Below are 60,926 nucleotides of genomic sequence, written 5' to 3' on the forward strand. Positions count from 1 at the left end.
CTCTTGAATGGGTGCTAATGGAGAGACAAAACAGCACACACACACACACACACACACACACACACACACACACACACACTGAGGCCCTCCTGCAACACACTGCTCTTTTTATAGACTGAGGCTGGACACTTGTGTTTGTAAGTTGAGGGACGAAACACCATGCTTCAGCTTGTTACATATGAAACTGCAACTGAATTTAACAGTAAATAGTATATATAAATATTAATATCATAATAGTAAATATAAATGTTCAAATAAAATGAAAATAATATCAAATCTATGATGGCAAATCTGTCAGAAAAATAGGTCTGAATTCAATGTTGAATATTATCTAAAATATTCAATTGTAAATAAAAATCTATAACACTATTAAAATGAAAAGAAATGTTGCTGTAAAACATATAAAACTGAGTCCTGCAATATTTGTGAAATAAACAAAAATGGGGTTTTCTAAAATACTCTATACTCTAATGTTTAATTTTTAAACAGCAGTTTGGTATTTAATTAAATTAAATATAAAAAAATCCTTTTTGCACTTTTCATTTTTATTATTTATATTGTATTTATTTGTTTATCATATTTTGTATTTTCAAAATGTAAAATAAAAAATGTTAGAATGAATGAAGTAAGTAAAATTACAGATACAATTGCGAAATGCAAGCAAAAAAAAAAGGCTGATTTGTATCTAAATGAATTAAAACTCTGAGGGCACACTTTTGGTAACTGTCTACTTGTATAAACGAAAGTAACTCAGACCCAGGCTGAATATGGGTGGTGGGCTCTAATCCTGACGGACAAAACCAGCATATCCACCGAGACAAATCTTGTTTGATGGATCCCTGCTGCTAGATCCAACCGCAGCAGTCCGGTCTGGGAAGCCCATTGTATCAGAGGCGCTAAAGAAGGAAACACGCTAAAAATGTATTAGAAACGAAGCTCCTCAAATACAATATTAATTCACAGACAGCATAGCAAAAGCAAATTATCTTAATCCAGCTGAGGCCTGAGCATTCTCTCAGTGGGAATGCACCATTTTAATATTCTTGTTAAAGTGGTCTCACACAAAAAGCTTAAATCTTGATAAATGATTTTTTATGTTATGCATTTCTCTATAATATTAACCATTATTTGTTTTACACTAAAATATAGATTTCTAGTTTAATTGCAGCCACTCTAAAAAAAAAGATATATATATACAAATATATACAAATTCTTTCATGACTTTATTTTTTCTCTGTTTAACCCAAATGCATAAAAAAACAAATAAAAAACGAATTTAATTGTTTAATGTAATGAAATAATGTAATTAAATAAAACTCTACCACTAAGTGCTCTTTAAAATTTTAAGCACTTCTTTATTTGGGGATTACATGATTCCTTGGCAAGTTCAACAATGCATTTAAAAAAAAACAAAAAACTACAGACATTAAACCTAGAAGTCAAAATTCCTCCTTCCTGCTAATGCAGCACCATCATCAGGCTATGACGAAAGTTTGGTTGGGCAAAAAGAGGGAAGAGAGGGTTAACAAAAATAAAGAAAAGATTTGAGAGAGAGAAAAAAAAAGAAGAGCATGTTGCAACCCTGGCGTCTCCCTGGGATTTAGCATGGCTGTCTGTGTATGTGTAAAGCCGGAGAAAGCGACAAGAGTGAGATGGCTTCTCAGTGTTCCCAGGTGCTCGAGTGTGTCTAATTGCATGAGTGCAATTATGAGCATCTGCTTTTTTCATCTTCAGTGTAACCGTATGTATGTGAGGACACAGATGTGTGTGTTGCAGCTGAAAATGTTCTCGGCTCTCAGCTCCATGGTCTGAGGGCAGAGGCTGGGCAGTGCCTTTAAGCCAGCTCCGGGTCAGCCCAAACACTGGCAGCTATTCATGACCAGATCAAGTTGATGTGAGATTCTGTCCCTCCTCTGCCCCCCATTTCCATATGAATGTGGAATATGCTAAAGAAAAAAAAACAAGCAAGATCCTTGTCCCAGGCAGCCACCGCAGGGTGAGAAAACACACATTTGCAAGGACTCCACATCCTCCCCCATGGCAAATAACAGGAATATTGGCATCATAAGCAAATTTAGATAGAATAATAAATAAAGGAAATAGCAGCTTGCATGCAGACCGACATACACACACACACACACACACACACACACACACACACACAACACACACACACACACTCTTTCTGTCTATCTTCTCTCCACACACATTCAAACCCAGCCAAGGACAATGTTGCTATCAGCCTAGCAGCTTATAAATCATAACACAATTACATACACAAATGTAAAGATGCTTTATCATGACTGGACACACAACCACACAACCACACACACACACACACACACACACACACACACACAAACCCACATACAAACGAGCAGCTCCGTGCAGACTACATCCCAGCCACTCTGTATAAAGGTTCCAGCCAGACAAAGGGGTCGTCCTGAAAGACAAACAGCAGGAAGCACGGAGACGGCCATGAACGTGATGCACAGACACACACATGGAGCAACCTGCAGAAAGCATGGAGCCATGCCCGAGAAGACATGAGAGTAGAAAATGAACAAATAGCACAGATCTGCATACCCTGGATGTATCCTCTATCTGCTACCGGGCAGGCCCAGGCTGAATCCGGCCGCATCAACACCACTATGCCATCACATGCTTATACATGTGTTTCGGACAGACACAATGTCACACGCTCCTATTATTCCACTCCATCGTTTGGTCAGAGACAAACCACAGTCCCGTCTGACTGTTTAAAGGTGGACTCAAACGCAGAGCGACGAGGCCATCTATTACCGGGAGGGATGACGGGAGGGGAGACAGGGACACCCCAAATGGGGGGAAAGCTCAGTTAGCTAGGTTTATAACCGCCGGTGAGCACCGGGAGTCTAAAGCCTGCCGCCACATTCCGAGGACCAGGGCATCTACAGCAACAGAGATGAATGAACATCAAAACACCTTTTCAGATGTACTACCTTTTGCTGCGTAGAGGCCTGAAATAAAAACACATGTATTTTCACTTTCATTTGGCTGTAGAGTCAGAAATGTGGTGGAAGATTTTTACCCTCCTCTTTAGGCTATCAGAAAAAATCCTGATGCAAACTAAATACATGTGGGGAAAAGGAGAATCAAACCAATGTAATTCAAGTAAAAGAGGATAATTCAGCAGATATTGCATAGATTATTCTGCATTAAACATAATCATTTTGTATTTCTGTTGTTGGTTGTTTGCCTTTTGGTTATTTTTATTATTGATAACAGTGACCAGCAAAATCTTAAAAAAAACAACAAAAATAAAAACCCTTCAGTATTGGAAAAAAAAAAGAAATCAAGGTATATGTAGATTTTTTTTGTATCCAATCTGGATGCAATCATGCATCAGTTAAAGGAGTCACAGCAATATTATAAAATGAAAAGAGAAACTGCAGAGGGACCCACTCTCAAGTGAAGAGCAGTTTCCTCAGAGGGAAATGTGTTTCAGGCCATATTTATTACCAGTAATATGCATGTAAAATTACTGTCGTGTAGACTTTGTAAAACAAATAGCTCAAATCAGTAGTGAAGTAATCATAAACAAAAAAATCACAAACAAACTCTAACCCTAACTGTAAGAGAAGGAAGGCAAACAGCCTGCTATTTTGCAACAACACACACAGTAACTTGATTATAACCATCCCATGTGCAAGTTAACTGCATTAATGTAAATTCAGTCAGTGATAGTCGGTCCAAAGTCCCTGGCACAACGATGATTCTCACTCCAACTCTCCTTCAGTGCTCATTTTCTTTTCCTTTTCCCTGACTTCATCCTCTTTTGGGGTCTAACACTGGGCTCCAGTACACAACTGCTGGGGTCTCCGGTACAGTGAATGTGTCACAGTAAATCACCAAGGTACAGCAAGATGTGTATGCACATGTTTTTACTTAGAAAGACCCAATCAGAGAGCCTTGCTGCCGCTTGAAAGACACAGGTGATATTTGTCAGGACCAGTCAACGTGAGACCTCCTTCGGTTTACAGTGTACACAACCTGATGATATTTAACAAAGTTTGACTATGCTGCTACGCTGGAGTTGGCTCACTGTTTGGTACTGTGATATCTACTGTGAAAAACTTTGGTTGTATGTTCCAGTGACCCTGACATAGTTTAAAAGATAGTCATTCTTTCTGTGATATTATAGCAGTGATTTATTTTCTGCATGCAGACATCAGCCTGGTCTGGTTACCATCAGCCCAGCGCCAGCCACCTGTGCACAGGCTCTCCTGTATTTACACTGTGATAATCACAAAGGAGGATCTCGACCAGATTGCATGCTTTATCTACAAAGAGTGCTCACTCCTGTCCAGATCAAAAAGTTACAAGAAACTCAAACAGATTAAATAGATGAAATGTTGGTACAAGATTTCAAATCGTCATGTCAAAACAAAATCAAGGAGAAAACGAGAAACTCTCTAAAAAGACTATGGGTTTCTGTGGCAGCAGGGTTCAATAAAGGAGATTTGATTTTATCCTAGTTTTTGGACGCTGTCCCACTGGGCTGTTCTGGTCCTGACTGAGTAATAGTGTGCGACCCTCTCCAGCAGCATGCCGGCCTCTGCCAGCTACACAAACAGTGAGGGAGAACATGACATCACCCCTCTATCATCCATGAGATATACTCGAGGCTCACAGTTCAGCAGGTTCAAATGCTTAATGCAGATGGAGGCTAATGTTAACTCACTGGAGCAAGAGATCCTTCGTATTATAGCCACCTTTTTAAAACTTTCCCCGAAGCACAGGCCTGCTTAACAGACGCTGGAAGTCATTACAAGGGGATTGTGTTACAGTTTGGTCTGAAGCAGACTTTTTCTGTCCCTACACCTCTCCTAAAAGACACTGAACTGGTGACAGAGACAAGCGTCTGACCATGCTGGACGTTGGCATAGAGGGAACACACTCTGTAGGGCTACCCCTCTAATAATCGACCGAACGTTAGTCGATGAGAAGACTCTCAGTCAACCAAGTTTTGATTGGTGGGTTGGTTGCAGGAAAAAAACTCTAACTCCACGGGAAGTGGCAGCAGTCACTTGCATGGCTAGATAGAAACGTAGTAATGTAGTAATAAAATAATAAACGAGACATAGAGATGTAGTACAATGAACAGCAGCAACAACTTCTTTATTTTCCTTACACACGTGTGTCTCAAGCGACACAGCTCCTACCTAACGGCAACTCACAGAGGACACACTACTTCAAATACCAAAACACAAACCGGTTATGTCAGGCAGGAAAAAAGTAGATCATTTTGAGAGGTTAAAGGACGACCCCAATTAAGATAACGGGCAAACTCTGCCGTCAAACATCCACCCATTTGTCGACCTCAAACAATGTTTATCATTTGAATCATGTGACTAGCCTAACGTTAGCCACTTAGCATTTGTGCATTTGCTTGTAAAATTTAGATTTAAAGGCTCATTATTACGGTTTTGTATTTCTCTATAATGCAGCACAGTGTTAACAATATTACTCATAACATTCCTTCTCAGCTCTGGACTCAATCCATTTCGGAAAATATATGTTTAACTGATTCAATTAATATCACAAATGTGCAATAACTAGCTGACTAGGAAAATCTTGGGTCGGCAGCAGCCCTGACAGCCACTGCAGGCAGGTGGAGGATGTTCCCTCTGGACTGTGCCCACTGTAATAAGTACGGCCGTCTTCAGCAGGAGTAAACAGAGACACAAATCTCTCTTCCCTCTGGGCGGCCCACGCAGGAGACATCAATTCCCGCCTGCAATCACCACGTCTACATTCAAGGAGATTTCATTACACCCTCGCGACATCACACCCTTCAACAGCTAACATGCGGAAATGATTTTTGGATTTTGTCTCTGTTTAATAAACAGACTCTACAAACACTCTAGATTTGACAGTTGGCAAAGGGCAAATAAGTGTATGGCTTTGTTAATGGGTCAGTCTCAAAATGGGGTATCATTATCATGACATAAAACTGTCATGACCCTGTGGTGCATTTTTCAATTTACCTTCAACATGAAAAACAACAGTTTCTGGCAAGAAAAATACAACCTTGTCTAGTTGAAGAGTGAAGGCCAGTGGAAGAAGGAGAAGGAAAAAGAGGAAAAAAAACAAAAAAAAACAGAAGTCCACCATGTGGCCCACAATCTATTCATTGCTCCCGTTTAATTTCTTTTGGGTGCATAATCCTTTCAGTTTCAATAGCAAATTTAACAGTCCCTAAGGTCTCAGCACCAGACTGGTCAATACAAAACCAGACAACTAATTACTGAGCGCACCACGCTCTCCTCTACCCCCTCCTCCTTCTTCCTCCCCTTTTCTCTCCCTCGTTCCTCTCTCTCTCTCTCTCCAGCAGCTGTGGGGTTCATGTACATAAGAGCAGCAGTCAGGCAGTATTAGGTTTCCACTTCCCAGATCTCCCTTAAAAGCCTGTCCCATAATGGCCCTTCAGTCACACAAACACGCATAGGATTTCATACAAAAAAAGCACACACAGTTGGACAACCACATGTGAATATATAGACATTCACTTGAGCTGTTTTGAAGATTCCTAAAATAGAGTTTGTTTGCCTACCTACATTTGTTGTCTATTTTTTTTCTCTTTATTGGTTTCTTAAGTGATTTTTTGATGCATCATGGATAATTGTTTTGATTGCGCTGTTTAAAGTAAATTGCGTGTTTACTACCAAAACAACATAAATGTTCATAATGTCTCGCAGTTGGGCAGCAGCTTTAAGAGGTTGTAATTACCATGTAATTGACGCCTTGTTTTCAAGTAATACATTCGAGCACAACTTGACAGGCTGTTGAGCTAATAAAAACTGCTAAAAGCTAACCTACGTCTGAACTCTGAAGTGGTTTGCAGAGCTAAAAGGAGTCAGTTAATAGATTAGTTGATCAACAGAAAATGAATCTGCAAATATTTGATAATTAATCATGTTAAAGTCATTTTAAAGCAAAAATACCAAAGATTTCTGCTTCTGTGATGTCAAAGCTGCTTTTCTGTGTTTTATATCTGTAAACTGAACATGTCTGGGTTCCGGACTTCCATCGATCAAGCAAACTGATGGATATTTTACACTATTTTCTAACATGTTATGGTCCAAATGATTTATTACTGAATTGAGAAAATAACTGGCAGATGAACTGATAATAAATAAATAATTTTAGCTGAAGTATTCTTATGTTTTGCTGCCTGATGCCTAATAGTAAATTCTAATTTTGTTTCATAACTGATGAAAACACAATTACATTTAGCCTACAAGACCATCAATAATTATTTTCCCAAGGGACCCAAAATATAAACTGCTTACTCATTAAAAATGATTGCAGAATATTTTGTGCATGAGAAAACAGATAATGACTTCATTCAAAACTGTGCTTTAACTGTAATCCTGAATACAGAGATACCATGATTGTATTATGGCTAATCTGAAAACGTAAGTGGATGCATATGGTGTAGGAACCCTCAGCTGACCCTATGACATATGGCGCTTGTGGTGTTTTTAATGTAGATGAGAAAGAAGTTATCCTCTGCTTCCCATGAGTAAATACCCTGACTGTGACAATGATAACATGGTCATGATAGCATGCTCCGTGCTAACCTTGCCCCATGTTGTGTCGTGTTGTGACTGCTGTCCGATGCTTTACAGCCTTCCTCTGTAAACAGACACACTCTCAAGGCTTTGATCATGACCCAACGCACACCAGCTACTCAGCACAGCCCCTAATTTGCTGATGGGTTTAAAAAGTCCCTCAGTTAAGAACACTTCCCTCATATAATGGGAAAAGTTGCCCCCCCTGTGACCTGAGTGGAGTGTCCTTTGTCTCACTCCTAATGTTTGCCTTAGCCCATTGTGTCTGCATTATCCAGCGCCTCCACCCCTCCTTGCAGCACAGCTTTGACGCGACATCCCCTCTGCACCACACTGGACTGCCCTCAAAGAGGAAATGCTAAATGTATGGAAGCCATTTCCCAGTGTGCGACCCGCGATCTGTATGGACTCCCCTCCCCTATGGCCCCCACCACCCCCCACATCTCTGTTACCACCGAGACGCTGGGATGGTTAAAGAAGCCGAGCTGTTTAAAATGGTGCAGGGAGTCATGTGGCTATGAACACTGGGCCTGACACACATGCGTGCATACAGCTGATTCCACAAAGACACCCTGCACCCTCTTTGCTTGCAAACAAGGAGGATGAGCTCCCGTCAGCTCAAAGACAAGTAGACAAATTGCCTATGATCTGTTGACCTGAAAAACTGGCGACTATCCAAAACAGACTGCTCTAAAACTGATGAAAGGCAAAATAAGATAATAACTTATATGCAATAAAATGTAAATTGGATGCTTCAAAGTACAAACACAGATCAGCACTTTTAGTGTTTAAACAGCCACAATTAAGAAGCAATTTTGGCTGCAGCACCTTCTACTAATAATAAGAAAATTTTAATGGCAGTTATTAAAATATAAAGAGGTTAATGGGGAACGGGATTAAAAAAAAAAAAAAAAAAAAAAAATTCCACTTGGATACTTTCTTTCTTTCTTTCTTTTGTTCGCTCTTTTTTTTCTCTCTCTCTCTCTCTGCTTTGTATCAGTAAGGACAGCTGAATAAGAAATGGATCACTGGTAAAGGGACACAGTCTCCATCACAGACATGACATCACCCCCTTTATAACCCACCCATTGGGGGCCATTTGTGCCAGAATTCAATGCTGCATTTGTGTGTATGTGTGTGGGTTCATGCATGCAAGCTGTAACTTAGCTGTCTTTGCAGAGTTTAAGAGTTTAAAGACCAACATGTTATTCTAGTTTTCTTATTCATAGGTTAAACCAAAAGTTAAACCAAAAATATAGCAATGGGTATCACTTCATTACAGAAACAATGAACACTGAACATCTGTGTTATTTTCCACCAGCGAGGCCCAAGACTTGGCTCAAGTCATTAATAATTCAAGAATTCAAGATTCTGACTTATGATGCATATCATCTGTCATCATTATCTCAGTGTTGAATGACACCTTGCATCCATCTGGCCTTGATACTATTCATCAAAATAAGTCATGCTAATGGCCCATGAATTCAAGACTTTCTTTCACCCTATGAATAAAGTTTAAGCTGTTGCCATTATTTTCGACTATTCACTTTCCCTTTGGTTATCTTTGAGTCTCAGGTTCAAAGTTCTATGCACAGCTTTAAGATCCATGTTGATGTTACTCCAGGTTTCACTATGGTGCTGTCTTTGGATAATCACTGCCCACAGGATGATGGGTGAAAAATTAAGTCTCAGTCTTCAGAGCATCACTTGACATCTAAAGTCAAACTGCGGCAGCTCAGTGCCAGTGCCACAATAACCGTGTCAAAATGGTGAAGGGCCATAAGCGATTTATTCAGAGGTTGCATCCATGGAGAATCCTCTCATTACACAAAGAGGCTTCCATCCTGGTGGATTGATTCTCAAACTTAGAATTTAGGAAAAACATTAACACCAGTTTCACACTTAATTAACCAAAGGGAACATATGTAGTTGGTTCATGTACTTCATACAGCTTGTTAAGAGAAAAACCCTCTCAAGAAACATGATGAAGTGATCTTTGATTAGCTGAACTCCAATGGAGCTGCTGTCAGCGATCTAAACCACAGAACATTATTCAAGCTTTGAACAGAATAAACCCAGACTGAAATGGCACACGATCTTAATAAAGTGTGACACTAACGGTTGCATGCACAGCACTCCTTCCTCGTGACGGACAAAGTTGTCCATTCATTTTGGGGCTGATCCATCCAAATTGGAGCTGGACCTCCTGCTTGAGGTTACCTGCACACTCAGGTTAGTGCAGAATATTGTCAGTTGTCTCTAAGGAAGTAATAAGAGTGCTGAGACAAGATGAAGTCAGTCAGGCTGCTGTGTTCTTGGCCTCCGGGGTTATGAACTTATTAGGCTGCAAGAACAGCTGCATTGTTGGAGCAGTTATTCTGATAACAACCCACATCATATTTCTTCCTGGAAAAGCACCGATTGACAGTCATTCAGTCTGCCCACATTAGTCAGCAAACTCAACTACAGACATATTCCTTTGTCCTGTCTTGAGAGTGTAACTTGTGTTTGCCATTGACTTACAGTAAGGAAGGAACTGAGGTGTATCTTTGAAGGGTACCTCACATTGTCTTCACTTTCACAGAAGAAACAGCCTCTCACATGGACCTGAGACCTGAAGGTCTGTGGTTTGTTCCCTCAAAAGATAAAACTGAAGTTTCACTTATGTGAGTGAACAGAAGAGGAGAGGCAAACAGGGCTGTTACCCATTGTGTTAACATACACTCTGGTAATTCGATCAAGTAAGGCAATACTCAGATTACTGTGACTGTCATACAAACATCTTAACAAAGTTATCTTACTTACATTAAGGTCGTAATCGAAGTAAGCACAACTCAATTTACAGTGATGGATTACACATTGATCTTTCAAATGACTCAGCGTGTATTTATCACGGAGCCTGCTGTTTTTTCTGTGTTGATTTTCCACAAGAATCAGAGTGGCCTAGACCTGGACCTATGCTGATGTCACCCCATGCATTACTTTTTACACATTTGCATTTGTATAATTCTTCTTTTCACTTCGTATTTATTCTGATTCTGCCATCGATTGCGAGATGTGTTTGAATAAAGAGCCATGTGTTGAGCAGATGTGGAAAAATGAAGCAAATGCATTTCTAATTACAACAACCACTGCATGTGACACAGGTTGCATTGAGGTGATGTGTAAAATAATCAACACAAATGTGCCACAATTTTACTATTACATTCATATTTCCAGTTTCACTGTAGGTCTTCACAGATCCTCATGGGAAGTAGACAGTGGTAGAGATATATCCCCATTAAAATCATGAGAAATATAACGTGAATTATGTTGTGGCACTATTAATTAGTAGCCCTCTGAATGATGGAAAAAGGAATGCTGAAAGGTAAATCATGCAATTCCTCTCCAAGTTGAGTGGCAGAAAGAGAACCCACCTCCTGTTTCGTGCAGCAGTTTTCATCCTAACTGGCACCTCTGTCAGTCACATGGCAGCATCAGGCTAACAACTAATAAATCACTGCTACTAAGTGAGCCTTTCCTTTCAGTGCTTGGAAACAACAACCGGGCTAATTTATAACCAGAGGAGGCATGAGGGAAACGCTAAAATTGGCTGTGGAGGTCAGAAAGGTTATCTGGCGACGTGTCTTCACAAAGCACTGTAGCCCTTTGTTTCGGAACCTGTGCTACTATGAAATTCGGAATCTTTATAACTCACCTAAAATATGTTGCTTTATAATGTGGTATTTAGAAATCTAAAAGATTAATATCACTGCTGATTTAATATATAAACAATAGACACAACTGCAAATTCCGGTGCTAAAAATGACTTAACTCACAAAAATAATTGTTATCAGCCTCTCTTAGCTGAACAGAGCACACACAGCTAGCACAAATATGTTGCTGGATTCAATTCAAATATTTTGATTATTCTTATTTGTTTAAGTGCTGAGACTATGAGAGAAAAGATGTGAAAGAGCTGTTGATCCACAGGGAAGTAATCCACAAATTCATCCTCTCAGTCCCAGTGCTGAGCAGGCAGTTTATCTTGCTATATGCAGTCATATTACATTGTAAAAGGTGAAACAGAATCCACCTTTACCAAGGATACAACTTTTTGACAGTAACTTTACGAGTCCTCATTAAGGTGTGCAGTTGTGCTGCTTCATTACAGTGTGACCCACATGCCTGAAATAGAGAACTAGATTTGTGCAGCAGACACGGTTTGTGTGTATTTATAAAATAGTAATAGCAGTGACTGAAATTCAGCAAAGCTTCCCCACATATTCTCAGTTCAACAGACATGCTGCTCAGAGAGCAGACCAATAATACATCCATACAGGCACAACTCATTTTTTTCATCCTTTTAAAAATCTTCCTTTAAAACCACCTTTCACAGGAGATATAAGTCCATTAAAAATGGTCGAGACACTTCATTCCCATGTCACTGAGATGTGTAATGAATGGAGGGAGCAAGGGAGGCCCAAAATGAGTCAGTCAGAGAGACGGCTTCTGATTTCCTCAAAGAGACGAGGGAGTGAGGTCAAAACCCCAAACTGCCAATGAACCATCAAGGTGAGGCACATAAATCAAAGCTCTGAAGTTCAATAGCTTCCTAAAAGGAGTTCACTGACTCACTTAACTCAGCTCACTTCCCACACTTGCACACACAAGTGCATTTTGGGTGCTAATATGTATAAGTGAAAAATCTATTCAGAGGTAATACCACTAACCTTTGTCCCTCTGAAAAGTGTGGTTTATAGAAATATATATAAATTCAAGAAAATAATACTTTATGTTGAGTTTTAAGCAAGAATGGTTGGTTACTGAACACATTGTTTTCTTTTGTGTAGATGTATCTCCAATACAGACATGGCCAGCTAGAATATACAATGATCTGCTTACAGACATAATAAATACAAGGATATTAGCTAAAATGAATTATTATTAATTATCTGATAGAATAAAATTCATGGGGGAACTTGCAACATTTCCTCATCACCAACGTTGCAGGACAATCTACCATAGCTTCCAACAAAAACAATGAAAAAGGTGTAAACATCAAGTCTAGTGCTCGAGAAGTAATAACATTGATTACATTATTAAGTTTTTTAATGAACTTGCAATAACGCATGAGTTTACACTGGCATCAATATCTACCAGGAACTGTTTCAAAATTCTACGGGGATGAGTCAACAGCTAATAATCTGCAACAAACAGATTATCAACAACAGCATCCACAAAATCTGAATCCATGAAGAAAAGCATTGTGGGCCGATGAAATCTGGATCAAGGCTTAGGCGACAAAAATGTGAACTTGGAGTCTTAAAATTCTGTCAGATTTCTTTATTAAATCTATGTTATCAAGACATTTCTCATCTTGTTATTCTGCTTGTATTATTTCTGTAAAAGATATATGAGACTGTTCCAGTAATGAAACAGTTTTGTCAGATGGTGAGGGAGATGGTGAGTAAAACTTCGATGCTCAATGTCTCAAAGCTGCAATCCACCCACACCTAAAAAATTCCAGGCTCATAAAAAAGTGAAACCACTGAGTAACTGATCAGTTTTGTCAGCTACATAAATGGCCTCCATAGCTGACAGCTGAAACATATAGCTGTTTTCCAGGATTTAAAACAGGCACAAGTTTTGCGGTGACAATGTCATACTAAAAAGTTTTCAGAGCCATTGTGCTGCATGGGCCAAGTGCCATTCTCTTTGACCTCTCCAAATTCCCTTCCCCCAGTCGGCCTCCACTCCACCTCCCTCCTCGCTCTACCTTGACCCTCAAAACTTACAAATTCAAAAGCACAAAGCCTTTCTTATCCCTACAGCTAGTAAATGAATTGTAACACTGAACCGTGAACTTGAACCTTTTGAAGAAGAGTTGAAGAAAAAACAGAACCATGCGTCAAACAATTAAAAAAAAACCTCATAATAGGTAACAGTTGGGAACATATGAATCAAAAGCAAAGAGGAATTAAAAACACTGCTGAAAATTCAGGCATACGGGGAAGCTTTGGGAGCACAGAACTTCCAAAAAGTACTGAGAGGGAAAGAAAGAAGCACTTACCACATAGATCCCGACATCTGAGCCAAAGAATGAAAGATTCCTCTCTTGTCTATCTCCGATCAACTTCCATTTTTCTGAGCTCCCATATGGCACCCCCACCCCTCCGAGAGGCAGAAGCAGAGAGTGCGACAGAGAGAGAGAGAGAGAGAGAGATAGAGAGAGAGAGAGAGAGGGAGAGGGAGAGGGGGGCATTAGTCCTGGTGTGGAGATGGAGGGGACTGTTGCAGCTGTGCAACCCCGTCAGTATCTCCTCAAATCCAATCCTCCCCTCAATGTGTGTCTGCAGCACCGCGGAAAAAGGCAACGGAAACAAAGTGATCCTCTTACACAGCCCAGAGAAAGAGAGAGAGACGAACAGGGAGAGGGCGAGGGAGGGAGAAAGAGAGAGAGAGCGAAAGAGAGAGAGAGAGAGAGAGCGAGAGAAAGAAACATGCACAGGGGCCGGCAGGGAAAGAAAACAAGCAAGCTAGTTAGAGGGCCAAGGCAGCTGGAGAAAAGCAGGTTCAAGTTTTCAGCGTTTCCTTTACTTTGTCGAAGAACTCTGCCTGCCGAATGGGAGGGAACAAGTGGGAGCTTCTAGGAAGGCAAGGAAATAGTGCATAATACCTTCCAGCTTCTTTCTACCCCCACTTCTCCCTCCCCCCTCTCTTTTCTTTTCTCTCACTCTCTATCATTCTTTCTCTCTGTGTCTCTCTCTCTCTCTCTCTCTGGTAATAAGCTTGGCTAAAACAACCCCCTCCTTTGGGCGCTGGAATGCAAGGCAAGAGTTTCAAGAGGCCCAGTTAGACAACCCTCAGAGTCACTGCACCTTGACCTTCGGGTCAGACACAGTGTGTGTGTGTGTGTGTGTGTGTGTGTGTGTGTGTGTGTGTGCAGAAGAGGCGGGGAGCTTTAGTTGTGTCTGTGTATACAAAAATTTGGGGGGCCAGCTTTAACTCATGAGATCATATAACCGTACCCGGACAGCCACTTGACAGAGTTAATACTGTAGGACATTTACACCGCTGTAGTAAGTCACAATCAATCTAACACCGACTGCTCATACATGCACACACTGACTGCCTTCATTCCATTATAGTAATTGAATTAAAATGGACTGGTTGTTAACTGACCCTTATTTTCCACTTTTAAAATGTACTTTCTGTTTGTTTATGGTTTCATTCATTTGAAGAAGTTGTTTTATGTAAATGTGCCAGAGTACTAGAGACTGCAGTGTTTGTGACATTACAGAATCATGTCCAATCATACTGCTTTACAACAACACTCGTTGAGGCATATAATGCATTTTCCTTACATCAATTTCATGATTTTTTTTCTGTATAGAAAATGAGCTCAACGTAAAAAAAAAATAAGATAATACTATAATAGATCAACAGAAGGAAGATGGCGCTGACATCACCTAACATCATTTGTGTCTTATGATAGAGTTGACAACACATTCAAACACTTCATTGGGTCCATTTTAGAATCACAGGCAGTGTCAGACACAGCTAGAGCTGAAGCTTTCAAAGTTTATCCAATGTTTGTTTTTTTCAGATTTCAGATTAGTGGCAGTTAAACCAATGCAACTGGACTGGGTTTTTGTTTGGACACTCTGCTGAAACAAGTGTTTAAATCCCTCCAATCAGGCAGGTGTGCGTCATTTGAATCAGGGAAGCTGGTACTATCTGCCAGTCAGGGCTCAGTATTGTAACTGCTCTGCATGTAAAAACCTATTCTTCAAATTCATTCAAGTGTCTCAGCTAATACGGGTCCCTCCTGCCCTTTCTCTCTCTCTGTCTGTTTGTCTGTCTCTCTTTCTCCCTCCCGCTCTTGCAAACACACACACACACACATACACACACACAGAGACACACACACACATACACACAGAAACTCCCCATCTGTACATACCTTTCAGCAAAGTGAAACCTTTACCTATGCAATTATACTGAACATTCTTCAACTGACTTAACACATTATGTCATTTTCTTTTGAAAGTTTGATATATACACAGTACATTTTATTTTAAATTTGAAATCATGCCCCCATGTTGTTAGCTTTTAGGCATTTTAAAATGAATGAAATACTTAATTTTATACCTAAGAATATTGTAATAAAAAATAATATTAGGAAAACCTTGTCACATACACTTCAACAACTCGATGATATGATATGATATGATATGATGATGATGATGATGATGAAATGATATGATGATGGAAACCAGTAGACCTGATCACTTACCAGCTGGAAAGTCATATTTCTGCCTCAGTCGGTCTGGAGCCAGCAGGGTGGTTCTGACAGGAAGATCCTGTTAAAGTAAAATATACATTATGTATCCGCTTCCAAGACCTAGCCGGGCTTATATGATGAAGCAAGATATAATGAGGTGATAGATCCCACATAAAAGAAGATATCTTGCCCAAAAGGATGTTAGATATGTGTTTCTGAGTGTTAAAAAAATATATCATAGATGAAAATTTATTTTAAAGATTGTAAAACAGTACAGTCAGTACTATTACATTTGTAAATATATTTTTTACATTTCTTTACCCCCTCCCAATGTAATAATAAATACTTAAAAGAAAGAAAACTGCATTTATAAAATGGTATTAGCTACACAGGGCAGAGGGCTGTTCTCAGTTAACTATTAATAACCGTTTAGTTATTTTACTGAAATTTCAAATTTTCATTTACATGATCTCACATCAAGCTCGTCCCCTCCTAATACCTCTCTTAAGTCTTTGCAATGTCTACAAATATAAGTGGTTATCTGAGGGGTTTTATTACAGAAAATAAACACAATGCAAGATTTCTAGTGAGTCATAAATGTTACATATACATATACACATACACACTACAGTCATCAGTGAAGTGGAGGTGAAATTCCTCAGAGCTCCGTCTTGGGCCTCCTTCTGTCCTGACTTTAGCTGCTTCCTCTGAGTTATTTTATTCATAAAAAGCATGTGTTTTTCCAGTATTGTTCTGCTGACAGTCACTTCTATTCACCTTTAAACCAAACTGACAGCCATGAACTGTGGACACTGAATGAATGGTCAGATTCTCATACCTATATTACACAAGAACAAAGCTCTCTATTCTTTTCTGGTAAAACGCTTTGGAATGCACCATGTGTGTTACAGATGGAAACTTCTTTTGCTTGTTACAATGCAAAGTACAATGCATCTTACTGGAAATCTAACAGAAACAAACTCATGGTGTTATTGTTAATGAAACGTACCAAATCCCTGTCTGGTTTATTTATGAAGTCATTCACAGTTTTTAGTTCCTGAGTTCCATTTGACAGCTTGGCTTGCAAACAATGTGTGCAAATCCGCTTTCCCACTGAAAAAACTAACATGCTGTGGCCACTGACCACACCAGTATAGATCATGCTATATTGGTATCACTATCACCTTCACAGATAAACCCATGTATATCAATATTTATTTCACTGTACCTGCATTGTTAGGAAGCAGCTCAGTTTTCCTCCTGTCAGCTGCAGGTCTTTTTCACAGCTTAAACTTTGACATGTCATAGCAGGAAAAAACAGATATTAATAACACATTAATGATGGAACTTCCATTTAGCTGTTACTTAGTTCTTTAGCTTTTTCCTAACCCCATGATACCTTGTGTGAAATATAAGAATGACTTCTGGTTATTCCTTTCACTAAACCAGCATCTGGGAAAACTGGCAGTGTGTTCACCTTTCTTAAGAGTTTTTTGGGAAAAAGAAATTATGGGAACACAACCTGTCACACATTTAGTGGGTGGTCACCATTACACGGTTTGTTGATTTTTCAACTGTAAGACATCTCAGTGAATTTGGTCTTGGTCACAATTCTTTATGTGAGAGATCCATATCAAGAAATTTGTTTATCATATATATTATATATTTATGCTATACTATTGGTCTATTTTTTTAAACTACCAACTATCGATATCAGTATTGGCCTATTATAAATTATAAATTTATAAATTTGGAAGCCTTTAAAATGCAATATTTCCACATACTGATGTAATGATTAAAAAACAAAACTGCCCCTACAATGTTCTAACTGTAACAAGTCCTTCTCATCAAACTCTGCACAAATACGTCTTGTTACAGAACCTACAATATACAACATCAGTCATAATTTAAACTTGATGTTAAAGATCGCATCACGTAAAACAGTCAAGTTTTCACCCTACAGAATCATCAGAAGTCCATAATACTTTAACATGACCATGATTCAGTTCCTTCATACTTTAACTAAAGATTACTGGGAAATACTTCTTCAAAATCTATTTCAAGTTTGTTTCCCCGTAGTGTTCATCCTGTTTCTTACTCAGTGCTACTTCTCAAAAATGTGTTTACCTTTCTGCCACTCCTTGTGAACTTCATTTAGATCAAGACATTTATGAGTCAGCTTAAATCAAATCCTCTTCAGCCCTGTAATTTCAAAACGGGTGAATATAACTTTAAAAGGCCTGGTCAGAGGGGGCTGAGCTTGAGGTGCAGGAGATGTGCAGTGAGGTTTTCAGCTCTAATGCTGCTGGCTGGTGTGTTGTTTTTCTCCTTCCTATTCTTATTCTTCTTTTAACACTACAGGCAGCCCAGATGCATCCCAAGCCTGCTGCTGCCCTCCACAGGTAATAAAGAGACATATCTCTTCAGTCACTGTTCAGTGAGACCAAATGGTAAAAAGTCTAAGCATTTCAGAAGCTGTGTATTTTCTCTGCAAGATCTGGGAATTTAAACATCATTTATTTTTGTTTTTAAAAAAGTGCTTCAGTCATATTTATATGCTTCTAAGAATTTGTGTTTTGGTAAGAATTTAAGTTTGGGCCATAAATGGACATAAAGTATGTGATCTTACAGTGGCAGAATAGGCACTTGCAAGAAACATAAGATATGCTGCTTTCATGCTTGATGGCTCACTATTTCACACCTAACTTTATGGGGATTCAGCATATTAGAGGATATGTTAGATAGAGAAATTAAGGCAGTTTTGTTTATCATTTTCTTTCATGTGAAACTTACTTCTTGTGGTAAAATGAAAAGGAAAGGTCTGACAGCATATGTTTATTTAATTCTGTATGTGTGACGCCACCACTGTTAGATTTCACAGGAGATTACAGAACCTTTGACAGCTCTGCTTCCCTTTATGGGAAAGTTTTTAATATTACACGCAGAAGCAAGGCTAGACTCATAAACAGTCAGTGGAATGAGTAGAAAGTGACAAAGACTCAATACCATGGAGTCTAGATTCCTTCAGACTCTATCCCTTACTTTCCCCTCCTCTTTTTATCAAAAACACACACATACTGTGTACACACTGTGTTTATATCAATATTAACCATGTCCTGAAGTTCTGACGTTCCACCAGAAATTCAAAACATGCTTGTTAATGTGATTAATGAATTAGTTATAATGGTATAGCATGGCCAAACTGCACTTACCAATACGACTTTCCCCCTCTTGCCTTATCTAGAGAAATAGAGAATACAGTCACAGTACAAAATGTCAGCAATTTTAATACAGCACTTCTGAACATATTAAATTTGAAGGAAACACAAACAGCCACAGATGGCTTCAGCAGAAATTCCCAGCAAACTGAGGTTAGTTTAACCACTAATTTAATACTGGAGGTGACTCCCAAAAAATATGGTATGACAGTGACAACTGTAAGCAGAGGTTTTATTCTCATCACTCTTTGTCAAAAAGTGTAAAAGAGTATTTACATCATTTAAATATTGCCAAATGGATTTCTGTGACCCAAGAAAGAAAGTCAATATGACATGGAAATGATAGAGAACACCTGAGGCACAACACAAACACATATCTCACTGGAGAAACCTCTAAGTGTGTTTAGTGTTCTGTTAATGGTTAAAACCACAAGGGAACTTATTTTAGAGACCGACCACAATTAAAACAAGTAGTCAGTGTTGGTTAACTCCAATATAAGAACACCGAATAAAGATGGAAAACACTAAAAGGAAAACAAACAAATTAAGAGATTGATGTTATTCCAAAACAGAACACTTAGATGACAAACTTCATCTGGAGGAGAGAAGAAGCCCCAGTGTTTCTTCTGTTTGATAAGTTTTAGACAAAAATACTACTTTCAGTGAGGAAAAAAACACTTAGAAGCTCGACGGAAAAGCGGTGAATGCCAGAAAAATAAAAAACCTGCCGTCAAGCCATCTGTCAATCGCATCTCTGTGGTCAAACCAGGCTGCTCAATTTAGAGTGCACCAGTATTCATATCTTTAAGGTAAATGCATTGAAACGGCGCAGAGCGAGGAGACATGCAGTGTTAGCGACTTTATTTGTATCACTTTCCAGAGATAAGTGTTTGAGCCTTGAAATTTCACTCTGGGATTTCTCTATATTGATACAGTAACGAGTTTTAGTAATAGTGTATGCAGTCAGGGTTGTCCTGGACTCAAATATATAATTTCTTGTCAGAAATTATGGAGCAGTGTTTTTACAGCACCTCAAATTTCAGAAAGGAAGCCATTTCAAGTTACAAATGTGGTACTTTTACTTAGGAAAACCTTTAAATTGACACAGTAAAAATGCTTGTTTTTAAGTCTGTCTGAGGTCTAGATTTTTTATTTAATGTTTTACCAGGAACCCAAAAATCAAATGATAAAGTAACTTTTTCTCATATTTTAATGGGATGTTTTAATTTATAAAGGAAACGGGTATCATGTCCTATACCTCCCGTGACTATAATCCAAGTATTATTGTTTCCAAATAGGTATTTGATATATACTTTGTGTTTACAACTTATTATGAAAACCGGACGTAGTCATATGTGTGTCCTCGCGCTTACCTCGCCATGTCCGACACAACTTGATAAACTGCACTGTATGTGGTGTGTTTGGGTACAATTCAATTAAGATTTAACAGCCTCTCTGCAACACTTCACTTTGGAAAGTGGGAAAAATGAAAATACAGTCGCTAACCCGGCATGTCAGCTCACTCAGGGTCGGTTCGTTACCTTTACCGTAAAGGTCAGAATGCGGGCGCAGTCCAAATTAAGACCTGCTTGACCGCAGCATGAGGTAAATGAGGTTAATTTGCTGACGGCTGCTAGACTGCACACACACAGAATCCCAGACTTTGACTTGTTGGCTGAGGCAGTTTTACTGTATAACATATGTTTTCACCCCTGCAGCCAAACATGTGCACAACTTAATTATTACGTTACTGACACGGTTATATACAAATTCCGTATTATTGTGATATGATTTTAACCAAATTAAAGTAATTAAGTAAGTAATTAAAGTACCTGCTAATTTCCCTGGATAACGGCCAGCTAATGAGAACTAGCTAGCTTACTAGCTAACATAAGTACGCTAACGTTAGTTATTTAGAACAAAATCAAGCGAATTAATGAAAGCTGTATTTTGAAATTCATTAATTCTAGTTAACTTCACTGTAAATAAAGCAAATCCACGACACACCAGCTACTGACAGACCTGTCTTAGTAGTAGGCTGTGAAGGGGAAAGCAGGTGATATCTTCCACGTGCTTTTTCCATGTAGTAGCCGGGTGGATAAACGAGAAGAGATCCTTCTTCCCGCGCCTGTAACTGCAGGTACACGCAATGGATTATGGGAGAGTTTGAGTGGAAAATGCTGAAGTCACATCTGTCCTGTAAACCTTGCCTTATTATTCTGTCATAAACAAAACACTGTCATTCTCATCAAATATTCGGACCTCCTGCATGTCTCCCAAACCACATTTTCAAGGTTAAAGCCACATTTGTTTTTTTTTTATCCCAGGGCTTGACTGACTATTCTGCTATTTTTCATTATTCTGTTATTTTTCATGGCATTATCTCAGGGCACAGACGTCAGTATGGGGATGTTTAGGATTAGGTTTTAACAGCTGCAGCAGTTTTATAGTGATACAGACCCCCATGAAGACAGGTGTGATTACACAGGGCACTATTACATAGGGGTGTTTCCAACTTTTGATTGTATGCATGAATTAAATTGGGCTTTTGGCATCTACAGACGCTGTCAAGTTTCACTGTCAAGTTTCACAGAGTCCCATTTTCAGTTTTGAGTTGGAGATTTCTGTCCTGTCATCACTGACTGCACCAAGTTTGAGATGGTTGGAAATATATAAATAAAATATGTGATATTTCCAGTGGTTTTAAATATTAAAGCTAGTTTATTATGAAGTCAAGCATAGAGGGAACTAACTACAGCAGAGTTTAATGGCGGATGTCCTATTATGTTTTAACCTTGATGAAATATTGAGGTGTTGCTATGCTTTTTATTTTTGTATGCATTAAGGAAAAAGCAATCTAATTAAAAATGCATCAATTCAACAATACAGATTAAATGTATTACATAATGTATGGAAGATGGAACAACTTGCAACAAAGACCACCTACTGTAAAGGATTCAACCAAGGACACTTCAGGAATGTCTTATGTTTCCCAGATTACTGTTTCCTGCAACACAATCATCCACATTATCCCTGCTCTCATTTCAGACTCGGCTTAATGAATTACTACCTGCTGATATATTTTAACCATCTTAAGAATATGTATTTTTACCTAGGCTAAGTAAAACATTTTGGGGAGCTGTAGTAATTAAACGCTGAGTCGTTTAGGTAGTTCCCAAACATTGTCTGTCATGGAAATCAGTCTGTTTAAAAACTACTGTAATTAATACATCTTGGCTTGGCAACTATCACAACCAGCATCAGTCATAGAGACAACTTCTTCATAGCTGCTGCCAACTTCAAGTTTACTGTCACATGCATTAGTCAAACGGTTGATATAAGAAAGGTTCTTTGAGGACAACCTCATAAATACCTTTAACACCGCTTATTCCCTCCTCCTGCCAAACAGCCAGAGGGTTCTAAATAAAACTAGATATGCCAAGTGAGCTGGCAGGAGAAACAATGCTCTTAGTGAGTTCCTCAGTGATCTGGGCCATGAGATGGGGGAGGGAGGGCAAATTAAAGAAGAAAACTGTGGACTGAAAGAGCTTAAGGTAATGATTTATGGCCCTGGGTTCAGTGAATGTTTCTTCATATATTAAATGCATCAGTCCTCTTCTTCGTCGACTGGAAGCCAAGACACTCTTTTTGCTGATTGTGTCTTTGCTTAAATGGGAAACTGAATGTTGAACGTTTGGAGTGCTTCTCGTCGGAGTATTCTTCTGCTTCAGTTCCTTCACTCCGTCTTCATGACTTCATTTCTTATTGGCTGCTTCTGAAAGAAAAGTGTTCAATGCTACTTAGAAGTTGCCTCATCAAGACCATAATTAAGAGCTTATTACAAAGGATTAACTAGAGGCAGTAATGTATTCAATTGCATAAACAACACCACCCGCAAAAAGAATTACTATCATTAAAAAAACATGTAAAAACTATTGGAAGTTGTTTAAAAGGTACCATTCCAAAACATGAAGTACACTTAGAATTTTTACATACTGCGTTTATAAATACTTCATCTCCAGCCAACCTTCATGCCTCACTATTGGTTTTAGCAGCATATCATGAGTGGCTCTGTCACTCTCATCAAACACCTCATTTGCAGAGCTATTTTTAAACAGACCCTCTTGTGGCTTGTGGACAAAGTGTTCAGTGCTTTGTCAGTGTCGGGGCTGTCTCTCTCTTTCACGGGCTTGTGTTAGATAGAGTCAGTGTATTTAGATGTAATTAAATTATGAAATAGTGTATGCCTCTACATTAATGATTCATTGAAAACATCACTATATATGTGTATCACTGATCAAGTGAAGAGGCACAACAGGGCAGGTTCGTGTTCTACTACAATCCCATATTCTCCTCTGACCATCTTATGATGTCAGCACTTCATCCTGTTGCAGTCTTATCAGGGCAAACACATGTTGGGTCCTTGGCACATGTGCTGATTGAGTGCAGATCATGAACACCATGCCACACTATGTGTTCCGACAGGAGACTGGTGGCACTTTATACTTTTTCAGCCAGTGCTCTAACAGTCCCTGGGTCTATGATTAGAGAGAACAGCCAGAGAACAAAGAGTGTTGAGAGGGATGGTCAACTATGAGGTGACTTCACTGCCATTTTTCAACTTGTCTTCAAACTAGCCAAAAGAGGGAGTTGCTGAAAACAGAGCTCTCTGACAACGCTGAACTGACAGAGGCATGAAAGTCATCAAGGCAAGAAAATATGTTTAAACAAAACAAGCGCAAGCTGATGGAACCCATGCCCAGTTTTGAATTTGACATTAACTCGAAAGGATTTGAGGAAAAGAGCAGACAGACTGCAGCCTGCTGCATAGGAGATGCTTATTTCCTAGGCAACCAGGCCAACAGCAACAACACAGCCAATCACATGAGAAACGATTTATGCTCAACATCACTCATTACCAAAAGATGTTGATTAGCGTTGCCCTCGCTGCCAGGCGGGGGAAGCAGATCTCAGCAGTTTGGTGGCTGCTGCTGGGCTGCCACTAATGAGGCAGTCAGACAGCCACTTCACCTTTTGTTTGTCCACTGATGGAAGTCTTGTTTGACTCAGCTGCGTCTCCATGGAAGTGGCACCTTAAGAGACCCCCCCCCCCCACCTCAGTCCCCCTCTCCCACCAAGTTTCTCATCATATCCCGGTGTGAGGCAGTAGCTGCTGTGAAACACCAGCCCCTGGCACAGAGCCCAGATGGCATTTTTCTCCCTGCACAACTTTTATCTGACCATAAAACACAGCCCAACAAGGGAGGACTCTCAGAAAGCATCATTAAGTGTTAAGTGAACAGGCACCAATTTGAAATCCCTTTTTCACCATCAGCTATTCTCAAACCTGACTATAAAGAGGTGCTTGTTAATTGATATTCAGTTCAAGGAGGATTAACGACCAACATGAACAAAGATGTTAAATATGTGTTCAGAATGGCTATGTGAAGAATGCCCTCCGCTGCTCTCTATTCATGCAACGGCTGCCAACTGCCAGCAGAGAGAACTTGGAACGCTGTGTGCTGAGAGGCTTTTGCCTGAATCAGCCGCTGCAGCTGCAGAGGACCGAGCTCCCACCACAATTTTTTTTTTTTTTTTTGCATATTTCTAAAGTACAAATTCTTTCACAAACACAAAATGCTGACTCGACTTAAAAGGGAATCAATTAACCTTGGAGGGGAAGAAAAGATTGTGTAACATTTACTGGCTGCTAAGTTGAAACTATGTGCTGCCATCTATCGGCTTCAAGTGTTTCACTGACTGTCACTGCACAGCTCACTGCAGTAGGGACACACAGTGGGGGGGTGGGAGGGGGTGGAGGGGTGTTGTAGATGATGCTCCTGTCTGGTCTTTTAACATGGAAAACAAAGCAGTTAGTTACAACTGTGAGGACATTTAACAACAACACTGAACATTTACAAAAGACAACATTATGACTAAAATATAAAGTCAAAGGCAAGTGTCAAACTAACACTGACTTCTGTCAAAGATATTCCACCTCTTCACTGTGAAAAGCTCTTTGGTTGCTGTGGTCGTATGTTCACGATCATTCTCCTGCTGAATGATGAAATGTTGTCAAATGAGTTTTGATGCATTTGGCTGAATCTGAGCACAGAGTGCTCCTGCAGCCATTCATGCCCAATGCCATAACCAGCACCATGTTTGACAGATGAGGTAGTGGCTTTGGGTCATGAGCTGTACCTTCCTCTTTGCATCAATTTCACAGAGGTTTATTTTTTGTTTCATTAGTCCAAAGAACTCTACTTCTTTTCTTTATGTGTGTTTTTTTTTAAACTGCTGTCTGGTCTTTCTGTCTTTGAGTCTTACGAGGGGATTTGGATCTTGTAATGAATCCTCTGAGGTTTTGGTCATGAAGTCTTCTCTTGATTGTTGACAAGGAAACATGTCCGCCTACATCCTGGAGAGAATTTTTTTTTTTTAAACAGGTGGACGCAAACAGTTATGTTGTCAAGTAATCATATCAGACATGGTGCAGCCCGTGTCTATAAAGCTAGAACCACAGCATGTTAAAATCACAGCTATTGCAGCAGCTGTCAGTGTAGAGAACAAGCTAGTTAGGTTAGCATTAGCTGTAAGATAACGAAGCTGCAGCCGAGTTATCAAACATAATATAGTCTGTCTTAGCCACCGAATCTGTAGAACAATATGAGCCAAACAATAACCATAATTTTCCAATGCACAAGCATCAGGCTCAACCTAACATTAATGTTCACAGGTTCGAGTTGGATAATAAAACTAATGTTACCACAGCTGTTCTCATTTGCTGCAGAGTTTTTACACGTCTGTAGGCCGACTGCTACGAGCTTCACTAAGTGCACCCATTACTGTAAAGGAGTTCTCAACTAGAGCATCAAAGTGCTGCTCCACAAGCATCAGCTAGTCCTTCTGCCTTCAGTGTTTATTAAACAGGGTGTTAATGGCGTCTATAATAGTTGGCCTGCTCTCATGTACCAAGACAAACACTCTCACACCAGTCCCCACCGGTCCAGTGCTGGAGCTGGTTGGTGGGGACAGCAATGGACATGTGGCTTCTACAGTAATAGAAGACAGTCATCTACGTTGGATAAGAAAAAAAAATTCAAGTCACTTGGGAGAAGAACTGCTTTCCAGCTGTGCAGTGCACCAAAAGAGAACATCTCTGTACAGTACAACGCTCACTCTTACACAGCTCCATAGCTTCAGTAAAGTTCTTAGTATGTTGGTTTGATTAGACGGTAAGACGATTAAAAAAAATTAATCATCTCTAAGGGTGCCACGTAAAAATAACTTGATTGAACACCAGCATCCCCTTACTGTCGCAGCTATGAGAAATGTATGATTAAACACATTTATTATCTATTTATAGTTGATTTATTATGACTTGGCTACTTACATTGACATGTTGACATGGGTGCTATAAATCTTCAAGCCTCCATTTTCAATACTGAACCATGGTGGTTCCAACAGCCTGAAAAGTGAAAACAGCTTTCAATGTTTCGGTCCTCAGACCTTCATCAGGCAATTTCATTCATTTTGCCTGATGAGGGTTTTAATAAAATGAGTTCAAGTGATGGACAGTGTGAAGGACTCTTTAGTTTTTTTTTCCAGTCAGGAGTTTTTGGTCCTAGACACCAACAAAATTAACTTGAGCGTAAACAAGATGATGGTATACATGGATGAAAACAAGCATATTCATTCACAGCTTATCCTGAAATTGGTGTTTATGTGTAATGTGACAATATTCTACTGTTAAGCTCTCAGTAGGAAATAACTGCTGTGTCAAGGACTGAGAGGACAAATTCCTGCTGATTTGATGATGGACCAGCAGCTCCCAGTGACAAAATGTAATGGACTCCATGAGATAAAAACACATTATAAATCACAATATATAACACAATATAAATTGATCCAAACTGGAACTTTTGGGTTCTGTTACAGAGGTAAGAAAACATCCCTGAAAAACACATTGACATGCAATAACGCTAATAACTATAGTATAGTAGTAGTAGTATATAGTATATGGTGTGTTTCGCTCGATATGTTTAGATGAGGATGATAAAGATTTAGAGAGAGAGAGGTGAGAGAGACAGGGCTGTGACATGCAACAGGAGCCAGGAATCAAACCGTGTGAACTATATGGTGTGTGCCTTTACCATTAGGACACCAGACACTGAGGTCGGGATGTCATGATACCAGAAAATCCACATTTCGATTGATATAACGTGAAAAGGATCTTGTAAGTAGAAACTAAGCAATTTTTTTTTGTCATGGTGACAGCAGCTGCCGTCCAGGAGAGCTTATTTTCCCTTTAAAATGGAAAGTGAACCCCAAAAACATGCTTCATTTTTTTCAGACAGACAGATGAAAGAAATATCGAATGTGGGCGGAACAGAAGCAAGTGAAAGAGTGGACAACTAGTGGATCAGAGGTTAGTCTGTATGCTACGTTATAATATGGGGTGGTACCACTCTGTCTTTTGGTTTTTGTTTGTTGGTGCTGCTGTTCACAGGAGCTGCATTTGAGACCACTCTCCCACCAAGGAGTGAGAGCCGTGGGCATACCATGCTTATGCAGACCAAACACATCTACTTGAAACTGCGCAATTTACTTTTCTGTAGGGCAGGTATGCTGTGGGATTTTGTGACAGCCATACATTATCATTGCAATTTTTTTTTTTGTTTACTATATCGGTACTTTGTGGGGGAAAACAAATTGCTTTCTTGTGTTGAGCAAACCACAACTAACAACCAGTGCAGATGACCCACAACCTAAAGCAAACAGAGTATCATGAAAAGCTACCTGTCTTACAGCTTCAGCTGGATCGCGGATGTCGACATCCCTCAGAGTGTGTCATCTGTCAGGAGAAGGAGGCTAATGTTAACATGTTGCCAAGCAAACTGAAGAGGCACTTGGAAACCAAACATCCCATCCATGTTGAGAGACACTTCAAAAGAGAGCGGGATCTGAACAAGAGGCAGCAAGACCGTTTGTTGGATTGTGTCAAAGTGTCTCATGAGGCAAATGAAGGCAAGTTATATGGCAACTGAGCTTAATGCAAAGTAGAAGAAATCTCCCACAACAGCACAAACATTCATCCTCCCCGCTTTCAAAAAATTGCAGGTGTCATAGTAGGTCCAAATGTGCCATCAAAGAAGAAGAACAACAACTGACAACAAGAAACTGCAGGTGAGCTGTAAATTTTCTCTACAAACAGAGAAATCCACAGACTTAAGTGGGGCTTCCCAACTTCTTACGAATGTCAAATCTGTTGTCGATGACTCTATCAAAGAGTAACTTATCTTCTGCAAAAAAAAGTCAGGTTTGAGACAGAAAACATAATTCTGAGAGAGAGAGAGAGAGAGAGAGAGAGAGAGAGAGAGAGGAATGCACAGAGCTCCATGTGGACTGCACAATGAAACTTGAATTTAGTGAGCTTCTACTGGATCAGTTTGGGTTGGCTTCTGCACCCAACCACTCTATCCCGCCACTCTATTGAGCAATTTCTTCTTCTCCCTCTCTACCTAGCTGTGTAAGTTGGAATTCTCATGCTCAGTTTTCCATAAAGAGCAACAGTGGGTCACGCATCTATGCTGAACAGGGCTTGATCTCTTTAGTTCCACCAAGGATTAAAAAAATTTCATGAACACTGACAGGCACATTTGTTGTATTCACTGTGCATCTCTCTCTCTTCTTAGCTCGGTCTGTAAAGAGTGATTACATCTTGCTCGGGTCAGATCTACGCCTCCTCAAGTTGTTTCCCAACCGCAGAAGAAGACCGAAGAAGAACTGTGTTTTAGGGCGGCACCCGAGAATTTATTTCACCCGGCGTGACAACTGGAATCATAGCACATCTCTCAGCAGGCGACAGTAATGAAGCCAGTGGTGGAGCCTGGACCAGCCTGTTTTTGAGCTGCTGCATCATTTGATTCATGCAGGCTGGAAAAAAAAAATGTCCTTTGCATCCACAGTTTACCTTTACTGCACCTCTGTTTTCACTTTCTGCATAATAAAGAAATGTATATAGAGCTGATTTACAGTAATTAACTGATCTGTTTTGAGTTGTCCTGCTTTATGACACACTGTTAATCTGGAAAAACCTTTACATTGTTTTTTCTTGGCTTTTAAAGGCAATCTCTGTCTGTAACTCTACAATACTGCAAAGTAATGTGGCAATGATTAGGGCTGGGGAAGGAGGTTCTACTGAAAAAGAAGAGCTCAGAGCGACTTATTAAAAAATAGAAGAAATCAACCACCCATGTGTTTGTATTAATCCCATATGTGTCACACGGCTTAAAATTTTAGTGATGTCTGCGACAATGCATCCCGCAAAGAACCTACGTCAGTGGATTGTCAAATCCAAGATGACGATATTTGTGACACATGCTGCGTTTCAATTTGCGTATACGTTCATACTCACACTTGCTTTTTTGACCGCAAAAATGTGTTCACGCTGACAAGTATGGCAACATAAAGTGCACTCCAAGTGACAGTCAAAACACTTTTCCCCCTCAATGGTCTCCATCTTGAATATAGCAAAAGGGGAGGGACCCGAAACGTATTTTCAAACAGCAGCTGAAGAAGAAGGACACATTGTTGGTGCCGATAGCAGGTTAATTTCCGTGTTGCATGACACAGGGGGAACACACAGGAAAGGAAAACCTTCATTTTGAAGTCAAGTGAGTCATTTCAGGTGAGTGCACAACGTTAGTGTTTGATTAGGGACCACACTATACCCTGCTGAAATTACACCAGTGAGTATAGTGTGTACAGTGTTGTAAGTGTACCGACTGACGTATATTATTTGAGACAAAACAGTCTATGGCTGACTGAAATGAAGCTGCACATTTCACTCACTCACTACCTTCATGAAATACATTATCTAAAAGAGGTTGAAAATACAAATTCACCTTTTGGTAGACAATCACCTTGGCGACCACTGTTGTGATTAAAATCGGTGTCAGGCAGATGTACCGTGACACAAACAATTTTACAGCCTAAAATCAAAGATGGCGCCAGATATCTTCCTCTCTCCACACAGCCATGCTAATCAGCAGCAGTGCTGCGACTAGCGGCCGGAGGCTGTACAGCAGCTACAACTGATTAAAGCCACCCATACAACAACTGCAGGTCATGACTTGGGTCTGTGGATGCAGTTGGAAAACCAGTTCAAACCACTAATTAAGCCTGTCCATCAGTATAATGGAGTGCATAGACTGCCACTGTTTCTACTCTATAATCATCACAGAACTTGGCTTCATGCCCCACTTCAAGTCAATGGAAATAATGAGCAAAATTAGAGGATACTGCTGCCAGTAATGATAGTGAATATGCCATAAACATTTGCAACCCAACAAGGTCTGCGTAGATAGGGCTATCAAAAGGCCAACACACACACACACACACACACACACACACACACACACACACACACACACACACACACACACAATAATTCCTGCCCTGGTATTTTCAAAACCAGGGTAGAATAAGGACAACACACAGACTCACATACAGTAGATCTCAATGTCTTATTACCTCATAAGCAGAGAGGTCGATTATTGATCATCAGATAGGTCTGAGCAGCCAACACAGTGAGACAGTGTATCAGGTGTCACAGAGTCTACATGCTCAGACAGTGATGTGTCTGTATGGAGAGGACTCACAGTCTCCGTCAACAAGGCTGAGCGAATAAAAGAACTATGTCCGGCGTTTGAAAACCACCTCATGTCAGAGGAAGCCCTCCAAGCCCTAAATGATAATAGTATTAATAGAGAGACTTGGATTAAAAAAAAAAAACAACACTGACATTTTTTGTTACAGCATTCTCCACACTGAGTGGACAAAACAAACACACCAACCACCTGCTGTCTAAAGTAATAAAAAGATGAGCTGGAGCGAAGGCTTCCTTATTTGCTTTTGTTTGTTGAATGTGACTCAGTCTGATTGGCTGAAAGGATACAAGCTGAGGAAGACCTTGAGTCAGACTGTGGGAGCTGTTCACAGGGTCAATGAAGAGGTATGTAAATGTGCATTAGGTCTACTCTCCAAATAATAACATAACTGTTGCAGGAAAATGTACTTCAGTTGTCATTGTTTTCTTTATACCAAAGGAAATCAAAAAGATGAGTCAGCAGAGCAAATATTAGTGAGATATTTGCTGCTTTTTAGTTTTGCATTTCTCACTGTTGCTGAATGTGGGTGTAGACGTTGTACTTTGGGATAGCAAGATGTATCTGCTGCCTTTCTATTAGTAGGGATCAGTTTTTGTGACTGGTACACTGAGCTTTAGGCTGTTAAGATGCAGCAGTGGGAAGTAACTAAGTACATTTACTCAAGTACTGTACTTAAGTACAATGCTGAGGTACTATGTGCTACTATTTACTTATTCTCCACTAACTACATTTCAGAGAGAGATACTGTATTTGTTTCTCCAGCTATAGTTCTAAGTTACTTTTAAGAGAAATATGAGAGCTCATAAAACACAAAACATTGTTGATTAAACCAGTGGTTTCCAATGTTTTTGGCTTGTGATAGTGTAGAGTTGAGGCCCTTGTTACGTTTCTGATGTCTGTGAGTTGTTAACAGCTTCACCAAATCGTGATTTCTCCTTTAAGTTCTCACATGGTTTCATTTAAATAACTGAATAATTGAATAATCAATGCCTGAAGAGGTAAAATTATCCAATGTTTCAGAGCAAAAACAATCAAAGTCCTGAAACATGAAAACAGATATGTGTATCAAAACTTCAATTAATCATTTTAATACCCATCAGATTTATCCTGTAGCCCTTTGGGGGGGCCCCAACCATAACTCAGCTAAACTACCGATGTGTCTATAAAGTATTTAAAACTAGCTCCACCTTGACTAGATGCAACAGTATCTATGCTACTTACACGTGTATCAATATTAACAACCTCGTAATGTCATATAGAATCAGTCACTTGGACCAAACCTCTAAATGAATTGGGTACTCAAGTACATTTTGCTGCATGACAGATTTTTCTCACTGGAGTTTTACTTGTAATGGAGTCATTTTACCTACTGTACTGATCTGAATACTTCTACCACTGTTAAGATGTGAATATGTTTACATAAAAAAAGCTTGAGCTCATATACAGGAAAAAATCAAATATGCCAATATGTGCCAGGGTTGACAGCGTAAGTATTTCCACTAACAGGTATTTAAAGCTGAACAGTTTGTGTGCGGCCTGTGAATACTGTGATCGACAGGCCTGTGGATGAAAATGTGTCTCACTGATAAATTAGATTTACTGCCTCACGGTTGTTCGTCTCTGCCAACCAGTTAAGTTGCAAAAAATATGGTCAGAATCTCCCCTTCTGTTCCTCACCTACAGTACTGAATAATGGTCAAAAGAGCTTTCGCAGAACATTATGATGTCACAGTGAAGTTGACCTTTGACCGTCTGGATATAAAATGTCAGCACATCACAAACTGTCATAATCGGTGTCAAGTTGCAGTTTACATCCATGTCTGTCTAGACTCATAATATATGTAGTAAAGGAATTTAACAGTGTATTTTGTCATAATTAGCGCATGAATTCTAGAGTTATGAAAATGTAAAAATGTGTGTTGTGAAGTCACAGTGACCTTCGACCAGGAAAATCGAATATCTTAATCAAGTCCAAGTGTTCCTGAGATATTGTGTTCATGGGAATGAGATGGACAGACAACCTGATGCCTCCAGCTGTCACTGTCACAAAGGCATAAAAAGACAAAATTCATCAGTTAAAGCTCAGAGTACAATTCAAAACACAGCACTGTATTTTATTATATATCCAATATTCAATATTCAATATTGAAAGATTATTTCATCTTATGGTCTGCACAATGCGGGTGGCCAGTGTTTTGGAGATATTTGTGAAAGTGTTTCCTGTCTTCTTCCGTTGGTTGTTTGTAGTGATCCTCGTTCCCGGAAATTAGTGTTACTGCAGGAAATTAGCTCAAAATGTATTATTAAAAAAAAAAAGAAAAAAAAAAAGCAATTTCAAAGCAGCTAGAACTGAGTCTTGTTTAATAGTTTTATTTTCTTGGCCATAAGCTGTACACGTTGGAGTTTGTATTAATGAAAGGCTGATTTTAATTAACTGCATAATACCATCTGAATGATCACAGCTGGATCACATAGAGGTTTGAGACCAATGGTACATGATGTCAGTCCGACTTTAAGTGAGGACACTGAAGCTCTACTTACATTGCAAACTGCCAGCTCCTCTGTCTGCCCCCTAATGTCTCAAATGAAAGACATTTCACTATGAACAGTGAGGTGTAATGTTAATAATAATGTCAGTGTCAGTTATTATTGAGCAAGTGAAGTAAAAATCAAAATCAGGCAAAGCATTGGTTAATTTGGCCTAAAAGGGCCATAAATAAAATTTTATTCTCTCGATTTATTAACAAGCCACAGGAAGTCCGTGGCTGTCTACCACAGCACTTAAAACATCTCATTCTGGCGCAGTCCACAAAGACATGTGACCCATTTGAGATACGCTGAGCCACTGATAAATCTGAAGGCTCTCTTCCTTACTTCCTTAGAAAAATAAAACAAAACATGGTAATACTGTACCAAACTGGAGGCAGAGCAGCAGGGTGATCCTTTTCACGCAGAGAAGGGTGCTTTAGAAAGGGCTATGAGCGTGGTTGGAGAAGCTTGAATCAAACAGCAACAACAACAATAATAAACTATGAAAAACCCTCAAACTCTGTTTTTTGCAAAGCTGAAGCAGAATGTGCTTGGCTTTCAACCACTGCAGGATTGCCACTGTTTTTTCCATCATCTTCTCCTCTCACATTTCTTTATTCCCTCCCAACAGTCCGTCCTCTCTTCCTCCTTTCCTCCGTTGTGTTTTGCTTAAAATAAAAGTGAAATAATATTTATAATGATAAAACCTATAGCAGCAAAAGAGTAACAGAGGAATAACAGCTAGAAGCGAGTGACCCCTGGATTTATAAGGAAGGCATGGGTTAAGAGAGGTCCATGGATTTTTTGCCCAGGGTTGGGCCTCTGAAAAGGGAGCGGTGTCTGGCCGTCCCTCGGAGCTCATCTCCCGTCGGTGGGCACCCTGCCTAGGGCGGCCATGATGCGGCTGAATCGTTCACACAGCTCCAGCGTGGAGTAGGAGGGCAGCTTGGGAGGGTCGTGGAAGCTTTTGATCTCTGTCGAGCAGTCCAGTAACTTGGGGAGGAAGTCGGTCAGCTTTTCCTGCAGGTTGGCTGCGAGCAGGAGGTCAGACAGACAGAAAGATAGTAGATAATTAACTGTATGGACCATGCAAAACAATACAGGGAAAGTCAGATTGCTAATCACAGAAAGCACAGGGTAAATATTTTCAAAGTGATATCACAAGTAGTCTGAAAGCATGTTCCACCACAGAAACAGATTGTAAAACTACTGAAATGGGCTCTGGGTGATAATACTCTGCTTTTCCTGAATAAAGGCCAGGAACTCAAAGAACATGCTCTCTGTGGACTGATATTGGAGCATACTGATAAAAGCTGGATCCTCTTCAGTCCTTTTTCCTACCAAGAAATTTATCTGAACATTTCTTAGAGCAGTTAGGCAGATGACAGACTTTGCTGTTGATTAATCTGCAGATTATTTCTCTGATTAACAAATGAATTGTTTTGTTTATAAAATATCAGTGAATGCCCTTCTCAATTTCCCAGGGCTCAATGGGACGTCTTCAGAACGTCTTCTTTTGTTTTGACGAAACAATGAAGAAGCTATTATTGATGTGAAGCTCTGCAATCATCGAATTTTTAAAACTTAAATAAAACAACAGCTAACCTGAAATTTGTGTAAGTGAAAACGCTGCACAACCTGGAAGTGAACTGAGCAGTGGCCTGATTATCATGATCTTTGGCAGGGGTACCGAGGAATGTACTAGTAACCTAAGACTTCAACTCTCCAGAAATATCTAACAGGCCAAGTCTGTTCCTGCTCCCTCAGGGACTCACATTCCATCTCTTGGCCCAGGTAAGAGCACCAGCGGTTCCTCATGTCCTCCACTGCCAGAAGGTCTCTCTCAGTGTCGTGGACCAGCAGCAGAGGGATGCAGGGCACCACCAGCTCATTCATGATGCCTAGGCCCGTGGTCACCTCTGGTTCTTCTCCTGACTCAAACATGGCGGCCGCTTGCTCGTTTAATTTCTATGGGAGGGAAGATACTGGTGAGTCTTTGATACATTAAAACATTAAACTTTAAACAGTAATATTAATGTACTTTGTAATTTTATTTGTCTGACTTTAATTTAAGGGATAATCATGGTCAAGTTTCACAAATACATTTCCCATAATTTTAAGGGCTTTGGGGATGTAAACAGGAAGTATAACGTTGCCATGGAGTCAGTCAGTCAGCTGTGGGCTCCAACAAGAGGCTTGTTTTTTACCCTATAATTGTTTACATTTGATAAAGTGGCACCATTAGGCATATGTTGAATCAGCTATTAGCAGTTCTGAGAAGGAGTGTGAAGTTTAAAGAAAAATGTCCCAATTGGCCTCTGAGGGTTTTAAAGCACCTTAGTTGGCTCCATGAGCCGCATGTCATAGCAACTGCTGCTGTACCAACTGCTGACTGCGTTGATTAGTGGGCTAAATTAGTGGGCCGAACAAGAATAACTAACTTCCTGTTGTGTTCAGAACAATGTGCACCTGTCCCTTTCACCTCATGCAGTATCTTTGCCCCCCCCACCACCACCACCAATCTAGGGAGGCATGACTCACAGTTTGATAGTCAGTTTGAAGTCATGTTGCCCTCACAGCTTTTAGACAGAAGAAAAATGTTTTAAATAGCTTTGGCCAAGAACACGCTTTGCTGACCTTTGTGTATTTGTGTTATCTTACATAATTGTTTTTACTCCAAACAATATTCTTTGTTGTTAAATGTTGCTATGTCATTTATTTCACTGTTCTTGTTTTGTTCTTTCTAGTCAAGTTTTCCATTTGTCCTGATAGATAAATAAGTGACAGCTTGAGTAGTAACAGTAATCTTATCGGCATCATTAATATGACACAGTATCCTACAGCCACTGGAACTTAAGTGGGTCCTGACGTCCTCGCATGCATGTGGATACGAGCTTTTCTTCCTGTTCTTGGCCAGAACCACCTTGCTGTCACAGACAAACTCCATGACCTCCTCTCTCTGAGGAAACGACCCGTTTTTTTCAAGCCAGTTTGGAAATGGGAACTGCAAGGCTGGATTTGCAAAACATCCAAGTACATTAACTGTGTCAATGTTAGCAGTGTTTTCAATTAAAACAAGAGCTGAAGGTAAACAGCTGAGCGGACGGAGCCAGAGGTTCTGGCCAGAGATCTAAGATGACCGATCGGGCTGTGCAGAGCTGAGGTTTGAGGTTAGCTGAGGACATGCTTGTGTCTCATGGTAATGTGTTTACACTCGCGGGCCCTCCTGCTTCCTATTCCCACTCCAGTGATTACATTATGAGCACAATGCTGGTGTAAGGTTACTGAGTGCAGCAGCGAGAGGGCTGCTGAAGATCAGTGCGAGGCTGATCAGACCAAAATACCCTCAGCCCTAACCAATAATACCAGAGCACAGCCTGCAGTTTGGTGGGAGTGAAATGAAAAGGGGCTCACATCACAACGCTGAAAGGATTTTCATCTGTCAGTATCAGATGAAAAATCTTCAGTGGAATCTTTTGTGGGCTGCAAGCAAGCCAAAGCAATATCTCAGCAAAAGCAATTTGATTATAGTACCACAGCTCAGTATTGAGGGGGAAGTGTCTGGTGATGTTAGTTTTGCTGAGTCACTTCAGCAGAGGAAGTTTGATACAGAGGAAGGGAGTGACAAAGAAGAGACAGGGATCACAGGGAAGGATTGCTGGACACAAAGGCTTCCGTTCCAAAACAGACCCTCTTTGTAAATCACTTTGTATTATTGAGATATGACATATAGGAAGAAACATATCCACACGTTTCAGAAGATATTTGACAAGTTGTTTGAAACAAATCACTGTGTTGTGCATGAATGAACTCACTAGCAAACACTCTCGACGGTAATGACCAAGAAGCTCCTCGTCATGTCCTCTATACAGCCCTTTGGACAGAAGCTCCTTGTTGTACTGATACGAGTAAATCAGATACATCAGAGCCTCCACGTAACTGGAAAGGAAGCGATGTTCATGAACAGATGTTACATTCAGATAAAATAGCCTGCAAGGAATGTCAAAGTTGCACTGAGAACTTACAGAGTAAACCATTATACAGAAGAAATAAACTTGATGAACCCACTGTACAACTACAAAGCTTGGAGTTGTACAGACAGTTAACTGCTGCCCTCTATAGGCAGCAATTCACCATTTACTAGCTGCTGCAGATGACCAGTGAACTGAAAATAAATGTAATGTAAGGATATATTTCACCATACCTTGTCTTCTGAAAGAGTTCCAAGCCAGTCATCATGAAGACGGTCGTCTCACGGAAGTTCCTGTAGTCCTGATGCCACATCTGATCAAAACAAACAGAAGTTACAACAGGCAAGCTATCTATGCTCAAGCTCAATTATGTCACAGCAAAAGCTTTAAAGACAATGTGTAATACTACCTTGAAGGCAGTCTACTATTTTAGATAAATAAAGCCCAGAAGAGACCACAGCTGACCTCATATTCATCCATGTTGACCTCCTCTGGCTTAATTAGGTCCAGTTTGGCACGTGCCACATTCATAATGCTCTTACATCTGTGGGGGGAGGTGGGGAGACAGGAAGAAGAACCGCCATTAGCGATAAGATGGTGAGTCATTGTGAGGTACTCCAGGAGATGAAACGGTCCACCCTGCCCCTAGGCCTTAACATGGCCTAATGAATCACTCTTTAGTGCTGAGAGGAGAAGTGAAACACTCCTCCGGAGGCTCCTATTGAGGCCACATGCACACATAAATCTAATTATCTTGCTGAAAATAGAGGAGAAGGGAGAAATCAATTTTTCACTCATGAATATGGATTGAGGCCAACAAGCGTAGTTGAAAAGTTTTAAGAGGTAGTAAGGAGCATTACACACACTTATGACACGAGCATCACAATCTCACCAGCGAGGGAATCTTATTTGCCAGCAGTACTAAAAAGATCATTACTGGACATGTGTCTCTTATCGTCTGTGTTTCAGAAAGCATTGTTCAGATGAGACACAGTCAGTCTGTGCTGACTGTGAATCAGGAGGGCTGCTAGAGATGCTGTAATGTTAGAGTCAAGGTCTCTGCTACCCTCTGCTGGTCATTTTGAGAAGTTGAGTTTATGTAAATTATCTAAGTTGATTTTAGTAGGTGGCTAAGTTTAAGACGATTGGACGAAAGGCACAGAACACAGAATAGTATATGAGATTTTTTTAAAAACGCAAGGTTGTGGCAGAGCCTAACGTCTTAACTACCTCTCATCAAAAGCCAGGTTCCTGTCGGCAAACTGTGTGAGCAGAGTCCTCTCCAGGATCTTCTTGGGTGCCTGGTTTTGGATGAAATAGACGATGATGTGCTGAAGTCGGTAATCATTCTCAAGTGATGTGTCCTCTTGGGCAAATCTCAGAAGACGGGCATACTCCAGCTTTATGGCCTGGGCAGAGAGACAAAGTCATAACAAGTCGTGGTTAAAACTCTTGACTGAGGCTGTGGTGGTATGGATATGGATGCTTCTTATTCAGCTACTCTTGAGTCAAGATCTTAAGGGTAACCTGCAGTGAATTTCCCTTTTAGACATTGACACCGTCCTTGATTAGTAAACTTTTGGGCAGAGCTTTGAGCTACTTTATCACGGTACAATGCACTTGCCATTTTAGACTCATACTACTGCAAAACATCTGTACTGATTCAAGCTAGATAAATAGATGGCAGGACTAAAAAATGTCTAAAGGATTCTGTGATTGTTGGAATAAACTACTGTCAACAATAAAATGTTGAAAAACAAGCAATCTTTCCACTACTTGCTGTAAAAAAAAAAAAAAAAGTCATGGTTTAATGGGTATTCTTTTGATCCACTACAAATTGTCCTTACTGAGAAGTGGCACATAGAGCTGTCTTGTTTTCAAATTTTTTTCTTTTGGTATTACTTGATGTCTTTGAGATTTAAGAGGCAACTGCTTGTTTTTTCGCACAGTTGAGCATCTGTGCAGCAGCTCAGGAATAAACAGACAACTTTCCACTCGTAACTTTTGACTCAAGATCTGAAAAAAACAGCATGATTAGAAAGGTTCGAGTGACTCTTGAGTAACTAGCTCTAAGTGTTTTGTGTTTGTCTCCTGCACTGGAAGAAAGTACAAAAGAGAAAACCAGGAAATGGAATGACATAAGAAGGGAGGTGGACGGAGATGGAATGAGGAAAAGAAGAGATAGTGTGTACCTTAAAAAAGGCTGCCTCAGGCCCATTCTTTTCATATACGATGCTGGATTTGCCAATGGCCATTATTATACCCTGCATGTTGGGGGTCATCATCGCCTGCCCAGGAAGCAGGAACCATGTTAAACAAAACAACAGGTCCTTGGGACGAACCAAGCAAGGTCAACCTCTACGTTACGTGCTCTGAGGCACTATAATAAAGCATACCACAGTCAGGGCATGCCAGACATCACTCAGCAACCCATGCATTGGTTAGAGTGGCACAGTTGTGAGAGACAAAGCCAGTCGGTTCAATGGCATGATGCACAATCCTCACAAGGATAATGTGGGAAAACCAAGGTAGCCATATGACAGCTGTGTGTGACGGAGAGCCAAAAGTGCAGGGCAGTGAGGGAACAGGCTAGAATACTCACTAACAACAACAACTGTCCACGCAGAACATACAGAGCTACAACTACTGCTGATATTAAGCCAATTCAAAAGAAAATTCAACTACGATTCCATAGCAACAGCATGAAATCTGTGTATACGATAATAAAGATCCACGACAGGTGCATTTGATTTTGTACACAGGTCTTTTTTGTACACAGTTTAGACATACAAAGAACATACAACGGCTTTTTTATTTCATATCATGACACTATGGTCTCGGCTTTTACAGTTAACAGTGACTCATGTAGGATTTCGGCTAAATGTCAACCTGTCTTTGTGCCAAGATGCAGGCTGGCTCAAGAAGAGACTTTTCACACAAGGGTAATATAGAAAGGCCAACAGAGATCGGTCTTATTGCACAGCATTTTCAGCCTCAAGCCAATCCACAAATCAGTCAGTATAAAGTGTCAGATTTCCTCAGGTGTGAAAAATCTTATGTAGAGCCACGTGAATGGGTAATGATGCTCTCACTCCATGTATCAAATAAGCACAGACTCGTCAGCACAAAAAGGGAACGAAGATTTATGTGGGAGAGAGCTACCTCATCATCATACCCCCCCTCTTCTGACTCAATGACAAAGGTCCCCACATTAGGAATGGCCACCTCTACTGTGCGCTGGCCAGAGGACTCATCCTCCATGACCAGGTCAGGAGGAGGGGTGGAGGGGGTGCTCACCCGGACCTCAGGCTGAGGGAAGGTGGGAGGGGGAATAGACTGTAAAGAGAATGGGACAGATGAAACAGGAAGGGGAGACAACTGATGGAAAGGCAAGAAACATTAAAGATCGAGGGAAAATGTATAATATTAGCAAAATAGTACTCATCAAATAAACTGATTTAACACCTGAACACTACAAGATTTGATGTGGTTTTCCTATAAGACTTGATTTTCGACAAATCAAAATTAATCCTTGCTCAGACTCATTGGGAACAATTCTGAAAATGATGAATCAGCATGAAATATGGATTAAAGGATAGATTCACATTTATTCAGGTTTGTCTAAAAACAACACTCAAATCAGTGTTTCCCACACAGACTTTAATTGGGCGGGCCGTCCAGGTATGTTAACGGCGGCCAAAGTATATTTGGCGACCCATTTTAGCATTTTTATCTTCATTTTATAGTCCATCTGAGAGAACAACACCATCTGCAACTGAATAACTAGCGGACAATCTTCCCTCCTGTACCTGTTCATTCACCCGCCACCGTCTAATTAATAAAAGATCTCTAACTTAAATGTTTTCCACTGTTGCTTCATTCAAGAGATCTCTCTCTCTCACACAAACACATTGACAACGCACCCGCTGACATAATCGGACTTGCCATTGGGAGCATCAGTGGGCCAGACCTTTAGCAAATAGTAACTTATTAACACATCTGAGTTACGAACGGACCACTATCATTCATTTGGTGTCACGTTACTGAACAGCTGGTGAATATAAGTCCAACATTCTCTTCCTTTTAGCTCTGGTTTAGTCTCCACCAACTCCACAGAAAAATATCTGACTCTTTAGTTGCTAAATTCTCCCCTATGTTCACCAGCTAGTCACTGAATGCGTCTGTCTGATGTTTGGTCATGGGCTTTTAGACCTGTTTCGATGCTGCTATGATGCTATATTAGCAGAGAGAATGAAACAAAACAGTCAAGTTGCTGGTCAGAAAATCAAAACAATGGGCTGAAAGACCCTATTAAGCTCAATAGCACTGAGAGGAACAGCAGAGTTGAGTGAGCATTCTCTGTAATCACTATGATCACGTCACTATAAATGACACCTTTCACATACAAATAGTCACAAAAAAATATGGATTATAGCAGCTTTTAAGCGCTCTTGTATTGACACTTAAATATTACATTTCAAGAGCAAATAGTTGACACCTCATTCAACAAATAAAATTGGATCCTGAGCAAATAATTACTCCTACAGGTGTTCTCTCAGTTCATTTACTCAGGGGGGGAAAGATGACAGTGGATGAAATAAAATGAGATGAAATAAAAACGCAGGTGAATACACTTCAGTTTTTAAGATTAATATAAACAAACTGATGTGTAAAAAAAAAAAAGACTGATACACATGACGGGTGACAATGACATGGCGTGAGTGTGGCTGTGTCACTGTGTCTTTGTGTATTTTACATACAGCATTTAGCAATGCTTCAGGGCTTCTCTCCTCTTGCTCAGCAGCAGCCCTTGAGATGGCTCTCTCTGTGTCCTCCTGCAGGTGCTTGGAGTCATTTGTGGGTGATGGCTGCTCCATGTATTCTGGGTCCTGCTGGGGTACTACAAGAGGGCGACAGCACCATCAGAGAAATGCAGAAATTCACGGTTCTTTACGTTTCAACCGTTATCTTTTCACAAAAGCATTTTCTGTGTTTGTCATCCACACAAAAGCCAAAACAACAGTGCAAAGTGTAAATTTATCCACATTGTTATGAGTGTGATTGCAGAAATCATCCATTGCATTTACCAATATTCAGGATTTCATGTAGAAAGCTTGTATTTTGAACAAGTGCCTTGATTTAATGTAGTTTATGTAATAACAGTGTGTCCACAATGAAGTATAAATTGAGTTGAAGTGCAACCCAATAACAGACCTGTCACTGCTTAATTTAGCTAATTATCATACTGTGTATCCACCATAATTTAACAGAAATACATTTGAGTGCTATTGGCTGAGTGGTGAGTCAAAATCTTCACTGAGACATACTGTACATATTGTATACAATGCCAATATTTCAAGGTCATTTCCTCGTCTTTTTATAACTCTCTAGGGAACAAGAGTTTTTTGTATTTATCTTACAACCAATTATTGATTCTCCATCAAGTATTCTATTCTGCATTCAAAGGGTCATGATACTGACCTGCATTGTCTGGAGGGCTGGATTCGATACTCATGGGCTGAGGAGAAGAGGAAGAAGTGGAGGCGCTGGATGCTGCCGAGGCAGCGGCAGCTGCTGTGGCCAATGCCAGCTTCTCCTGCTGGGCCTTGCGGGCCTGCAGGGTGTCCCACTCCTCAATCTCCTTGTCAAATAGCTCATTGTCCTCCTTCACATACTGCTTCAGGTCTGGAGGCAGTTTGTCCATGCCGCTGAGTATCTGTCCCGTTTCCTTATCAAACTCCTCTGCAAAGACAACAGAGAGGACAATGAATATATTTGCTCTGCAAAACATGAAAGCTCATTTCTTTCAAAAGAAATTACAATTTCTTCTTAGTGATGAAGTACTTACAACAACAGAATTTGTAACATTTGGGATAAATTGTGTCACAAATAGTATGAATTTTTGAGTTATGGCCAAAAATGTATTTTATGAGGTCACACTGATCTTGACCTTTGACATCTAAGCACCAAATTCTAATCAGTTCATCCTCGAGTCCAAGTGGGCAATTGTGTCAGATGTAATGAAATTCCCTACAGGCATTCCTGATATATCACGTTCACAAGAACAGTACAAACATGAGGTCACAGTGACTTTGAATAATGGACAAATTAACAAACATATACAAAATGACAACACTAACAGAAATCCTAGAATGGTGCATCATAAGTACATATGTGAGTGATGTATTGTTTTCTCAGTAAGTCCATGTGTACCTTCTATGAGAAAGGGCTTCTTGTCGTTGATATACATGAGACAGTAGGCACTGGCGTTGCGGTAGCCTCCGAATGAGTCTCTGACCAGCTCCTCCCAGGACGACTTAGTGACCGAGATATCATTATACTTCATCCAGCAACGCTGATGTGGGTCATAGATGTAAGCCCAGTAGTGCCCTGCATTGGCCTGGCCTTCGTGGACCAGCACTGCATGAAGCCGGTATGGCACCTGGAATAACATAAAAAACATTTAAAATGCTGATTCACAAATGGAGTACTTGATTGTGCCTTTTTGTATTGCAAATAAAAGTGGTGCTTACCTGCATCATAGATTTGTCAGAGTACATTAGCTCAATGGTTCTATGGATTCTGGTTATACTGCCCTGCAGATCTGATGGGAAAAACATCATATACAATCTATTAGTAAGTGCCCATCTAATGTTTACTTTGGCAATATAATACAGAAAGTGAAGGACAAGTAAATCATGCTGACGGAACCACAACACCTACCACGGGTGTCATTTTCCACCTCACTCCTCCAACGGTGCAAGCAGCCCTCGAGCACCCTCAGCTCTTCTTCAGTGATGTGTCGTGGGGCAGGGTGCATGGGGAGGTCAGGGGGAAGCCGGGACTGGGTAAAGGGTTTATGAATGGGTACTCTCTGTTGTTGGGCTGCAGTGGGAGCTGCAGCGGGAACCGAGGCAGGGCCTGAGCTCTCTAGGGGAGGCAAGGAGTCCTGCTCGGCTGTGCTGCAGGGTAAGACACAAAGTATAGAGAATAAAAACAAAATACATAAAGAAATACAGGTCTAGAGTTACAACAACAAAGTACCAATAAAATGAATGAATGGCCTGTAGTGTGAATAATGTACAGATAATCTGACTTTCTCCTCAAACAAAAATGTTGACTTGTTCATCTTCCATTTTATGACAGGCCACTTTGTTTTGCTGCATCTAACTTCATGTCAAACCATTCCCTCTTAATTTCTGTTACTGTACAGTGATGGCAGTATTATTTTTTTCAGGTTTAGGTTTTTCAGGTTATATGACTTATCTCTACTGCACTTGAAGATCTGTGTTATGAAGTTCTTCTTTTCACTCTTGGGGGACATTTTCTAAATGAAACTTGTCTACTTATATTACTGGTCACATCTGTAGATCACGTACGTATTAATGAACATGTGGCATTCATCAACTTAAAACAGCAATTTATGACAAGTTTGTGGATTTAAGAGGGTTTGGGACTTATAAAGTTCTTGGAATATTGGTACAAGCAAGTGAGGTTCAGGATAATAATATGAAAATAATCTTTTTACCTGTTCCTCTGTCCCTGCTCCTGAAATTAAGAGAAGAAATGATGAAGAAATCAAACAACAGGCTTTCTTATGAAACTTGCCTTGGTGGGGGCAGCTGTTGTCCTGTGGTGCCACCGGGGGGTGCTGATGAGTCAATGTCTTCCACTGGGGAGGTACACACTGGCTTACTGGAGGCAAATTCCATGGCATACTGGAGGACATCTGCCAGAGGAAACCTCTTGGGGCCTGAGCCATAACTCAGATACCTGAGAGGGAGCAGAGATGGAGGCAAGCCGAGGGGGAGAGAAATAAGAGAGAAGGGCATAATGTGAGACAAATAGAGAGCACAATTAGAAGGCTGTTGTTGACTGTAGCTAAATAAAAAGGTATTACCTCTCCAGGCGCTGCTGGAGCAGTGTCAGATGCTCTTTCAGCCTCCTGATCTCCTCCCTCTTGATCCTTGTTATTTCTCTGTTCCTGTCCATATACCTAACGACACAAAGATTACAGCAGAGGCTTCAGTCTTAAAAGTCTCGGGATTAACTGTCATTTCCAGGAGGGACAAATAGATTCTATAATAAAAACCAGTTGTTAATATTTCTATCACCTGTCCATGTAGAGCATAGAGGGGAACTCAAGCTTGTTGTGGATCTTCTCAGGACGTCCTAGTGCTTGGTTGAATTCAAATCTTGACAGTTCAAAGGTCAACACAGGAGGGAGTTCTGTGAACCAGTGCTGAAAGAAAATAGGATCTTGAGATTAATTCTCATGTCGTGTTAGAATATAAAGTTTGGTAAAGATATTTTGCCTTTTCTTGTGGAGTTTCTTATTTTTTCTTATTTAACTGTGACAAATTGTCATATAACAAAATGTGGTTTACAAGATCCATTTTTGAGAAGATTTTGGCAACTGATTCATGGCGCATTCAGACCATACTCCACCTGGCAAAATTTACTCATGTGGTGTGACTCACAGCAGGAGGGACAGGAAATGGCATGGGCAGAATTGTAAATGTAACCGCTAGGAGCTAGCACGGCTAGCAGGCTAACGACAGCAGTCCACAAAGTTGTCAGTTAAACATGTGTTTTATCAAACATTTTACTGTCACTGTCCTTCCACTCATTGCAGCAAACAGCATCTCTCCTCTTTTGCTGCTTGTATTCTTTTGCTGTGCAGTTATAAAACATCAGCAAACAATATTTCCTGAATGAGAGGTCAGTCCCACCCCTCTCAAACTAGCTGCTTCGATCAAACTGAACTCTAAGCGAAGAAGGCGGGTCAATTTGGAAATAATTGAATGTTTCTTGCCCCGATCCACATAAATGTGAATGGGATGTGAATTTTGGTTTTGACAGCACCATTAGATTTTAACTGCTTGTCTGATTCTTTCCTGGGGGAAACCCTGTATGCCTATATGATGTGAATGGAGCATCACTCCTGCTCCCTCACTCCCTTGTGCTCATGGCTGGTGCTTTTCCAGAGGGCTCGGTGCCATACCCATCTGTGTACTCGCCTGGTAATTAGCTACTCCCAGCTGCTGTGGGACACTGCAGGCAAGGCTACAGTGAACCAGAGGTCAAACCCAGAATAGCACAGGTGTGGAATAAGGGCAAGGAGGTCAACCCTTTGGAGAGGATCCACCACATAATCCCATATTATTTAACCTGGTTGTCTTCTCTTTTGTATTAATGATAGGTGGTGATTAACAACTGCTATTAGCAATTAAAGCTTCTATATGTAACATTCACAAAAACTCTTGTTATTAAAGACACCAGTGGCCGTTAAGTGAACTGCAGTCAGCATCCTAATGCTCGTGCTGACACAGTCTATGTTGTGCAGGGAACAAATCGTTTGCTGACGTTAGCAGACTCCATTTCAAAGCTAACATTAGCTAGTGTTGCACACTGCTGGTGCTGTAGGGGAGTGGAAGCCAGGCATTGAGGTATGTGGGAGTGACAATAAACGTCACATCTTTTGGATTTTCTTGGAAAATTTGGCCTGGGTCCTTTACATAAAAATCACTCCAGAGGCTGTTATAGGCAACTGAGAAAGTCATGGGAAAGACATTGGCAATAAAAACCCAATTAATACATGTAAATTACTTCATATTCTTACATACATACTTAAATGTTTCAAATTTAAGTACGTTAATTTTGTAATGAGGCAATTACATAAATTAAATGTTAAGAGAAGACAGACTGCACATGTATTTGTGGTACACAAATTGTTTGGTTGAAAAATTAGATGTTTAACTCTTCATTATGGTCATGTAGCCATTAGTTATTTCTAGTTCACCTCTTATATTTCATGTGAGAATGAAAAAAAAAAGATTTGTTTTGTATAACTTGTCAAAATGCCCATTCAAATTTTCTTAACAGTTCAATGAAAGCAACTATTGTCACTGACCTCTTGTCCAGACCTGGCTGAGTTCTCTGCTGAGTGCAGGGACTCGATCTCGCCCTCGATCATTGCAGCCTCCAGACACTCATGGAGATCCTTGAAGCCGTTCACCTGCAGGGGGTACTGCCCAAACATCTCTGTGTTCTCAAATTTTTTACCTGTTGAATTACAAGCAGAGATGAACAGATGAGCACTAATAAGTCATAATTGCTGAGCTAACTGAGATAGCATTTGAGAACAAGACGAGTGTGCACTAATTGCAATCAGCTATTTAAAGCTGTGTTATCATCATGTGAGAGGGAAAGATGGTGGTATTAAGACTTTTTGGATCCCACTGTGCATCATCTTGTATACCTTGGTCAAAGGTGTGTCGGGTGTGACTATGACACAAGAGTTAGAAAAGGCGAAGAGGTTGGAAAAAAAAAAAAAAAAAAAAAAGGCAATAAAAGGAGCCACTTCACACTCATTTACATCCAAGGTGATTTTGACTTGTTCAGCAGTCACGCAATCACAACTACTTAAATGGCTGCACAGAGCACCCTGCACCAACTACTGATGAGAAGACCCCCCCCCCCCGCCACCACACACACACACACACACACACACACACACACACACACACACACACACACACACACACACACACACACACACACACACACACACACAACAGGAGGAGAGGAGTTGCTAGCGGACATGCAGATGAGGCATTAAGGTCATTTTATGAGCAGCAGAGTCCACTGGCTCGGCTTTTGGTGGCTCTGGGCCAGTATTGTCATGCATAATAAGCACAATGTCAATCAGCCGTCAAGGTCTTCCACGATCAATGCAACTGCTCTCCTCTTTTACATGGAGCACATCTCATTAAGACAAGGTCACCTTTCATTACTGGGGGCAAGAACTTGCTTGCTTTCTGGCTGCTGTAATCAGACCGTCCTAATGTTTAATCCCTCTGTGATTCTCTAGCTACCCCTCACTTTTCCTCTTGATTGGTTTTAATTTAACTCTGCTTCTCACCTTCCAGGACACCCACAGCAAGGAAGCGACCATAGAAAAGCTCCACCATAGGATTCTTTGGCTTCTCGCCCTCCCTGAAAACAAAGAAACGTGGTGTTCAAAATCACAGGCAACAGTTTTTTTTGTTTTTTTTTTTACATGAGACATCTCTGCTTCTTTCCACAGTGACCTCTGAAGAGCTGTGAGCTGTGGTTACCTGTCTTCTTCAGCCTTCATCTGGAAGGCATCCTCCAGCCAGTCCAGCAGCTTGTGGGTGAACTCGCTCACATCCTGCTGTTGAGCAAAGCAAAGACAAACATGCAACATGACCAATTACAGGATCGCCATTGGGACATGGAGGTCACAGAGTCAAACTGCAGGATTTAACTGCACCTACAAGCAAGAAAGTCCAATCAGTCAAATCAATGCCATGTCTATCAACTGCTGACATTCCCTGAGCTTTGGATATGAGATGACTGCTCTTAGTGGAGGAGTTCACAGATTGCTGAACTTCAAAGGGAACCTGAATGCCCCAAGGCCACTCTCACACAGACATCAATGCCACCCGGTAATTCAGGTCAATGCCTTTTCCAACCTGACTAACACTCAGAGGAATGACATGACTGATGAGCACAGAGGCCAGAAGAGTGGCCTCAGTTAACCTCTGCACAGACACTGGCTTAGTGCAAATGCTTATGTAAGGAGAAGAACAGAACAGCTTTGTACATTTGACATGTGTGTGTCAAATTAAAGGATATATACACAAAAAAGCAAATTCCATGTCAATATGATTTAGTAGTGACACTAGTTAAGAGGGGATGATGCTGGTTGGAGGATTAATAATTCTAGATAAGAGGGGTTAAGTGTCTGGGATTCAGTAGAGCTGAGTCAGGAGAATGACAATGAAATTGAACAGTCAAGCCTGGGAGCATCAAATATGTCTGGGATGTGCAAACAGCAAAAAAGGCCTATTTTCTAGCACTATTGTACAGTTTATAGTACAGGTAATCAGTATATAACCTATGAGTCTCCGCAAATATAATAATAAATCTAAAAATGTATATACAACATTTCAAGACAACTGTTTTGAAATTACCTTACAAAACATAAAAGACAGACAAAGCAATAAGAAATCATTACAGCTATTTAACTGGTAAACGCAACAACTACATATGGATTGGAAAAACAAATAAAAACAGAGTATGGCAGAAAGAGGCTTACCTGCTGCGACTCACTGGACTTGAAGGCGTCTTTGAGGATTTCCACAGCTCGTGACGGATCCACATATTTCCTCTTGGACCCCACCATGAGGGAGAAAAGGTTCCTTAGCTCCTGCATGAAGGGCAGGTTCCTGTGCTCCTGATCACAGCAACACAATCGACAACTTAGCTAAACAAACTTTGTCAAATGAGTGTTTCTCACGTCAGAAGGAGACAGCGGGTATGTGCAGATGCTTCATTGAAAACCATATCTGATATTTTCCCATCCTGTGTTTTAGTAAAGGTCTTAGACAGAAAGTTTGTGAAGCTTTTCAGATGCACTGATGCACATTTAGAGCAGTAAAACATTATCAGTAGTGTGATAATTGTTGGAGGTAATGCTCCATTTGTAAACATAATTATATAGTAATGCTAAAGACTTGCTGGAAAGTGTCTGCCCGTAAGTCACTGGCTGTGTGTATAAGACTTATAGCACTTAGTTCATGGCACGAATGGTTTGAGCAATTTGAGCATTTAAAAAAAAAACATAAAAAAAACATTTTCATAATATTTCATACTAGGGAGGGATGGTTTGGTAGCTATAGTACCAGCTCCCCCTGATAGACCCGTGTTGACTGTGGATCAAATATGATATCCCCTAAATGCAACACCAGTAACTCCACCGGTGATTACCAGTTTAGCAATTTGCTTTTAAACCACATGACAATGAACAAAGTTTATTTAACAGTTATCAATGTTTGTGCATGTATTAAGTGGAGAGTATATTGGATTGTTTTTTCCCCACACTTCCCATATTTAAATGTACTGCATAAGTGATTTGAGGTTGCACAGTGTCACCATAGTGACATTATAACAGTGAGATGCAGAGCTGACAAGACTTAGCAGTGCATAATAACAACACTAGTGATTCAAGGATGTTAATGTAAAGATTAGAAACTAAGCTCTAGCAGTCTCGTACTGCTAAATTAAAAGGTCAGTGATTAGAACAGAGGGAACTTAGATGAAGAGATGACTGCCCCAAACCACACTACCACATCAGAGGCTTAGACCAGATTAGTGGCAGGCTGCTAACCCTTTGGTGAGCACCCTGTAGGGAAAATATGGACAGACAAAAACATGCTGAGAACTATTCTGCCAATGTAGTGGTGACTGACAAAAGATGAGCATCTCAAATTTGAAAAAACTCCAGGCTCAATCAAATCAAGCGCTGTTTGCTTCTTCATTTCTGTCTTAGTGGACAAATACGAAGGCTTCATCAAACATTTCACACCAGCTGACACTTCTTGTAGCTTAGAAGCAGTGAGTTAAGTGAACTATCAGGGACACAACACTAAGCTGCTGTGACCTTAGGGCAAGATCACACAGCTGCTGAATGGTGGCTCCCAGCTCTCAGAGGGTCAAACCCTCAGAGCTAAAGCACTGCTGGCTTTGATAGGCTACGATAGGGCAGCTATGATATAAACACTGTGAGGTCGCCCACACAGGTGACTCAACTAAAAAGGATTAAAAGTCATCACACGCTTGACTTTGTAGTTGCTTGATCGTTGTCCTCTGCTGAGAACCTGTGAGGACGGGTCGGGGGTCTCACCTTCTGGTTGCGAGGCAGGTCATGGACTCTGGCTGGAGGAGAGTAGTTGAGCACCAGCCTCTGGAACTCCAGCAGGTTGAACAGAGACTTGAGGTTGAAGAGGGATAACGATAACACGTTAGTAACAGCCAATGATAAGACAGCTTTGGCCTCCATACACCGGTTTTATGTCAGAGAACAACCATGAGAAAGATTTCACTATAAAATTTTGTGTCTCAATGTAAGCTGACCTTGCTCAGTCTCTACATTGCAGTTGCAATAACTGGCATTGTAATTATTCCCACTACTTTATAAACATACTGCATGTGCAAGATTGTGCTTCTGAGTCACTCGTCCTGTTTTCTAACTTTTCCTTATTAAACCATGTTTCTTATCAAAAGCTTATTGTAATTACATTAAGACATCCCTTCTTGCCAGATTATACAACAATCTGATGTAAACCTGACCTCTTTCCTTATTACTTGGAAGAATATGGTTACAGTTCTTGTTGCATCATGTGATGAAAGTACTGAGCACAACCTAAGGTGCAGTGGGAAAGGAATAACTTTGCGGGGAAGATAGATTTCTCACAAGCAAGAATCCATCTTGCCAGGAGCCAGCTATTTGCTTGTGGCTGAACCACAGTGGTTTAGACCAATGAGTGTCCTATGAGGGAGGAATTTCTGGCAGCCACAGAGAGGTGACTGTTTTTGTATTTCTAAGACTGTTTTTTAAGCACAAAGACAGCAAGAATCATCTAACATGCTAACTAGCTTTTAAAGCTCCACAGCCTGTGGTTTGTTGTTATGGTGTGTTTCTTCTTCGACGCTCTCCTACCACTTCATATGATATACAGATAGTTCATCCAATCACATGCCAAGTATTTTTCAAAGCACCTGCCCTTTTCCTAACAGTTTCTTCCCAGATGGTTCTGTGTAACAAACCATCTGGCGTGTCAGGTTAGGGAAGTAAGGAAATGAGCTAAGACTCTGTCGTGCTTTATAGAATGTTTTTTACATAACAAGCAAAATCACATTTAATTGCAAATTCAGTATGGTGTGATTTTGTTACACATAAAAACTGCACTGCACAAAATGTTCAACTATTAACAGCAATAACAAGAGCCACATCTTTCTCTGCTTTCATCTCAGGGTCATGATGTTTAATTTCTGTTTGTATGTCAAGGAGGATACCAAAACTGTCAAGATTATATTAGCTATGTTATTAGGAAAAGAGAAAAGTTGTTTACTCCTGTTCTTGTAAGTGCAGCAGGGTCAGGTTCAAGCAGTGCCTTCTTCTCAAGGTTGGGGGTTACATTACACACAGGAGCCAGGCACCATGTGATGGTGTATCCAGTGTTCATCGGGCATAATTTAGCTCAGGTCACATTCTACCACTGACTTCACCAGTGGATAAGAAATTAAGTCTTTATGACAGCCTTTCCATTATTTTCCAGCATATAAACATTGATATAACTCTAACTCACTACTACTTAGGATGACTGCAGCAGATTAAAGCACTGATTTCTGCATCATAACAATTACATGCAAACCAACTAGGAATGTACTAATTAATGCAAAAGTCAAGTCTCCAGTGCCATCATAAGTTTCCCATCACTGAGGAAAGTAGGTGTAAGAGCAAAGCACTTTGAGACAACAAAGGAGATTTAGAGCATAATCAGAAAACATTTCAGACTGTGCCTTTCATTTGGTCTTGGTTTGCCAGTGAGTGTGTTTGTGTGTGTGTGTGTGTGTGTGTGTGTATATGTGTGCGCCCACCTGTATAACAGCACTGAACCAGCAGGTATTGCCAACATTTTTCAGCCCCACAGGGCAGTTATCTATCCTCTTCCTGTCATGCGGGTTGGGTGAATCACTCCATACTTCTGTGTGGGTACGCTTCAGACTTGCCTTGTTCTCCGCTATACTGGCCTCCAAAACTCTAGAAAGACAGAAGGCGGCAAAATATAAACAAATTCAATTAAAGTGCAACTAACACATTTTTTCTTACATTGCCTCAGGATTACGTGCTTTATGTAGAACTGAACTTAAGTGTTTGTTATATTTATTTCACAGTAGGAGGTGAAGATTGGTTTTCCTAAATCCCTTGTCACTTGCTGGTTCATCCACTGCAGTTTAACTGCACTATTTCCTAAAAAGTTGAGCACTATTTTTTAACCCTCTTTCATCTCATGCTTCATCTTGTGTCTACAAACAAAGCTGTGTAACAGCGCTCCCCACGTGAGTGTTGAAATACACTGTGTTCAAAAGCAATTCTCCTAAGCGCCACATTTCTGTATAAATGTCGTTCTTTAGCCATTGGAGGGGCTTATTTCAACAGTCCACATGAGTACAGTCCGAATAAGGTTTAATTTAACTGCCAAACTGAGCCTCCTTAATATCATGCTTCAGGCAGGTTATAATGTACTTGATATCCATGTGTACTCCACTGAAATGTGCTATTGTTAAGATAACATCACACCCCTTTCACCCTATTTCAAAAGGGCTTTATTTCAGGAACTGTTAGACAGGGTGTTTAACACGGTTAACTTTACTGTTGGACACAAATGATTTGGTGTTGGATATGACAATTATGTGGCTATTATTTAATTTGACCTAACTGTTACAATAAGGCTTTTGTTTTCACTACAGAACATCAGTTCAGCAATGCACAACACAAGTGTGTGCAAAAGATATTTTCATCACACTGTGGGAAAGGATGAAGACAATGTAGGCGGTAAGTTTGGATGTTCATCCAAGGCTCTTTTCTTTCTCCAAAGTTTTTTTTTTTTTTTGGTATTTTTGCCTTTGTTGTGAGAGCGGTAGTGAGAGAGAAACAGGAAAGTCAAGGAGAGAGGGGGTTGACACACAGCAAAGTGAACCATAATGGTAAGCGCTCTACCAGCTGAAGCACCGGTGAGCCCTCCATCCAAGGCTTGTTGCTGGTTTTTTAATTGTTTGGTCAGATGTTTAGTCCAGAACCTCTTGGTACATTTGCTTTTAGTCAGAGATGCTGTTGAGCCCACCTGCTGATGGCCTGCTCCTCATCAGTGATGCCCGTCTCCCTAAACGCCCGACTGGACTCCTCCAGGCTGAGGGCGATAGCCCTCTGCAGGTCATCTTTATCGTCCCCAGTCAGGTCAATGACATCTGCATCAAGAAAGTGCACACACACACACACATACACACTTTTAGAAAGTTGAAGGAAGTAATCCAAACACTTTGTTTCATTATCTTTGAAGACTTACTGTTGCATGTGTATGATGTTTTGTGCTGTAATATTTAAACAATACATTACATTGACATGGGTAACATGGTTGTTGAATCATTTTTAATGTGCATTCAAATTTAATTACAGACATTTATACAGATTGAGATCCTGTGTTATGAAAGTTTAAACTAAGCTTATGCGTTTCTTTTTTCTTTTAATCATCCCTGTGAGGTCTCTCGTACTTCTGTACCAAAATTTTAAGTGAGCTGCTCACTTGTGTCTGCCTGGCTGCCCACGCTGATATATCTGTCGCTGGCCACCTGAGATGTCTGGTAGTAGGTTGTCTCATCTTGCTGAGGAACCTTAGCATTCTTCTCCGTCAGAAAAGCTACAGCCTCGGCCAGGTCTCCATTGCTCACCTGCAGCAACAATGTATTTGTTCAGGCTTATGTTAGTTGGGTATGAACACAGGAAAATTAACACCAACACTCGACTAGAACTTGAACTCTATTTCATCTTGGGTTCAAGTGCACACAGTATATGAGTGTCAGCTCTGATAGTTTGTGATGCATGATGAAACACATAATGTACCTGCAGAGCCTGCTGAAGCAGCTGAACGTCTGTGGTGCCCGTGATCTCCCTCAACTGGTTTAGTAGCGTCTGTTGATGCTATTGAAGGCAAAGGAAGAGAGAAGAATACAAGCTGTCAGGAGCAGAGCAGGATGCAAGAGAAGGAGTAAGTAGTTTAGAACAGGGTCGGTGTAAGTTTAATTTTAAGGCTGAAAAATGCCAATGTTTCAACTACATCAATAATAACTGTACTTATAAGGCTCTTACTCATCTATAGTGACAGCCAGATAATTTTACGAAAGGCGCTATAAGGTCCCTATTTCTATCTAAGTCAACAGGGGAAGGCTAAATATTTTCTCTATTATAATTAATCTTTTTTTTAATGATTTTTTTTATAATTATTTTGAATAAAAACTGATGAGAATTTGCAGCGTAACATGCTGCACCACAGGCTCTGATCATAATTACTCTCAGTGCAGTTATACAATATATGGAAGTTTAGGTGCTCTAAACAGCTTTACATATGGAACCAATGTCATGGCAATTGGGGCTGCAATGATTAATCAATGAATTGATTGACAGAAAATGTATCTGGAACTATTTAGATAAATGATTAATCTTTTTCTAGTCATTTTAAAGCAACGATTCATGGCATCTCATGGCAAAGTCACATTCTGCGAAACCAATATTAGATTGCATCTGGCTCAACACCATCCAGACGTAAAAGCTCAGACAGAAAAAAGTATGGCAACTTGCTGCTTTACCCTCCAAATAGACTCTGGTCAGTATCAACAATTAGTATCACCTGCATTAAAAGTAACAGATAATCACAAAATGATCCTAATGTTAAGACACAATGTTGGAAATTGCCATACATATCTAACTTGTGGTTGAGGAAGTGATACAGTATCTAATCAGAAGCTCCCTGTCAAATCCCATCCCTATTAATGAGTTCACTGACGTGTGATGACCTAACGATGTCAAACCCAGCTGGACTGCATGGCTTTAACCACACGCTCTTAACCCACAATGCACAGCTAGAATAAATGCACTATAAATACAGGGGGAGTGCACTTAGTGTCAGCATCCAAGGCAGAAGTCTTAAGTCTCGAGTGAGAGGAACACAGAGTGTGCTGCAGCTTTCACAGGTGCAGCAGGCAACAGAGTGTCACATCACATGGGTTTCCATTAGATGAGGACTCATTAGTGTATGTTCATTTCATACACCATAGACTGATTGCACAACACACATATATGGCAATGCTTTACACAGTCTACGTCACAGGCTGTTCTGAACACTGGAGTGCTTCTGCTACTACAACAAAAGGAAGTGAAAACCACTCAAGCCTTGGAGCATGTCATGTCATAAAGCAGCACTACCACCAAACAAATAACACAGGCCTTCATCCAACACACATTTTGTGCACTTTACTTGTGCAGTGTATACTTTTTCACTATTAATGTGAAATGATAAAAGTGAACTGCACCTTAACAAAACATCAAACATCACAATACACCAGAAGCACTCAAAGAAAATAGACTCAGATCAGGGAAAAGGAACTAATAGGGCCAAGTGTGAACTCTGAGGTTTGACAACACATGTCCACATACATCAGATTTTGATTACAGTGCTGTATAATGAACACCATGGTTTTCTATGATTATGAGAGTTGTTGTCTTCATTGTTAAACATCTTAATACCAATTTATTTTTTAGAAGGATTCCTTCAGTGTTCAGTTTTGTCTAATTAAAAACCAATAACAACTCAGAACTGAATAAAACAGTTTCGTATTAAAAATGAGTGTTTCTCTGACACTCTTGGGCAGACACAGGACGTCAGGAAGGGCTGCGAGAGGGGCGGTTTGCTCAGCTTGTTTCTCTGATAACTTAAGATCCGGGTGTCCAATGACTAAAATCCTTCATCCAGTTAAAAGTTATACTTATATGGTTATAAGATTAGTAAAAGTGATGGTGATGTTACTTGAAACAGTATGAAAGTAGTTGGCTAGAAATGTCCAGCAGTCCGACCAACAGTCTGCGCTTATGGAAAACTCTGAATGAATCCCCTCCATTAGCTCCAACCACATTCTGCAGGGGTCCAGCACATCACTTGCTCTCAGAGTTGCAAAATAACAGTGTAGTGATTTGGAAATTACACCCTTTATTCAACCACTAAAATGCCAGCTGGCTGACCGAGCAGAGAAAGTGAGCAGCTACGGCTGGTGCACATAACATGATACCAAAACAGTTTTGATGTAAAAACAGTCGTCACAACAAACAGCATACTTTGGAAGTCTACAACCAAGTGATGATTGCACAATACGAGCTGATTGAAAGTAAATGGAATTAATTTAAGGTAAAAATCTAACTTGTTAATTTCTAATGGATAAAGTGTTGAACACAAAGGTTTGTGTCTGACACACCCAGAACAACATATTCTGCACAACTGACAGTGTTAAATAAATTCAAACTATACACAGCTGTCAGTCATCCAGAACGTTGTGCCCTGCAAATATTTTCAGATTGTTATGTGCCTTGTTTAATTTTAATGTGAGTATAATTTAATGTAAAGTGCCACAATATCAAGCATATAGATTACTACATTAAGAATTAATTAGTCACAGACTGGGCAGATTACAAATGATTTTCCAATAATTATTTGAAGATGATAGCACTAGCTCAGAAGGACTGATCCCAAAATGACTTCTCCTAAATGTGAATTTAAAAAAAAACAAAAAAAAACAACTGAACTTATTTAAAAAGATTTATCATCATCACAACAATATTACCATCACAACAATCTAAGTATCTGAAAAACATGCATTTACAACTGAGCACTGTCAGATCAGTCAAAGACATCAGCACAGCATGACTTCTGCTGTACTATCCTGATGTGAGGCACTCAATTCTTCCAGCCCGGGGGTTACTGTTGTGTACCTGTTCTCCAATCCTACAATCAACAACATGATTCTCTGTGAGCCTTCGAAAGCAAAAGTGCTTTCTTTAACCCCAGAGGGGAAATGTTTTCACAAAGTCAGTGGAGAATGAAAAGAAGGTTTACGCCTATCTTAAAGTAACAGCATATAAACCAATTTACACAACTCACAAGTGAGTTAGGTCACAACAATAGATAAATAAGGAATATAACACCTTTCTTTACCAACCTTATAGAAGAAATACTACTCTGACATGTCACTGTATTGAATAAAAAGTATTAGTATGGATGCCTGACACTGAGGGCTAATTTAAAAGAAACAAGTTTTGGAGAGAAACTATCAGAATATGTTACTATAGGGCCTCATTTACACTTTTCTTTCACTTCTTCAAACATTTATGAACAATATTTATAACAGCACATTATGTCTGAAGCAAATAAGCATTTCCCAAAGGCTCTAATTACAGCAGATATAGTTATGGCTGATGGCTGCTAGTGCTTGCAGTGTGGAGAACTCTGTTACTAAGGCAATAAAAGCATTATATCATGCACTCGCCATGTTACAACCACTGAAGACAAGTAAACATAAAAATTACAGTGGCTTTTGGTCAGAGGAAGAGACTGATGGATGCAGTTTTGTTGGCATGGAGGATGGCAGTGTCAGTGAAGTGTGAAGGGAGTTACACCTGTGAGGTCAGGGCCAAGTCAACCACAAGAGCAGTCACTCCCTCACACACACACACACACACACACACACACACACACAAACACTCACACACAAACACACACAAACACACACAAACACACACAAACACACACAAACACACACACACAAACACACTTCTCATCTCCATGTGACATGTCTGGCATGGCTGTTTGTCAGACTGGTCATCGGCCATTAAGTGGCAGCTTGTGAACTACACCACAGAATTCTCTGCATGGCACAGGGAGCAACTTTGAGGCTGTACAGCAGGTCATAGACGGGGGCATTCCCAGTGAATCTACTCTCAGGTTCTCACGGCTGTTTTGAATGTGCATGTGAAGGGGTTGCAAACAAAAACAAATTGCTCTGGAAGGATTAGAAGTCCTTCAATATGACCTCATCGCACAGATCATTACATGAAAACCTGCACCACACCTTACACTCATGAGGCACTCTAATGATGGAACACAACTGCAATGACTATAACTAAATCAACACTCATATTTATTGTCAAGACAAATTAAACCTGAACAGCTGTGCATGGTGACACTTTAAAAAAAACAAAACTTTTTAACATTTAGTTGCGACTGTTAAGTCACCTATGAAGCAAAATTGCTCAATACTGTAATAGACCACTTTTAGCCTATCTTTACTGTCAGTGCTGTTAATTGTGGTTTCATTTCGACCCTGGAAAAGGTCACACTGCATAATAGGGTTTGTGTTACACTGCTGCTTTAAAGCTTGAGTCATCGATGGAAGGCGAAGAATTTATTTTTGCCTGTGCTCCAGACTTTTAACTGCCACCAGCCCATCAGATATTCACCTCACTGCTAGCCTAAGTCCTAAGTCAGATTTGGTTGAACACAAAAAGACTATGCTGCGGAACCAAAGTACTGAATTGTAGTGTAGCATAACATAACCACATAACTATTACGAAAAAAATGATAATTTCTTTTTAATTAGGACTGGCAGAGCAAATATCTTACCTACGTTTTAGCAACACCAGTCAAGTGGTTACATAACTAACCAGAGCTGTGCAATGCTCTGGATGGTGGTCACAGAGTAAATCTCATAACCATGAGCCTAAGCAACGGGAATGACCCTTAATGCACTTTCGTAAACTGAGAGTTATGATCAAATGTAACCTAACAACCTGCCTTCTCGGTTGTGAACCATTACACGCTTGGCTCAATATCAGGCTACTCAATCTCCGCCAAACGTCAACGCTCGGCTATGTTTCTACCTCCGCCGCTGGCCACACTTTGTAAACAAAGATATCAATGTGATGAGTAACCTAGGAAACATTTGAACACACAAACACGGATATCCACGCCTTCAAGCTAAACATTGTTGTTGGTTGTAGCCTACATCTTCAGTATAGCGCCCCGGAGAAAAAGATTTACTTAGTCTAGTACGAAGTTGACGACACTTGCGTTAAATCTGTCACTTGGCCTTGTTTATTTCAGTTGACGACACAGTTCGCCCAGTATGCTAAAGCTACCAAGCGAGATAACGTTTTGCCCACATGGATGTGTATGTATTAGCAACTATCATTAATGTTACACAACTTGGGCGAACAACGCTATGGTTTAACCTAACTTTACGTGGTGCCGTTAGCTAACATTAGCTAACAGCTAGCAAAACATTGGATAACGCTTTGAGCTAGGATAACGTAAGGCCTAGCTTAAACAATTTTTTTGGTTCTTACAATTGGTTCCTTAACATTACAGACGCATGTCCTGTAACCATAATAAAACATCAATTCGAGGATAATCCAACTAACCATGAGGCTGGTCAGCCGACGTTGCAAATACTTTGAGCCCTAAAACTATGTACCTATACAGTTCGGCTAAAGTTAGCCAGCCACCAAGTTAGCTTCTGTAAGCTTACCTTCTGAGAATGCTGCTGGAGGACATTCTGCTCCACGGTCATGGCCGGTTCAGAGATAAATTTTATTAAATCCAAACCAGAGTTTCAAAATGCAAGGAACACTTTTCACTAAAGCGAATGAAAATGCGATGCTATGATGTCCCCTCCTCAATCATCGACATTACGGGCGCCATGGCAGAGTGACTACCGCAGGTCGTCAGCAGGCATGAAAACATTGCTCTTCCCTGCCTGAGATCTGGGATCGATTACTCACGCCTGCTTGAACTGCATTTACGTCACGGATGAGACTTTTGGAAATCATGGGTAAGCAATTAATTAACACAGTTTTGGCCTGATACGTCTGCTTTTATTACTGACCACACCCTGCTTGGGTTTACTTTATCTCGTGATCATATCCTGTTGGTCTTCATAACATGAACTCATCTAAGCAGTACCTGAGAATTTTCTTTGCAAAACTTCACATTTGTGGTTCATTTTAGCCCCTTTTCAACATTCTCAAAAAGCAAACCCGATATAGGCTACTTGAAAATATAGGGCCCAGGTGGTGCCACCAACAATACTGTGTAGACATTTGTTTATCATCTTATATTTCATTCACTGTTTGTTATCCCTTGATGTTGCTGTTCTGAACATGTAGGCTACATATACAGTAGGCA

At 40.3% G+C, this 60,926-nt stretch overlaps 1 protein-coding gene and 1 long non-coding RNA gene across 9 annotated transcripts; both read right to left on the reverse strand.

Annotated features, from left to right (window-relative positions):
* Positions 1-24,258: 24,258 nt before the first annotated feature.
* Positions 24,259-30,195, reverse strand: LOC130182610 (uncharacterized). 4 transcript variants are annotated; one of them, XR_008829729.1, is made up of 6 exons: positions 30,008-30,195; positions 27,900-27,954; positions 26,494-26,568; positions 25,428-25,518; positions 25,079-25,157; positions 24,259-24,949 (listed from the first exon to the last, which is right to left on the reverse strand). It is a non-coding gene; the product is annotated as an uncharacterized LOC130182610 (long non-coding RNA). The 4 variants fall into 4 exon arrangements; XR_008829732.1 differs by lacking the exon at positions 30,008-30,195 and adding an exon at positions 29,518-29,606; XR_008829730.1 differs by lacking the exon at positions 25,428-25,518 and having other exon boundaries at positions 30,008-30,190.
* Positions 30,196-33,126: 2,931 nt separating this feature from the next.
* On the reverse strand, positions 33,127-60,497 carry usp25 (ubiquitin specific peptidase 25). Of its 5 annotated transcripts, none has more exons than XM_056397155.1 (26): positions 60,271-60,497; positions 54,764-54,841; positions 54,447-54,591; positions 53,988-54,111; positions 52,741-52,903; positions 50,984-51,070; positions 49,397-49,534; positions 48,393-48,466; positions 48,197-48,270; positions 47,186-47,337; positions 45,387-45,514; positions 45,173-45,268; positions 44,881-45,045; positions 43,996-44,234; positions 43,806-43,876; positions 43,486-43,714; positions 42,754-43,014; positions 42,033-42,172; positions 40,435-40,608; positions 39,465-39,560; positions 38,503-38,681; positions 37,738-37,816; positions 37,506-37,585; positions 37,117-37,240; positions 35,077-35,269; positions 33,127-34,332 (listed from the first exon to the last, which is right to left on the reverse strand). In XM_056397155.1, the coding sequence occupies exons 1-26, from the start codon at positions 60,310-60,312 to the stop codon at positions 34,160-34,162; spliced, it is 3,504 nt and encodes a 1,167-aa protein (XP_056253130.1). In that variant the 5' UTR covers positions 60,313-60,497; the 3' UTR covers positions 33,127-34,159. The 5 variants fall into 5 exon arrangements, with proteins under 5 accessions (XP_056253130.1, XP_056253131.1, XP_056253129.1 ...); XM_056397156.1 differs by having other exon boundaries at positions 40,570-40,608; positions 48,393-48,469; XM_056397154.1 differs by having other exon boundaries at positions 48,393-48,469.
* Between the last annotated feature and the right edge of the window lie 429 nt (positions 60,498-60,926).

This window comes from Seriola aureovittata, chromosome 15 (genome assembly GCF_021018895.1).
Source record: "Seriola aureovittata isolate HTS-2021-v1 ecotype China chromosome 15, ASM2101889v1, whole genome shotgun sequence".
Lineage (NCBI taxonomy): Eukaryota > Metazoa > Chordata > Actinopteri > Carangiformes > Carangidae > Seriola > Seriola aureovittata.

Bases quoted from the DNA above. Each gene is read 5' to 3' on its own strand.
- usp25 (XM_056397154.1), bottom strand. From the start codon at position 60,312: ATGACCGTGGAGCAGAATGTCCTCCAGCAGCATTCTCAGAAG. The intron at 45,269-45,386 runs GTGATAGAAATA...TTGTGTCGTTAG, and splicing joins TCTATGCTCTACATGGACAG to GTATATGGACAGGAACAGAG. The intron at 40,609-42,032 runs GTATGTAAAATA...TTCTCTTTACAG, and splicing joins CTGAAGCATTGCTAAATGCT to TCTATTCCCCCTCCCACCTT.